A 72,089-nucleotide genomic window follows, 5' to 3' on the forward strand; every position below is an offset into this window, starting at 1 on the left:
TGAATGGTCTGAAAACTGACAAAAACTGTCTCATATTTCTGTGGCTAGAAACATACAGGTAACAGATAAGTATTTATTCCAGAAGAGAAAACGATGATCTCATGAATGGTCTGAAAACTGACAAAAACTGTCTCATATTTCTGTGGCTAGAAACATACAGGTAACAGATAAGTCTATTTATTCCAGAAGAGAAAACGATCTCATGAATGGTCTGAAAACTGACAAAAACTGGCTCTTATTTCTGTGGCTAGAAACATACAGGTAACAGATAACAAGTCTGTTTAGTCCAGAAGAGAAAACGATGATCTGCTGATCTGAAAAGCAACATATACTGGCTCTTATTGTTTAGCACAAGCCTTTCTCTTCATAGCAGTGATTCGATTTCTGACGTAATTTTTTACACCAGTCCAGTTGCGGTCTCTCAGTGCATCGGGCTCTGCCCTGATACATCGCAGACAGTCCATCTTTTGTGGTACCTTGCAAGTATGTATGAAGCCCATCATGTGTCTTTCCACAGCACGTACCTCACTGTCTTCCCACTTACGTTTGGAGGTGTCTCTTTTCAGATGTGTCTGTGAAATCTCTATAAAGAAAAGAGAAAAGGTGATGTCAAGTTACTCTTCTGTCAGTACCAATGTCAAATGTGCAAGGACAGCAGTGGTGAAGTGACAAATAATGAAAAACCATGAGTAGCAGGTTTTACTACACTAGTTTTTAATTTTTAAACACTCCTAAAAAGGTGGCATAGTTTGTGATTTTAAATTACATTGAAATGAATTTGAACTAATCTGAATATAATGTGGATGAGGTATGTCAAAGGGGAAATATTATGCTATTTTTCAGTCACGTCATATAGGTCTCAGAAGCCCAAAACATAGTATTTAAGTTTGTTCGCCCCAAATTCACCCTTTGTTCGGAGTTTCAGCGGTCAGTTTCTGAGCCTGCTTCGAGGTACGCACTTGAACGCATCTGTCCACGCCCACTCTCACACACACAAACACACACATACACACGCACGGTGGGGGAACAGTCAGGGGGAGGAGTTAAATCCACTTATTTCAGGATAAGTGGACCCAACTCAAAGTTGACCGTTTCAGCAGGCATTTTTTACAATATGTGTAGCAAGACAGGGAGGAAACACAGTTTTCAAATTTGAACGTCTTAATGAGGCTACGGCAACACATACTACTATAACCACCTATCAGGGAACCCCCCCCCCCCCCCCCCAAAGGCTGGATCCTCTTCCGGGGGGAGGGAGTGGTTGTTCATCTTTATGACGTAGACAAAGTAAGATTTCAGAATCGCGTGTTTGAGTGTGTATTTCCTGAGAAGTGGAGTGCGCATTTGAGGGAGGTGACTGAATTTTTCACTTCTGGGGGATCATACAGAGGCTCTGGGAAGTAATATGACTGTAAAGACACCTTTTTAAAGTGAATTTTGCATGACTCCTTTAATACAAAAAATTAATCCTATCTTCTTTTTTTTTTTACCTTGATTGAGAGTGTCATCAGAGAAAGTGGAAAGAAGTGGAGATGCCACCTCTGCCTCACGTTCATCTTCAGCTGTGGTCTCTGTGGCTGAGCTGACATCGGCAGGCTCATCCTCATCACTTGATATGTCTGGTTCTTCTGAACAGTCAACTTTTTCTGAAGTGACAATGTAAGAAAAGTACAAAAAAAGAAAAATTTGGAATAGCAGCCTTAAGACAAAATCTCATTATGGACTTTGCGCATTACTTAAGTTACACATTTACACAAAGTAATATTTTATACATGATTATACACATTGCCTATGAGGAAAAACATGTAAACAATACTTGTCTACATTTGCATTACTCCAATGTGAAACAGATTGTTACGATTCTTCATCATTATACTTAAAGGTCCCATATTATGCTATTTTTCATCACGTCATATAGGTCTCAGAAGTCCAAAAACATAGTATTTAAGTTTGTACACCCCAAATTCATCCTTTGTTCAGAGTTTCAGTGGCCTAAAAAGTGGCTCTGAGGAGCCCTGCTCAGAACAGGGTGCTTCTAAGCCTGCTCCCAGTTATGCACTTGAACGCATTTGGCCCTTGCTGGCCCCCGCTGCCCCGCCCGGGAAGAGGATGCAGCTTTCACTAGCAGTACTACGCACTAATGTTGACAGTGAAGCTATGGCTCGTCAGGACACCATTGTTCAGCTGTACCAGTTAGACCCAGAGTCTGATTCAGAAGGACAGGCTTCTAACCAAGTTCCACCTATACGGCTGCAGCAGGACATTTCAGAATGGTTCGTCAGCAATATTGTGTGTCTTAGATGTGTTCATAGTTTGTTCCTGTGTGTTATTGTTACAGTTACCATGCTGTTGCTAAAGCTAGTTGAAGCTAATGGCAGGGTGGGGGCACAGTCAGGGGGAGGAGTTAAATCCCCTTATTTCAGGATAAGCGGACCCAACTCAAACTCAACTGTTTCAGCAGGCATTTTTTTACAAAATGTGGTGTAGCAAGACAGGGAGGAAACACACAATTTTCATATATGAACTTCATAATGAGGCTACGGCAACACATACTACTATAAGAAACTCTTCACAAAGTGAAAAAAGCATAATATGGGTCCTTTAAACAACCAATAAAGTATTAAGAGTATGTTACAATTAAATGGCAGTGATGATGCATTTCTCATGAGATAATAGCCATGGTGTACATCTAACCTTAATTATACTGATATGCACACATCCATACCTTCAGGGTCAATCTCAATGTTGTCAAGAGCTTGGCCTTTATACTGGGAGAGGGTCCCCTTCTCCACTGCCAAAAGCACTTTGCTCATTTTGGCAAGCTGTAGTGTTCCCTGTGGCAGGCGGTAATACTGTCTGTGCACACGAATATCGTGACCCAGAAAGTCTGCAAGTTGGTCCGACTCATTTTCTTGAAGATTGAGTACTTGAGACATTGTAGCGATGTGCTTTCGCAGCCTTGTTGATGTTAAAGCCTCTGGATTTTTTGCACCACTTTCCCTTGCAAACTTCTGGATGCATTCTCCCCTCTGTACGCAGACAAGGCACCTGGTCGAGCGAACATATAAACGTTCTCTTTGAGGACTCCACACATCTCACGAGTTTCAGCAAGGAGCTCCATAGCTGAGAGCATTGATGGTTTTAGCAGCACAGGGACTCCTCTTCCTCGTTTTCCCCTGATTTCTACTCTGGTAAAGAAATCGCACATCTTCTTCTCAAGAGGTGTGAGACAGGCTTCCATGTCCTTGTTGAGTTCTGACTTCTTCCTTGCCATGAAAGTGGCCAGCTCCATTCTTGACACCTCTCCTTCTCTTCTTCTGTTGAAAATGATCACCTGTGCCAGCGTCACTTTGGCAAGTGTTGCATAGCTGTATGCAGAGGGAGAAACTTTCAGCTTTCTTTCAGCATCGTCTTTAACCTTCTCCATGTGTGAGTCCAAACATAGGACATCTTCAGTGAAAGGTAAAATTTGTGGTGCATTCCATTTCAGCTCTTTCATAGTGGTTGTTGCGCCTCTGGTTATCAGTGCCTTCCACTTGAAATTTTTAATGGTCTTGAATTCACGAGCATATGCCACCAGGCTGTTGTCCCTGTCAACTGTGGACAGATTATCAGTCTCTACCAGCTCACAAAGTACACCCAGACTGTGGCCAACTTTTAGCGCCAAGGAAGGTGTGCGAAATGTGTTGTTGTCTGTGTTGTACCCAGCCAACTCTTTCACTGCAGATATCACACTGTAGAAGTTGGATGGATAGATGAGTTCCTCTGCTTTCCGTATCGGAGTTTTCTTCTGAGCAACTACTAATAGTCGCCCAAGTTCTCGAAGTCTTTGTCTTATCAAGTCATGTCTGTTCTTTCTTGACCCATTTAGGTCAAAGAGGTGTTGTCCAAACTGCAAGAGAAGTTTGTCATTTTGGATGGTCCGAGTGACCTCATCGTAGCTCATGCAGGAAATCACACTCTTCAAGCCCTCACTAATTTCTTGAACAACAGCAGTTTTAAGCGCACATTTGGATCGAACTCGCTGCTTCCCAGTCGTGGATTCATCATCGGTTTCTTCTCGTGCTGGACAGATTTTCATGTGCTTCCACAAAGTCTTCTTGGCATAGAGTCCTTGACAATGAAAACAATGAATAAATTCAACAGCAGATGTGTCTTTTCGAGGTCTGTAGCAGGCCTGGAGCTCTCCTGCCCCTTCACTTACAACTTGAGCATTATAGGCAAAGTTGCCTCGCCGTCTCAGAATATTTAATGCGTTGCGTCTCTCTTTTGAGTTCTTTGGATACAGAACTGCTCTGGCAACCTCTTCTACATTTCCGTGCACAGCTTCCAGGTGTCGTGCAATTTTTGAAGAAGGCTTGAGGCAATAGAGACAGTAGTTTCTTTTGTTATACACTCGACGACTTCCAGACTTTGAGGGAGGGCATACTTTGATTGAGTCAGAAAGATGTTGGACTCTGCTTTTCTTTGGAGTGCTCGATTTGCTCTTCTCCAAATGAGGAGATGAGCTCTTTCTCTTCCTTGGAGTGTCGGAGTTTTGTTGCTTTGGGTTGTCACTGGTTGGGTTTTTCACAGGAATTCCAGAATCAATAGCTTGGGTTGCTGAAGATAAAAGGGGATCTCGCAGAGATAGCAGAGGGTTTTTTGCAACTAGATGGAGTTCTGTGTCCTCATCAGGTTCAGAGTAACTTCCTTCAGTGTCTGGAACATAGTCTGCATCATTGTAGTCTGTGTTATCAGACTCATCGGGGGATTTTTCCTCATATGCAGCAGCCTTGAGGAAAAAAAAAAATGCAAAGTTTATTGCACTGTGTACATGGACTGCACTTTCATTACATAAACTTTCTCTCTTTTAGCTGTATGTGATAAAATCAGGTACATTTACCAGCTTTTATTTAAATAAGAGATAATTCACATAAAATTGTACACTACTGTTACGACTCAGGATGCAACAGTACATGTGTTTATCCTGCACCAAGTGAAGAGTATGCTCATTGCTTAATACATTCCCAACAGGGTGAAGCAGCTTTTTGTTTCTAAGCTGTCTACCTGCAGAACAATCCTTTTGAAGACTTTAGGTTTGCTAAATTTAAACCAATCAACTATCAATTAAACTATCAGTTGATAGTTAAAGGGATACTTCAACATTTTGGCAAATTGGCCCATTTAGCGCAATTCCTTATGGCGCGTTTCCACCTCCCCTACTCTACTCCGCTCGACTCCGCCCCACTCTACTCGACTCTACTCGGTCTGGTTGTGTTTCCACCGGCCCCGTTTGTCTCCCTGGAAACCCGTCAGTGGGCGGGGAAATCAGACGGTGAACACTCCGCCCCTCAGTGGATGTAAACACGTTGAATGCAGGACACAGAGGCCGTCATGTTTCTTTTTGCTGTATTTTTTTCTTCCGTTTTTTCATTGTAAGGAGAGAGTCATAAAATGTTACAAACAGCAAGAAATAATGTGTAAGATAAGTAGGGAATAGTCTGGAGGCCCTGCAGCTGAAGCAAGCCCAAAATGAGATGTGAAGAGCCGTGAGGACATGACAGCTCCAGGTGAGTTACTAATGTAACTGCAGTTATTAAGAGAAGTTTGTGCTTTAAATTATTTGCAATATTCTAACATCAGGTCGTGATGTGCAAAGAGTCCTTCAAGCCGTACACTCAGTGATTAGCATTAGCTTATTAGCAATTAGCAGTAGCTTCAGCAATTAAAGAGCATTTCTGTTCTGTCTGTTGTCAGCAGCTCAGAGGAGTCTTTTAAATGCTAGCGTTAAGATGACATTTCAGATGCACGGTTGAACATGCATTTAGTGCACTGAACAAACCCAGGAAAAGTAATAGTCCATGAGCCAAGGCCCCAAAAAGGGTGTGTCGGTACCATTTTGAGGGATTAATTTTCATAGTGATTTTCATGAAGGTGCACATCTGTAGTGTTGGAAAATGTGTGATAGCCTTCAATCCACGGTAGTTTTTAGGAGCTATCATCACTTAAACCAAAGAAAGTCAGCTCAGCCGAGCAAACTCACGGACCCAGCTTCCGCCTGACATTTTTAGCAATATCTATGGAACGAAAAGTGTTAGAAACTTACTTCTTTCTATTTCAAAAACTAGACAGTTACAGCTTTACAACAAGCTATCCTGCAGCCTTCTACGCCTTCTGGAAGCTGTACAAAATCCTGGTAAATATCGTTAAAAAAATTTTCAAAATCACAAAAAGCTGATTTTCCTTTTTGATTTTCTATATACATTAGAAACCAAAGATGATAGACACTTATTGTTTTCTTTGTTGGAATCTATAGCTTTCTAGCTTTCAAACAAGCCCACCCAGGGGTTTCTACTCCACCTGGAGGACATGTAACATTGCGTTAAATTTTTGTCATAAATTGTGAATCGAACCCTCATGTCAAATGCAAGTAAAGGGACAAGAACATCCGATTTATTTTTCTTATATATATACATACATATATATATATATATATATATATATATATATATATATATATATATATATATACACACACACACATGTCGTGTCATATTGGTTTCCTTTAATTATATCTAAATTACTTTCAGGGCTATTCCTCTTATTGTCTTTCTGTCTCTGTTTAGTTATATGCTGTCATACCAATGTTCCCCCCTCAGCCCCTGCGCCTTCGGGTCGGGGACAGGTGCCTCACTGTTGTCTCAGCTTACAGGCTGAACAGCAGTTCAGAGTACCCGGCCTTCTTGGAGTCCCTGGGAGGGGTGCTGGACAGTGCTCCGACTGGGGACTCCATTGTTCTACTGGGGGACTTCAACGCTCACGTGGGCAGCGACAGTGAGACCTGGAAGGAGGTGATTGGGATGCACGGCCTCTCTGATCTGAACCCGAGTGGTGTTCTGTTATTGGACTTCTGTGCTAGCCACAGTTTGTCCATAACGAACACCATGTTCGAGTACAGGGGTGTCCATAAAGTGCACTTGGCACCAGGACAGTCTAGGTCGGAGGTCGATGATCGACTTTGTTGTCGTGTCACCTGACTTCCGGCCGCATGTCTTGGACATCCGGATCCGGAGCTGTGGACCAATCTCCACCTGGTGGTGAGTTGGATTCTCTGGCGGAGGAGGAAACACTTGGAGGAGGAGGAGACAGACTTGCCAGACCCAAACGTATTGTGAGGGTCTGCTGGGAACGTCTGGCAGAACCCTCTGTCAGCAGGGTTTTCAACTCCCACCTCCGGGAGAGCTTCTCTCATGTCCCGAGGGAGGTTGGAGACATTGAGTCCGAGTGGACCATGATCTCCACCTCCATTGCCGAAGCAGCTGCCCGGAGCTGTGGTCGTAAGGTCTCTGGTGCCTGTCGTGGCGGCAACCCCCGAACCCGGTGGTGGACCCCGGAAGTAAGGGCTGCCGTCAAGCTGAAGAAGGAGTCCTATCGAGCCTTGTTGGCTCATGGGACTCCAGAAGCAGCTGACAGGAACCGGCAGGCCAAGCGAACTGCAGCCCAAGTGGTTGTGGAGGCAAAAACTCGGGTCTGGGAGGAGTTCGGGGAGGCCATGGAGGAGGACTATCGGTTGGCCTCGAAGAAATTCTGGCAAACCGTCCGGCGCGTCTGGAGGGGAAAGCAGGTCTCCACTAACACTGTTTACAGTGGAGGAGGAGCTGCTGACCTCAACTGAGGATATTGTTGGACGGTAGAAGGAATACTTCGAGGACCTCCTCAATCCCATCGCCACGTTTTCCATGGAAGAAGCAGAGGCTGAGGTCTCAGAGGTGGACTGAGGTCTCAGAGGTGGACTCGTCCATCACCCAAGCTGAAGTCACTGAGATGGTTGGTAAGCTCCTCGGTGGCAAGGCACTGGAGGTGGATGAGATTCGCCTTGAGTACCTCAAGTCTCTGGATGTGCAGGGACTGTCTTGGTTGACACATCTCTGCACCATCGCGTGGCAGTCGGGGACAGAACCTCTGGACTGGCAGACCGGGGTGGTGGTCCCCCTGTTTAAAAAGGGGGACCGGAGGGTGTGCTCCAACTATAGGGGGATCACACTCCTCAGCCTCCCTTGGAAAGTCTATTCCAGGGTACTGGAGAGGAGGATTCGACTGATAATTGAACCTCGGATTCAGGAGGAACAATGTGGTTTTCGTCCTGGTCTAGGAACACTGGACCAGCTCTATACCCTCCATAGGGGCTCGAGGGCTCGCGGGAGTTGGTGTTTGACCGTGTCCCTCGTGGTGTCTTGTGGGGGGTGCTCCGGGAATACAGAGTCCGGGGCCCCTTGTTAAGGGCTGTCCGGTCTCTGTATGACTGGAGTAGGAGTCTGGTCCGCATTGCCGGCAGTAAGTCGGACCTGTTCCCGGTGCATGTTGGACTCCGGCAGGGCTGCCCTTTGTCACCGGTTCTGTTTATCATTTTTATGGACAGAATTTCTTGGTGCATACAGGGGCCGGAGGGTGTCCGGTTCGGGAACCACAGGATTTCATCTCTGGTTTTTGCAGATGATGTTGTCCTGTTGGCTTCATCGAACCCGGACCAACAGCAAGCACTGGGGCGGTTCGCAGCCGAGTGTGAAGGGACAGGGATGAGGATCAACACCTCCAGATCCGAGGCCATGGTCCTCAACCGGAACAAGGTGGTCTGTCCTCTCCAGGTCGGTGGAGAGACTCTGGCCCAAGTGGAGGAGTTTAAGTATCTTTGGGTCTTGTTCATGAGAGGAGGATGGAGCGTGAGATTGACAGGCGGATCGGTGCAGCGGCTGCAGTGATGCAGTCGTATCGGTCCATTGTGGTGAAGAGGGAGCTGAGCCAAAAGGAGAAGCTCTCGATTTACCGGTCAATCTACGTTCCCACCCTCATCTATGGTCATGACCGAAAGGACAAGATCCCGGATACAAGCGGCTGAAATGAGCTTCCTCAGTAGGGTGGCTGGGCACTCCCTTAGAGACAGGGTGAGGAGCTCAGTCACCAGGGAGGAGCTCGGAGTAGAGCCGCTTCTCCTCCACATCGAGAGGGGCCAGCTGAGGTGGCTCGGGCATCTGTTCAGGATGCCTCCTGGACGCCTCCCTGGGGAGGTATTCCAGGCATGTCCCACTGGGAGGAGACCCCGGGGAAGACCCAGGACACGCTGGAGAGACTATGTCTCTGGGCTGGCCTGGGAACGCCTTGGGATCCTCCCAGAGGAGCTGGAGGAAGAGTCTGGGGACAGAAAGTCTGGGAAGCAACAGGGAAGCAAATAGACTGAAATGCACAGACATGTGCAGGCAGCCAGACTGTGAAAAACAAGCATGTGCTTCAGACAGTGATGATGTTGATGACGAGAACAGGGATGAAGAAGAAATCGACAGTGATTCCTACTAGATGTGAGTAATGTATGATGTGACCTACCACAAAGCATAGATTACAGTGATCTAAACCTATGCATGTTCTCTAATTTTTTTGGTATTCCTTGTGTAAAGGGTTGAGTTTGCATAATTTCTAAATAAAAAAAAAAGTCAATTAAATGCTATTGTTCATGTTCCTTTCTCAATAACAGCATTGAAATAATCAATTTTCTGGAAAACTATTCACAATTCATTTATGTATTAAAATACAGATAATGTTGGCATTTTTGCACAAATATTATTAATGACAGAATATTTATTTTTTTCGTCCTAATTATGTCAATAATCACAACATTTCAAACAAGTATGTTTAATAGGAAAAGTAGGCTCATAAGTGTGAAACTTACTTTTGTTTAAGATTCACAATTCATGATAAATTTTCAATGCAATGTAACACAGCCTCCCGGAAGAGTAAGAAGCCATGGATGGGCTTGTTTGAAAGCTAGGAAGCCATAGATTCCAACAAAGAAAACAGTGTCTATCATCTTTGGTTTTTAATGTATATTGAAAATAAGAACAGAAAATCAACTTTTTTTGATTTTGAAAATGTTTGATTAATATTTACAGGGATTTTGTACACCTTCCAGAGGGTGTAGAAGGCTGCAGGATAGCTTGTTGTAAATCTGTAACTCTCTAGTTTCAGAAATAGAAAGAAGTAAGTTTCTAACGCTTTCCATTCCATAGATATTGCTGAAAATGTCAGGCGGAAGCTGGGTCCGTGAGCTTGCTCGGCCGAGCTGACTTTCTTTGGTTTAAGTGACGATAGCTCCTAAAAACTACCGTGGATTGAAGGCTATCACACATTTTCCAAAACTGGAGATGTGCACCTTCATGAAAATCACTATGAAAATGAATCCCTCAAAATGGTACTGATTTGCCCTCCGGCTCATGTACTATAATAAGAATTCAACAATTAAATTAATAGCCCCTCTTCAATGATTACCATTGCTGTGACATTAGAGGATCCAGGTTCTCAACACCGTTCCCTACATCAAGTCCTCATGAAACTATAAGCAGGCTGGAACAAACAAAGCTTTCTAACTATTGATATTTAAAAAGAAATGAGAAAAATTAACCACTGGGGTGACTGGTCATGTCTTGCCTGGTGATGTTTTAAGGTGTTAAGGCGATTATAATTTTAAATGTAATTATTATAGATGATCTTTGTGGAAGTTAGTTGTATTATTAATAGTACCAGTAGTAGTCATGATAACTCATAATATCTATTGAAAAGTCAAAATGCCATCTTTATTTTTATGTAATTTCATTGCATATACTGTGTTTCTTTCAGAGGTTCTGTCCTATCAGGACCGGCTGGACCAGGCCTGTCTCTGGACCCACATCTGAACTGCAGTGGTGGATGAAACGGTTCCAGCTTCTTAGCTGAGCGGTGGAGGGATGTTCCTGGTTCAGCAGCGCCGGAGCCCACAGGTGGAGTGGTAAAGATGTGGAAGCAGCAAATGGGTCCAGGATGTTCTGATGCTTCATCTGATCAATCACTATTAAGGACGACTGAGTTTTGAACAGATTGTTACTGTAATCAGTTAAACCAGTGTTGATCGATTGTAAAGATGTAAAACTGCTTTTTACTGCAACATAAACGTATGTTGAAAATAATGATTGCTGATCTAAGTTCATTCAATATTGCACTGTGTTTTTTCAACCTGTCGTTCAATAAATTTGTTGTGCTTCTGTAGATCTGTTGTTTCCATACATGATTCAAAATATTTCATGTAACAATTTTGTCATATTGTTTACAACAGCAGAGAGTAAACCAAGTTAAACAAAAACTTTATTGATAGTTAATATCAATTACAACTCCACAACAAAAACAAATGCAGTTGTGTTATTGATGGAGCTCATGGATCCCGGCCTCCTCCGTGTTGAGCAGGTCCTGTCAGAACCCAGAACGGCCTGACTGAAAGCAGCATGGCGTCACTCTCTTCCCTCCTGCTCCCTGGATTCTCCAGCCTCGCTGAGGACCAGTTCAGATGTTGGTCTCGCTGGATCCGGTTCTGCCTCTGATGCTCCAGATCCTCAGAAAGGGTTTCTGGCAGGACAGCAGAGACGTCTGGCTGGAACAGGGTCCTGGTTCTCTGGCCTCAACAAACAGAGTGATGGGAACTGATATTAAATGCTGTTCAATCCCTCATCTTGTAGTTGTGATGGTTTTGTGTAACTACTTAAAATTGCACACTCTTCTACACTTCCCATTACTGCATTTATACGGGTGTGTGACTTAAAAAATATATAAATATGCAGAGAGATTCAGATGAGCCTTCACATTGTGATTGAGGCTTTTGTCTTGATATCAGTGTTTGTTGCTGAACAGCAACTGGATTTCCCCCTGTGCAATTTAGAAAATATATGTCCGTGTATTTATAAAGATGTATGTAGAAACAGTTGGAAGGAAACCTATGGTGTAGAGCAGCAGGTGGAGGAGACGGTCCCTGTGCAGGAGGAGAAGATGGTGCTGGTGTTGATGCTCAGTGGCTGGAGCTGCTGTCATGGCAGGGAGTCTGGGAGTTCAGGTGGGGAGACCAAACTGTCCTCACTGAATGAAACAGAACACACACACAAAGAACAATAAAGTCACGTCAGTGTGGTTCAAACTCAGCCCCAACATGTTCTACTCATTTCGAAAGTCCACCTTCCTCCTAAGGAGGGGCTTTAAAATGTGTGTGATAACTTTAGTAGAGCAATGCTGTCAAAAAACTGTTCAAAAAAATGTGTGAGCTTTCAGTCGACATGAGGGCTTTAATGTTAACTGTCTCAAGTCGTTTTTTACATTATAATGAAGGGAAAAACACGTTTCATTTCAGTACATGAAGGAAAAGAATAAGATACAGAGTCTTTATGCATATGCTGGAATTAAAAGTGCCTCAGAAAATAAAACTTTGTCCGGCGGTTATGTTAAATATCAAGATATCAGCAGCTTTACTGCTGGCTTTCTGAGTGTGATTGTGACTTTGAGGACAATGACTGTAAACTCCTGAGAGCAGCAGCATCTGAACACATTCTTACACAAACTGTCAATCCAGATAACTCATTTTTCTACCTTATAACAAACTGATCACCAGAAACTCACCATTATCCTCCATCAGCGACTCCAGCAGCGCCGTGGCAGAGTCCTGGTCCGTCCCGGTGTTTACAAGTCGGTGGCCGTAGATTGTCCATCTGTTGGAACCATCCCCGGATCTTTCCAGGCCCGCTCTTTGAGTTCTGGTCCTTGTTTCAGTTTTTCTTGGCACTGGGTTGCGGTTCGGTGGGCTCCGTGGTCCGCCACTAACTCCAGATGGTCTTGAAAAAACGTCGGGCGGTACCAAGCTCCGGCTGGATCTTTTCATCCCCCACTAAACAAACGAGCATCTGAATCCTCCCAACAGGCCATGGAGTTACTGTCCGCTGCGCTGAAATTGTTTTAATTACTGTTATTTTGTTCATTTACCGTTTATTGCTTTTCTGTTTCTCCTCCGCATCAGAGCAAAGCAACATGGCGGAGTTTAGATTTCGCTTCAGCCACAGCTAGTCGCTGATTGGTCAGTGATTGCCATTTGCCAAAATGTTGAAGTATCCCTTTAAAGCAGGACCTAAATCATTTCTGTTCTCCATGACTTTAGCTTAGTTTGGTATCAGAGGCATTAGCCTCTATAATCTGTAGTCATTTGCTTGGTCTTATTATTGTATTTAAAAGCCATTTAATTTAAAGTAACATTTTTAAAAATCTGTGCTTTGTTTTATTGTCTTGTTAAATCAATTTATTAAAAATCTCATTTTTTAGTAGGTACAAAACACTAACCGCACTACTGTCAAACATTAATGAACCAAACTCTTTCTAACCAGTGACCCATGTTTTACCTTTCTCTGTCGTAATGACTTCCATTTGGAGTCATCCGCTGAAAAATCCTCAGAATTCGGACAAACTGATGATGATGATGATGATGAACACATAACAGGAGCTCTTGCCTGACAAACAAAAGGGTAAAAGCATTCCAGTATGAATAAGTCTTGTATAAAACAATAGACAGTACAGACCTTTAAAAGGGCATGATCACTTTGATCCTCATCCCAGACATCATCATAATGGAAATAAAGAAGAAAGTTCATTTCTGAACAGCATTATGAAAATTGACACATCAGTGATAATTCAAATTATGTTTTTGTTATTGACGCCAAATGATAACACTGGCGTTATCCATATTGCGGAAAACTCCTGAAAACCATGTAACAAGCTAATGTTAAAATGCAGTAGTGTCACCTCTGTTGTTGCTGATGGCTCTCCACTGTCCACTAGATCACTGGCCATTGTGGATTCATCCGCAGATGGAGCGTCTGATGCTAGTGGCTGAAAAGACAAAACAAACTTTCTATTTCCAATATTCAAATTCTCTTTGCATTTACAAAAAGGAATATGTATAGCAACCCTTTCACTGCTATAATAATGCTTGATTGTAAACATTGGCCCTAGTCAGTTTTGTACATACTTGAATATCATCACACTCGTCCTCTATGGCATCACCCAAGGGAGATTGTGAAGTCAGCTGAAGAAAAGACAGTAAAGCAAGTAAAGCAAACATGATATTCTATTCAAGTACAGTAACGAAACTTTCCGTAATGTTAAACCAATTGTTATTAAAATCAACATTTTGATAATGCCTTACTAATGTGTAAAAGTCAGCAAGTCATAAAAGAAGGCACGTATTCTAACTCTTTTATTCTGTATTTCTATCGCTGACATAGCTATAAACATGCATTGCATTAAGTGAGGAAGCTGCATTGCATTTACAGTCTTGATCTGCAAAACCATGCATCTGCTGGCAGATAGAAAACAAAGTGGAATAGAAACAAATAGCTTAAGAAACAAATAAAATAAAATATTAATTTAAACATTCCACAAATCTTGTGTTGGTAGTTTCTTTACATAATTGTCCTAATTTCAATATTTTGTGCCAGAGGTATTTCACCAGATTGGAATTTGGACCTGAAAATAAAAATGTCACCAGTTCACTGACTAAAGTCTTAACTTCAGTTTTTTTTTTTTTCCTATCAATGCTTTTGCGTGTTCACAGGTGCAATTCATGAGTACAATTTGGATTTATTAAGGCTGCTGTAAGTGATATTTTCTTATCAAAAGTGTTGAATAGTTCCAATAGTTATCAGTATTGTAGAGTGTTTGGTCAGTAAACCATGTCTCTCCCTCTCTCTTACTGCTCAGGCAGAAAAAAAGAAAAAACATGTTCTGGAATCCCAGTGCACTTCAGCCAATCAAGACTGAGAACTCGTAAGGATGTGGTTCTGTGTCCTTACTGAAGCCACAGAAAGCTGGACCCTCCTGTTCTACGTCTCATTTATAAAGCATTACACAGGGTCTATACTAAAAGCGCATGTGTGCCCAAAAACTATAAATGGCAAGCCCTAAAAAAAACGTAATCGGATTTATCAAACAGTGCCTATACACACCGGCTCTCAATGTTTTCTTTATTTTAATAGTCCAGCTGAAATTAAGTGCACGTGGATCAGCCTTATATTTTGGCCTCTACACACAAAAATTCACTTGGTCAAAACATTAAAATACTTCAGTGTTAATGCCAGGAGAACCTAATCTGCAGTTACATACAGTGAAATGTGGTCAAAACTGAGAGGAAGACAAAGAAAATATGTCTCTGTATTTTTAGGGTCTACCCTGATATACATTTGGTATTATTAAGTTCTTAATTTTTAAATGTAAGTCAAAGCCACATCTGAGATGCCAAGAGTACTTTTAATGAGGACAGACTGATCAAAATAAAAAGCAAATAACTGCTTTCCCTGTTTGGGTATACAGCTGAAAATATATCAACCTGTAAATAAATTAAATATTAAATACTAAATAAAAAATAAGCCAAAGAGTGAGAATGCTCCACTTCTTCATGAAAGATGAAGATAATAAAGGACTGAATGAAATACAGTACAATGGCAAGTTTTCCATTTGTACTTGACAAAACACAGCGCTGAAATGCTTCTGCAGCTGGTCTTACATCACCAATTAATAAAATTACTTTATTTTTTTTTTTAAAGTCAGTTGGCAGAGTGGACGTAGTAAGCACATTGGACAGTGTAGATACTTCATGCTTCATTTTATTATTATTACTATTATTATTATTACTGTGCACTTTTCTAATATCTCTTTGACATTGTGGATAAATCCAAATACATGTGGTATTGGTAGTCACAAACTCTTACCGTAATTCTTTACATTTTGATACTACAGACAGGTTGGTTCTGTCCTCTTTATGTCAGAGTTTGGCAGCTGTGAGCTTCAACAGTTGTGATTCCATGACTGCAGAGTTGCAGTGAAAAGACAGACCACACAATTGTGTACTGTGTATAACCCAGAAGTCGTACACAGTATATACGTATAACTGAGTTAGCATTTAACAAGTAAGGTAGTGGTGTGGGCAAGACTTTAAGACTACAGAATTGTGCCTACACAGAGAATTAACTACATCAGCATCTGAGTAGCAAGTTTTTTTAAATTAATTCAGTACTATTCTCCAGATTTGTAGCGATTATCAGCTACTCATGGTACAGAGTGAAACATCTGATTAGGAGGTTAAGTTGACTGAACTGAGTAAGTACGTGTACCTTCAAATTTACTTCTAATTTGATCACTAAACATTTACTTGCAAATATTTCAGCAGAATTTTGAAATTCAAGTTCAGTTCCCTTGCACACACAGAATATTCAATACTGCTAGGTTTGCACTGAATCTCCTGGTAATACACATGATGAAAAGAGTTGGGCAGACAGCAATGTTCACATAGCCTACTCACAAGAGCATCCAGTTCTGCCAGTTCCCGTGCCAGCCGTGCACGCTTTAACAGAATCGCAGTACGTCGTTTTTCTTCAGCATTTCGCTGCTCCTCTGCAATTTTGTGTCGATTGAAGCATTCCTCATGGTGCTTACTCAGTTTGGCCATTCGAGACTATGAGGACAATTAAATTAGGTAAGACCTTGTTGAGCAAAGCAAACACGAGCTGGAAACAAGACACTTCACAGTAAAAACATGTGCAAGGATATAATAGTGATTACATTGAAAGATGAGAAGTGGCTGTTATTTGCCCCAGGATTGCTGCTGTTGAAGCTGATCTTATCTTCCATGATTGATGTATCCACAGGACCAGATGACAGCTAAAAGACAAAAAGCATATGTGTAAGCATGTGAGTGAACACTCTTTGACCAATGTGAAAATGTTTTGTTTGGGCATTTGAATCGCACGGGGGGGGGGGGGGGGGGGGGGGGGGGGGTGGTTTAAGCGCGCACACTTAATCAGGATGTTAGAAATTTTGTGGTTTAAAAAAGTAGCTTGTATTTGTTACAGGTGACTACTTCACTCAGTACAGTCAAAAAAACAAAACAACTTGTTAAATAAACTGCCTTTTACAGTTTTTAACAGTTGTTAACACACAAAAATCTAAACTTTTGCACAATTTGCATAACCTTAACTTAACATACCATTTACTCAACTCGAATTGTCACTATTTCACACTCCCTTATGACTCCGCGAGACTCTGATTTTCCTTCTTTACACTGTGACACCAATTGCACATCACCTTCTGGTCTAAACACGACACAATGTTCAGTTGTTGCACACAGCTCTCAAGTAAAAGCTCAAAGCTTAAACTGACAAAACATTCTGCAGTCAATTGCACATTAACTTGTCAAAACACTACAAACAATGTTCTGTGGTTACACACACTTCTCATGTAACGTCTCAGTGTTATCAACCTACAACACACAAGTTTTTAAAACTCAACACATTCAGGTCACTACACTGCATACCAGGGGTCGGCAACTGGCGGCCCGTGGGCCAAACCCGGCCCGCGACTGGATTCCAACACACACACACACACACACACACACACACGGAGACACAGTCAGGGGGAGGAGTTAAATCCCCGTATTTCAGGATAAGCGAACCAAACTCAAACACAACCGTTTCAAAAGGCATTTTCACAAAATGCGGTGTAGCAACACAGGGAGGAAACAGTTTTCACATTTCAACGTCATAATGAGGCTACGGCAACACATAAGAAGAATGTAAGAAACTCTTCACAAAGTGAAAAAAAGCATATGTCCCGTTTAAAGGTGGAACTTAGGTGTGTGAGGATGAAGGTGGCTCCGTTTACATCGAGTCTGGAAACATTTTAAGCGACCAGTGTTAACAGACGTTCAACCAGGTTAAACTGTGTGAAGTTGGTCATTCGAGCCATACTTTTGGGGTAGTCCAAGACACACACACTTGCTGCCAAAACCTAATTGGGGACGTCCCGTTACATGAACCCTTTACACACCAGTTTGTCAGTCCAACCAAACTTGTAGTGTGGTAACTAACAGACAGAGTGATCACAACAGCAGACACGAGAAGTACTTGGCTGCTTTAAGACTGTGCTGGGAGGCTGTTCATACTCACTCCCTCACTTTATACAACAGGGACAAGCAATACTGTCCAATCTCTGAGAGATTAGGTCGTGTATTATAATCTGGCTCCTACCTGAGATCTGTCGCTCTCATCCACAGTGTGCTTGCTGACTTCAGGCGATGACCTCTGCTGGAAACAGAAACAAGACACAATTTAAGAAACCAACAAGAATTAAAGGTCCCATGTTATGCTATTTTTCAGTCACGTCATATAGGTGTCAGAAGCCCAAAAACATAGTCTTTAAGTGTGTTGGCGCCAAATTACTCCTTTGTTCGGAGTTTCAGCGGACTAAAAAGTGGCTCTGATGAGCCCTCCTCACAACAGACTGTTTCTAAGCTTGCTTCCCGGTATGCACTTGAACGCATCTGTCCACGCCCACTCTCTCTCTCTCTCTCTCACACACACACACACACACACACACACAGAGGCACAGTCAGGGGGAGGAGTTAAATCCCCGTATTTCAGGATAAGCGAACCAAACTCAAACACAACCGTTTCAAAAGGCATTTTCACAAAATGCGGTGTAGCAACACAGGGAGGAAACAGTTTTCACATTTCAACGTCATAATGAGGCTACGGCAACACATAAGAAGAATGTAAGAAACTCTTCACACAGTGAAAAAAAGCATATGTCCCGTTTAAAGGTGGAACTTAGGTGTGTAAGGATGAAGGTGGCTCCATTTACATCGAGTCTGGAAACATTTTAAGCGACCAGTGTTAACAGACGTTCAACCAGGTTAAACTGTGTGAAGTTGGTCATTCGAGCCATACTTTTGGGGTAGTCCAAGACACACACACTTGCTGCCAAAACCTAATTGGGGACGTCCCGTTACATGAAACCTTTACACACCAGTTTGTCAGTCCAACCAAACTTGTAGTGTGGTAACTAACAGACAGAGTGATCACAACAGCAGACACGAGAAGTACTTGTAGACACAGACTGCTTGGGCTGCTTCAAGACTGTGCTGGGAGGCTGTTCATACTCACTCCCTCACTTTATACAACAGGGACAAGCAATACTGTCCAATCTCTGAGAGATTAGGTCGTGTATTATAATCTGGCTCCTACCTGAGATCTGTCGCTCTCATCCACAGTGTGCTTGCTGACTTCAGGCGATGACCTCTGCTGGAAACAGAAACAAGACACAATTTAAGAAACCAACAAGAATTAAAGGTCCCATGTTATGCTATTTTTCAGTCACGTCATATAGGTGTCAGAAGCCCAAAAACATAGTCTTTAAGTGTGTTGGCGCCAAATTACTCCTTTGTTCGGAGTTTCAGCGGACTAAAAAGTGGCTCTGATGAGCCCTCCTCACAACAGACTGTTTCTAAGCTTGCTTCCCGGTATGCACTTGAACGCATCTGTCCACGCCCACTCTCTCTCTCTCTCTCTCACACACACACACACACACACACATAGAGGCACAGTCAGGGGGAGGAGTTAAATCCCCGTATTTCAGGATAAGCGAACCAAACTCAAAACACAACCGTTTCAAAAGGCATTTTCACAAAATGCGGTGTAGCAACACAGGGAGGAAACAGTTTTCACATTTCAACGTCATAATGAGGCTACGGCAACACATAAGAAGAATGTAAGAAACTCTTCACACAGTGAAAAAAAACATATGTCCCGTTTAAAGGTGGAACTTAGGTGTGTAAGGATGAAGGTGGCTCCATTTACATCGAGTCTGGAAACATTTTAAGCGACCAGTGTTAACAGACGTTCAACCAGGTTAAACTGTGTGAAGTTGGTCATTCGAGCCATACTTTTGGGGTAGTCCAAGATACACACACTTGCTGCCAAAACCTAATTGGGGACGTCCCGTTACATGAAACCTTTACACACCAGTTTGTCAGTCCAACCAAACTTGTAGTGTGGTAACTAACAGACAGAGTGATCACAACAGCAGACACGAGAAGTACTTGTAGACACAGACTGCTTGGGCTGCTTCAAGACTGTGCTGGGAGGCTGTTCATACTCACTCCCTCACTTTATACAACAGGGACAAGCAATACTGTCCAATCTCTGAGAGATTAGGTCGTGTATTATAATCTGGCTCCTACCTGAGATCTGTCGCTCTCATCCACAGTGTGCTTGCTGACTTCAGGCGATGACCTCTGCTGGAAACAGAAACAAGACACAATTTAAGAAACCAACAACGCTTAACGTTTGAACTTAGGTGTGTAAGGATGAAGGTGGCTCCATTTACATCGAGTCTGGAAACATTTTAAGCGACCAGTGTTAACAGACGTTCAACCAGGTTAAACTGTGTGAAGTTGGTCATTCGAGCCATACTTTTGGGGTAGTCCAAGACACACACACTTGCTGCCAAAACCTAATTGGGGACGTCCCGTTACATGAACCCTTTACACACCAGTTTGTCAGTCCAACCAAACTTGTAGTGTGGTAACTAACAGACAGAGTGATCACAACAGCAGACACGAGAAGTACTTGGCTGCTTTAAGACTGTGCTGGGAGGCTGTTCATACTCACTCCCTCACTTTATACAACAGGGACAAGCAATACTGTCCAATCTCTGAGAGATTAGGTCGTGTATTATAATCTGGCTCCTACCTGAGATCTGTCGCTCTCATCCACAGTGTGCTTGCTGACTTCAGGCGATGACCTCTGCTGGAAACAGAAACAAGACACAATTTAAGAAACCAACAACGCTTAACGTTTGAACATAGGTGTGTAAGGATGAAGGTGGCTCCATTTACATCGAGTCTGGAAACATTTTAAGCGACCAGTGTTAACAGACGTTCAACCAGGTTAAACTGTGTGAAGTTGGTCATTCGAGCCATACTTTTGGGGTAGTCCAAGACACACACACTTGCTGCCAAAACCTAATTGGGGACGTCCCGTTACATGAACCCTTTACACACCAGTTTGTCAGTCCAACCAAACTTGTAGTGTGGTAACTAACAGACAGAGTGATCACAACAGCAGACACGAGAAGTACTTGGCTGCTTTAAGACTGTGCTGGGAGGCTGTTCATACTCACTCCCTCACTTTATACAACAGGGACAAGCAATACTGTCCAATCTCTGAGAGATTAGGTCGTGTATTATAATCTGGCTCCTACCTGAGATCTGTCGCTCTCATCCACAGTGTGCTTGCTGACTTCAGGCGATGACCTCTGCTGTAAATAGAAACAAGACACAATTTAAGAAACCAACAAAAATTAAAGGTCCCATGTTATGCTATTTTTCAGTCACGTCATATAGGTGTCAGAAGCCCAAAAACATAGTCTTTAAGTGTGTTGGCGCCAAATTACTCCTTTGTTCGGAGTTTCAGCGGACTAAAAAGTGGCTCTGACGAGCCCTCCTCACAACAGACTGTTTCTAAGCTTGCTTCACGGTATGCACTTGAACGCATCTGTCCACGCCCACTCTCTCTCTCTCTCTCACACACACACACACACACACACACACAGAGGCACAGTCAGGGGGAGGAGTTAAATCCCCGTATTTCAGGATAAGCGAACCAAACTCAAACACAACCGTTTCAAAAGGCATTTTCACAAAATGCGGTGTAGCAACACAGGGAGGAAACAGTTTTCACATTTCAACGTCATAATGAGGCTACGGCAACACATAAGAAGAATGTAAGAAACTCTTCACACAGTGAAAAAAAGCATATGTCCCGTTGAAAGGTGGAACTTAGGTGTGTAAGGATGAAGGTGGCTCCATTTACATCGAGTCTGGAAACATTTTAAGCGACCAGTGTTAACAGACGTTCAACCAGGTTAAACTGTGTGAAGTTGGTCATTCGAGCCATACTTTTGGGGTAGTCCAAGACACACACACACTTGCTGCCAAAACCTAATTGGGGACGTCCCGTTACATGAAACCTTTACACACCAGTTTGTCAGTCCAACCAAACTTGTAGTGTGGTAACTAACAGACAGAGTGATCACAACAGCAGACACGAGAAGTACTTGTAGACACAGACTGCTTGAGCTGCTTCAAGACTGTGCTGGGAGGCTGTTCATACTCACTCCCTCACTTTATACAACAGGGACAAGCAATACTGTCCAATCTCTGAGAGATTAGGTCGTGTATTATAATCTGGCTCCTACCTGAGATCTGTCGCTCTCATCCACAGTGTGCTTGCTGACTTCAGGCGATGACCTCTGCTGGAAACAGAAACAAGACACAATTTAAGAAACCAACAACGCTTAACGTTTGAACTTAGGTGTGTAAGGATGAAGGTGGCTCCATTTACATCCAGTCTGGAAACATTTTAAGCGACCAGTGTTAACAGACGTTCAACCAGGTTAAACTGTGTGAAGTTGGTCATTCGAGCCATACTTTTGGGGTAGTCCAAGACACACACACTTGCTGCCAAAACCTAATTGGGGACGTCCCGTTACATGAACCCTTTACACACCAGTTTGTCAGTCCAACCAAACTTGTAGTGTGGTAACTAACAGACAGAGTGATCACAACAGCAGACACGAGAAGTACTTGGCTGCTTTAAGACTGTGCTGGGAGGCTGTTCATACTCACTCCCTCACTTTATACAACAGGGACAAGCAATACTGTCCAATCTCTGAGAGATTAGGTCGTGTATTATAATCTGGCTCCTACCTGAGATCTGTCGCTCTCATCCACAGTGTGCTTGCTGACTTCAGGCGATGACCTCTGCTGGAAACAGAAACAAGACACAATTTAAGAAACCAACAACGCTTAACGTTTGAACTTAGGTGTGTAAGGATGAAGGTGGCTCCATTTACATCGAGTCTGGAAACATTTTAAGCGACCAGTGTTAACAGACGTTCAACCAGGTTAAACTGTGTGAAGTTGGTCATTCGAGCCATACTTTTGGGGTAGTCCAAGACACACACACTTGCTGCCAAAACCTAATTGGGGACGTCCCGTTACATGAACCCTTTACACACCAGTTTGTCAGTCCAACCAAACTTGTAGTGTGGTAACTAACAGACAGAGTGATCACAACAGCAGACACGAGAAGTACTTGGCTGCTTTAAGACTGTGCTGGGAGGCTGTTCATACTCACTCCCTCACTTTATACAACAGGGACAAGCAATACTGTCCAATCTCTGAGAGATTAGGTCGTGTATTATAATCTGGCTCCTACCTGAGATCTGTCGCTCTCATCCACAGTGTGCTTGCTGACTTCAGGCGATGACCTCTGCTGGAAACAGAAACAAGACACAATTTAAGAAACCAACAACGCTTAACGTTTGAACATAGGTGTGTAAGGATGAAGGTGGCTCCATTTACATCGAGTCTGGAAACATTTTAAGCGACCAGTGTTAACAGACGTTCAACCAGGTTAAACTGTGTGAAGTTGGTCATTCGAGCCATACTTTTGGGGTAGTCCAAGACACACACACTTGCTGCCAAAACCTAATTGGGGACGTCCCGTTACATGAACCCTTTACACACCAGTTTGTCAGTCCAACCAAACTTGTAGTGTGGTAACTAACAGACAGAGTGATCACAACAGCAGACACGAGAAGTACTTGGCTGCTTTAAGACTGTGCTGGGAGGCTGTTCATACTCACTCCCTCACTTTATACAACAGGGACAAGCAATACTGTCCAATCTCTGAGAGATTAGGTCGTGTATTATAATCTGGCTCCTACCTGAGATCTGTCGCTCTCATCCACAGTGTGCTTGCTGACTTCAGGCGATGACCTCTGCTGTAAATAGAAACAAGACACAATTTAAGAAACCAACAAAAATTAAAGGTCCCATGTTATGCTATTTTTCAGTCACGTCATATAGGTGTCAGAAGCCCAAAAACATAGTCTTTAAGTGTGTTGGCGCCAAATTACTCCTTTGTTCGGAGTTTCAGCGGACTAAAAAGTGGCTCTGACGAGCCCTCCTCACAACAGACTGTTTCTAAGCTTGCTTCACGGTATGCACTTGAACGCATCTGTCCACGCCCACTCTCTCTCTCTCTCACACACACACACACACACACACACACACAGAGGCACAGTCAGGGGGAGGAGTTAAATCCCCGTATTTCAGGATAAGCGAACCAAACTCAAACACAACCGTTTCAAAAGGCATTTTCACAAAATGCGGTGTAGCAACACAGGGAGGAAACAGTTTTCACATTTCAACGTCATAATGAGGCTACGGCAACACATAAGAAGAATGTAAGAAACTCTTCACACAGTGAAAAAAAGCATATGTCCCGTTGAAAGGTGGAACTTAGGTGTGTAAGGATGAAGGTGGCTCCATTTACATCGAGTCTGGAAACATTTTAAGCGACCAGTGTTAACAGACGTTCAACCAGGTTAAACTGTGTGAAGTTGGTCATTCGAGCCATACTTTTGGGGTAGTCCAAGACACACACACACTTGCTGCCAAAACCTAATTGGGGACGTCCCGTTACATGAAACCTTTACACACCAGTTTGTCAGTCCAACCAAACTTGTAGTGTGGTAACTAACAGACAGAGTGATCACAACAGCAGACACGAGAAGTACTTGTAGACACAGACTGCTTGAGCTGCTTCAAGACTGTGCTGGGAGGCTGTTCATACTCACTCCCTCACTTTATACAACAGGGACAAGCAATACTGTCCAATCTCTGAGAGATTAGGTCGTGTATTATAATCTGGCTCCTACCTGAGATCTGTCGCTCTCATCCACAGTGTGCTTGCTGACTTCAGGCGATGACCTCTGCTGGAAACAGAAACAAGACACAATTTAAGAAACCAACAACGCTTAACGTTTGAACTTAGGTGTGTAAGGATGAAGGTGGCTCCATTTACATCCAGTCTGGAAACATTTTAAGCGACCAGTGTTAACAGACGTTCAACCAGGTTAAACTGTGTGAAGTTGGTCATTCGAGCCATACTTTTGGGGTAGTCCAAGACACACACACTTGCTGCCAAAACCTAATTGGGGACGTCCCGTTACATGAACCCTTTACACACCAGTTTGTCAGTCCAACCAAACTTGTAGTGTGGTAACTAACAGACAGAGTGATCACAACAGCAGACACGAGAAGTACTTGGCTGCTTTAAGACTGTGCTGGGAGGCTGTTCATACTCACTCCCTCACTTTATACAACAGGGACAAGCAATACTGTCCAATCTCTGAGAGATTAGGTCGTGTATTATAATCTGGCTCCTACCTGAGATCTGTCGCTCTCATCCACAGTGTGCTTGCTGACTTCAGGCGATGACCTCTGCTGGAAACAGAAACAAGACACAATTTAAGAAACCAACAACGCTTAACGTTTGAACTTAGGTGTGTAAGGATGAAGGTGGCTCCATTTACATCGAGTCTGGAAACATTTTAAGCGACCAGTGTTAACAGACGTTCAACCAGGTTAAACTGTGTGAAGTTGGTCATTCGAGCCATACTTTTGGGGTAGTCCAAGACACACACACTTGCTGCCAAAACCTAATTGGGGACGTCCCGTTACATGAACCCTTTACACACCAGTTTGTCAGTCCAACCAAACTTGTAGTGTGGTAACTAACAGACAGAGTGATCACAACAGCAGACACGAGAAGTACTTGGCTGCTTTAAGACTGTGCTGGGAGGCTGTTCATACTCACTCCCTCACTTTATACAACAGGGACAAGCAATACTGTCCAATCTCTGAGAGATTAGGTCGTGTATTATAATCTGGCTCCTACCTGAGATCTGTCGCTCTCATCCACAGTGTGCTTGCTGACTTCAGGCGATGACCTCTGCTGTAAATAGAAACAAGACACAATTTAAGAAACCAACAAAAATTAAAGGTCCCATGTTATGCTATTTTTCAGTCACGTCATATAGGTGTCAGAAGCCCAAAAACATAGTCTTTAAGTGTGTTGGCGCCAAATTACTCCTTTGTTCGGAGTTTCAGCGGACTAAAAAGTGGCTCTGACGAGCCCTCCTCACAACAGACTGTTTCTAAGCTTGCTTCACGGTATGCACTTGAACGCATCTGTCCATGCCCACTCTCTCTCTCTCTCACACACACACACACACACACACACACACAGAGGCACAGTCAGGGGAAGGAGTTAAATCCCCGTATTTCAGGATAAGCGAACCAAACTCAAACACAACCGTTTCAAAAGGCATTTTCACAAAATGCGGTGTAGCAACACAGGGAGGAAACAGTTTTCACATTTCAGCGTCATAATGAGGCTACGGCAACGCATAAGAAGAATGTAAGAAACTCTTCACACAGTGAAAAAAAGCATATGTCCCATTTAAAGGTGGAACTTAGGTGTGTAAGGATGAAGGTGGCTCCATTTACATCGAGTCTGGAAACATTTTAAGTGACCAGTGTTAACAGACGTTCAACCAGGTTAAACTGTGTGAAGTTGGTCATTCGAGCCATACTTTTGGGGTAGTCCAAGACACACACACTTGCTGCCAAAACCTAATTGGGGACGTCCCGTTACATGAAACCTTTACACACCAGTTTGTCAGTCCAACCAAACTTGTAGTGTGGTAACTAACAGACAGAGTGATCACAACAGCAGACACGAGAAGTACTTGTAGACACAGACTGCTTGAGCTGCTTCAAGACTGTGCTGGGAGGCTGTTCATACTCACTCCCTCACTTTATACAACAGGGACAAGCAATACTGTCCAATCTCTGAGAGATTAGGTCGTGTATTATAATCTGGCTCCTACCTGAGATCTGTCGCTCTCATCCACAGTGTGCTTGCTGACTTCAGGCGATGACCTCTGCTGGAAACAGAAACAAGACACAATTTAAGAAACCAACAACGCTTAACGTTTGAACTTAGGTGTGTAAGGATGAAGGTGGCTCCATTTACATCGAGTCTGGAAACATTTTAAGCGACCAGTGTTAACAGACGTTCAACCAGGTTAAACTGTGTGAAGTTGGTCATTCGAGCCATACTTTTGGGGTAGTCCAAAACACACACACTTGCTGCCAAAACCTAATTGGGGACGTCCCGTTACATGAACCCTTTACACACCAGTTTGTCAGTCCAACCAAACTTGTAGTGTGGTAACTAACAGACAGAGTGATCACAACAGCAGACACGAGAAGTACTTGGCTGCTTTAAGACTGTGCTGGGAGGCTGTTCATACTCACTCCCTCACTTTATACAACAGCGACAAGCAATACTGTCCAATCTCTGAGAGATTAGGTCGTGTATTATAATCTGGTTCCTGCCTGAGATCCGTCACTCTCATCCACAGTGTGCTCGCCGACTTCAGGTGATGACCTCTGCTGGAAACAGAAACAAGACACATTAAGAAACCAATAAGAATTAATCTTTTCAATGAAGTATGTGAGGATGGAGTTGGCTCCATTCATGTTAAGTCTGGGATCATTTTAACTGCTCAGTGTTAACAGACGTTCAACCAAGTTAAATTCATGCAAGGCTTAAATCCATCAAAAAGTGTATACCACCTATCTCCAGGACACGTCATGGAAAAGCATGTAATATTCATACTCAAACAAGAAACAAATTTTATCACAATTTAACCTTATGCAATATTTTCGTCATTTGAAAGGAAAAGCCAAACATCTGTTAAATTGGTCCATATTCAATTATCCATGATATGCTGGCGTACCTGCTTGCGCCAAGGCCAGTCTGCATTCCCATAGTTGTAAGTTACTTCTTCACCTGGGGTAATGTCCTTTATTGCAAACAAGCATAGATGTGGCATCCCACCAATACCAATCGTCTTCATTTTGCAGTTTGGCTTTTTGTTGTCATCGTTCACAAGCCTTCCCAGTGACTTGTCTTCAACTGACGCATCAAGACTTAAAAAAAGAACAATAAAGATCATACTTAAAGTTACTTACACGGTTTATGTACATTGTTAAGCATCGCAAGACAGCTAAAAATATCATGTAAAATTTGGATAAAGAAAGATTTGATAGAAGGGAAAGTTGGATTCAACAGCTGAGCAAGCCATTGAAGAATTATATGAATTTAGAGCTGGATGAAAAATAGAAAATATATCTGCAACTTCGGGCTGGACAAAATTTCGATAGCAATATACCACGGTATATTTTTATTCAGTAACGGTGATATGAGTTTTAAACAAATTTTCGATATAGTGTATTACAGTATGCGTTTCACAATCACTAAGTGCTGTTCACGGCGCCGCTGATTCAAGCCGAACAGAAAGCGCCGCAAGAGAGTGATCAGTGCTCAGCAGCACACCACAGCTGGCTGTCCTCAGCTCAGGCTACAAGCTCGCTCCACCGCGGTAAGTTTGAGCTCCAAAATGAGAACTCATGATGTAAACGCGACTGAACAAGCTTCCACAAGCTAATTTGTGGCCACGAAATAATAAATCGTGCGCATGAAATATTGACTGGTGGCCACGAATTAGGTATATCATTCACTGAACAGTCCAGTAAAGTTAGCAGCATATTGACAGATGCGGACTTTCGGTCTCAATAACTCTTTAACAAAACATCAGCAACATACAAAGGGCGCCTCCATCCCATCGCTGTGAGGTGGACTATATGCTCCAAGCTCATTTTCATTAAATGTATCTGTCTATGAAGCAGCAGAAACAATGTTGATTTATATGAGCAGCCTTAGTGCTGCGGGGTTAAGGGACTGTCTACAATTAACAAGACTCTGCAACAGTGAAGACAAATACCACAAAAAAAATAAATAACGGGGATTCACTGCAGTGCCACCATAATCACTACAATCTTAAGTAATTCTGTACTTAACCTTAGTAATTCTGAGCACTTTTATTTTTCTTCCTGGTTGAAGCACCTTTCTTTAAATCTGTAAGAAAAACTGTGTTGTAGTTTAAAAGTTAAAGCTATTACTATTGAAAAGGTGAGTGTATGGCAGTTATTTCAATTCCCTGTCCCAGTAATATTTGTTTAGTTGCTCACTCTTTTTTCTGTTTATTGCAGTAATTCTGAGCACTTTTATTTTTCTTCCTGGTTGAAGCACCTTTGTTTGAATCTATAATAACATAACTGTATTTAAGTGTAAAGTTAAAGCTATTTATATTGAAAAAGGTGAAACTTAGTTTGACAGTTATTTAATATTTCTTGAATAAAAGGTAAACATTAATTTTATTGTAGTTTTTAATTTGTAAAATTTTATACTTGAGGAGCTTCCTGGATAAATAATTTCTAGTTTTTCAGGCTGTACATTATGTACAGGATTCTTAACAATTTTTCTGAGGCTTTTGTATTATTTATATCGATATTGGAATTATATCGTACCGACCGAAATTATCAACTATATCGTGATAAAATTTTTGGCCATATTGTCCAGCCCTACTGCAACTACAAGACCTATATGAATAATCTTAGTATCAAAACAAAGGTAACCCCTTTGGGTTTATTGTAGAGGTGAAAGCATCACAATATCTGTTATTGGGGTTGATTAAATGAAGATTTACACAATATTTCAATTTTCTACTGACAAAATCTACATTATTTACAGTGAATATCCCTTTTACATGAGGCCAGTGAAAGCATGGAACTCTAGAATCCAAGTGCTTGTGAAGCACCCATGCTCTGTGTGTCGTTTCACCGAGATCAGGTGAAGCAGGAAGGAGTTAGAAGTTTAAGCATAAAAATGGCCATTTAAACAAATTTAACCATCAAATATATATCGTATGAGTTTTCTCGTGTATAAAACTACAGATTAGGGCTGGGCGACATTGCCTAAAAATAATGTCATGATAATTTCAGGCTATATCATGATACAAAATTTATATCAATAATTTAAAAACTCCTCTAAAGTGCTTCAAGAATGTGTCACTGACATCTTTTGATGCATAAAATAACACAGTGCTGTTTTCTTTGGGGTTGTCTGTTGGGGTGGCAGTATGACAAAAAGAGACAGCAATTGGCTGGACAGACTGATCAGGAAGTGTGCATCTGTGATGGGGAGGAAGGTGGACTCTGTTGGAGCAGTCTTGGAGAGGAGGATGGGGGCTCTAATGCAGGGTATCTTGAGGAACCCCAAACATCTACTGCACGACACAGTGACAGCTCAAAAGAGTGAGCGGAGTAACAGGCTCCTGTCAGTGCGCTGCAGAACTGAGCGCTTCAAGAGGTCGTTCATCCCCTCAGCAATCAGGCTGTATAACAGATGTGACTGAGCCAAACCAAGTACACTATGAGCACTTTATTGTACTGTTGTTATTTATTATTTGCGTGCGAATGATTTGTGTGTGCTGCTGGACACCTGAACTTCTCCCTTGGGAGATTAATAAAGTTTTTATCTATCTATCTATCTATCTAACACCAGTATGTTGGCTGAAGTCATCCCTGCAACACTTCTCTACATTAAACCTTCCTGTTTGTAATATATTCATCAGTGGTTTCTGTTGGAATTTTTTCTATTTTATTTGCATTGATAAAAGGGGAAAAATTGCCCATGTCATGTATTCGTACCGATTACACATGCAAGAAAGGAGCATTTTCCGCTCTTACTTACCAATAACTTTTCCCTTTCCACTTAAAATCAAACAGGAACACTGCTTCAGTGTCATCATAGTGCCTCAAATCAAGGGGACTGTCCTGTTTGAGAAGGTTGCCACGGTATTCAAGCACAAAGTCTCCTTTTCTGAAATCCTCAGTAGCAAAAACACCTCGACCTTTAAAATAAGGACAAAGGAAACACCATATCAATATTTTTCATCTACAACAGCAGCCTGCCATGTTTAAAATCAGAAGCTATTGCTCTGGAAGCTACAGCAAAGCTGTGTAACAATATGGTGTAAGAGCAGTGGTTTTCAAATGGTGGGCCAAAAAAACAAAACAAAAAAAAACAAATGGTGGGCCATCAGAAAAGTCCTGGTGTGCCTTGGAAATTTTCAAATCCATAGACTATTACTAAATTCACAATTATACAACAAGTAATGAATAAAAGTGTGGACATTTTTTGATTACAAGATTCATCATAGTGCAGACATGAAGACTCTGCATTGATATAGAGACAAAGCATGACCTTGTAGCAGGGGAAAAAAATACAGGGTGGGCAGCAGCATTGGGTGGAGTTATTTCTCTGAGCAACTGAATCATTAATACATGTACAGAAATTTTACCCAAATATTTCCAAAATGGCTCAAAAATGCTGCTTTATTCAGCTCTCCCAATCCACATAGCCTGTACAAAGTTACCATTAAAAATGAGATATGCATCAGATACGGTGCTGACTTAACAAAAAATAAAATATATATAAAAACAAACCTTTGTGCAGATTGATAAAACGCTCTTCGAGTCCAGCCTTATCAATTTTCAAGCAAATGTGTTGCTCTGCATCCTGTTGTGGAGTGACTCGTTTTCTCTTCCTCACTCTCTCCATTGTGATCTCTCCATTGTGATCGCCAATGTGATCCATCTCATCTGTTGAAGAGGAAACTTATTTATGAGTCACCAAGACTAGTTAACAGATTCTCAGTTAACTAACATGCACCATTCATTAGTTTTGTAAATGCTTGAACATAGTTTTGTATTGATGCCGTACCTAAACACTAATACAGACTATGAACCCTCATAATAAAACCCTCTTAAAAAGCAAATACAATGTGTAGATCATTAAAGTATTAACCCTTTTCTATCAAACGCATTGCTAATTTGTATTATAGACACAATATGAGTATAGCCATTTCTTGATCCCCTTTGAAATCTGATGATGTACAGTCCTGGAACACAATTTTAAATTTAATAATTTGAACAATGTGTTTTCATTATAATACACTAAACACAGTCTTATATCAAAGTTTAAACCATAACCGATTGAAAATCTCAGTGCAAATCTCAGAGTCAATTCAATCAGCAAAATCTACTCACTCTTCAATGAGTCATCCCCTTCTCCAAAGACTATATCATTAGTTTTTATCATAAACTGCAAAGGCATTCACATTAAAAAGTTCACCAAGACCTGTGCAGCGCACCCCTCAACTCTTCTGCCCCCAAACTAATTAGCAGAAGTGGGATCAAGTCACTGATTTGCAAGTCACAAGTCCAGTCTCAAGTCGAGACTAACGAGTCTCAAGTCAAGTCACATTTCAACTCATTTAAACAACAAATCAATGATACATCAAATTTAGACAGTTTACATAAATACTTTTAAAAGAATACTCTGAAGATTTTGGACCCACACCCTATCCCTATCATTTACAAAGTGAGTTTAGCTCATAAATACCTTTTTTGTGTCCGCTCGTCCAGTGCCTGGCTCCCAGCTGTTAGCATCGTAGTTAGCTTAGAGCAACTACGGGAGGTGAAGTGGAGACAGAGCCAGACTGAGAAAGTGGACAAAATCCTCCTTCCAGTGGTCCAGGGGACGGCGTATTAGCATGCGACGTAAATCCGAATGGTTATAAAACATTTTAAAAGACGTGTTTTCTTTTCAATCCGTTAAAATAGCATTTTGATACATACAGATCTGCACAAGCATAGTGCTCCGCGGAAGGATATACCGGAGCACAGCGGCTGAGTCTATGCTTCTACTGCTGTGCTCCGGTATATCCTTCCGCGGAGCACTGCACATGCTCAGGTCTGTGTGTATCAAAATGTTATTTTAACGGATTGAAAAGAAAACACGTCTTTTAAAATGTTTTATAACCATTGGGATTTACTTCGCGTGCTAATACGCCGACCCCTGGACCACTGGAAGGATTTTGTCCACTTTCTCAGTCTGGCTCTGTCTCCTCTTCACCTGCCGTAGTTGAGCTAAGCTAACTACGATGCTAACAGCTGGGAGCCCGCGGCTGGAAGAACGGACACAAAAAAGGTATTTATGAGCTTATCTAACTCTGTAAATGATTGGGATAGGGCGTGGGTCCAAAATCTTCGGAGTATTCCTTTAAAATCTATAATCATTAAAACAAACTCATTGTGTGTATGTGTTTGAGAGACTGAAACATTAGAACATGAACAGAGTTGTGTATTTTCTTTTTATTTAAGGTAAATATTAAGTTTAATGAAACCTCTCAACCATGAGCGGTTTTTGCTGTGGGGCGTGAGGGCAACTGCTCAGAACATTCAATGAATCAGGTGTAGGATGGGAGTCAGGAGAGCCCCAGCTGTAAAGGTAGGTTCACTATATGTTATCCTACAGCAGGGGTGCCCGACCGGTCGATCGCGGAGTGTCCCCAGGTAGGCCACGAGGTGCAGGGAGGAAAAAATAGTTTGTGCAGTTAAAAAAAAAAAAAAAAAGGCATGTGTGCACGCACGAGCAACCGTGTGTGTGTGTGCGCAGGCAGCACTTCATGCACAACAATCAGCAGTGGTGCGGTGGTGGTGGCGGCACCACCCCCTGGCCTGACTCCGCAACGTGAGCTCAGAACTGATTTCCGGTCCCTGGGTTGAAAAGTGCAGCTTCTGCGGCTCTGTGGCAGTCTTCATCGGGCTCAAACAAAAAGTGTGTTTATGATCATCGAACGATGTTTATTTGTGTGTACGTTTGATAGCCTCATGTACATCCAGTTGTCTTATATCGCTGTTAAATCGTGGGTGCTTGTAATGTGATAAATAAAGATGTGTGTCACCGAGGCGTTCTAAGTGTTTTTTTTTTTTCTGCACCAAAATTACTAGATCGCTCAACAGAGTAATTTGATCCAGAGAAGTGCTTTGTACAGTTTGAAAAATGAGTCAAGAGCCATCACAGTGTCAAAATCAGCTTACTTCACCTGCCACAAACTGATTAATGTCTCTGGTATTGTACATAAAGAGATATTTTGCCCCAAAATAACTTAATGTAACACAGCGGAGTCAGATTTCCAACATTTGAACACAACCAGTACTTTTTACTACTGGGAACACGACTTAAGGGCCATCACAGTGTAAAAATCTGCTTTTTTACTTGCTAAAAAATTATTCATGTCTTTGTTATTGCATGTATATGGACATTTTGCATATTACATGGATTGATAGCATGATACCAAGTCATTTTTAGCAAAAACATGCAGGTCTGTGAAGTGTGGGGGGGGGGGGGGGGGGGGGGGGGGGGGGGGGGGGTGAATCACCAACAAGCCTGTTTAACAGCAATAAGGCAATTGGACATACAGGAGACTATCAAACACACACACAATTAAACATCGTTCGATGATCATGAACAAACTGGTTGTTTGAGGTTGATGAAGAACGCCACAGAGCCACTCAAGCTGCGCTTTTCAGCTGTCCGCGGACCGGAAATCAGTTTCTGGCAGAAATCAACTTCTGCCACAACACGTGTCTTATCAGCATGGCGGCGCAGCGTCTTGCCCTGCCGTCACTCTGCATCCCCACCGCCCGACTAGGGCTACGCGAGTGGTGGGGTTTAATGTTCGCTCAGTGTAAAGTACACGCTGTATATAATAAACCACTTTACTGCAGAATGCAGTACATCCAGTCGTGCCGTGCATGCACACGCACATCACATACACACGTTCTCAGAGGGGCACTGCAAAGCGGCCATTAACATACTTTTCTTTTTAAATCTGTGTTTGGGTGAAAGTCACATCGAGTCAGAGGGCTCAAGTCCAAGTGAAGTCTCGAATCTCTGCTGGTCAAGTCGAAGTCGAGTCAGACTGAGTCCACATCTCTGCTAATTAGTGCACCTGTGTCTGTCACGCAATCCGCTAGCTTACCTTAACATTAGCCTGCATGGCGCAGCTACGATAATGCTACGTTAGCCTCGTTAGGATCACGGCTAAAATGTCCGACCATCTGCACCAATTCATCAGAAACTCGGAAGCGGCAAGTTTTCACTACACGACTGGATGTTGGCACACAGCACAAAACCCTGATTTTCCAATAAAATGTTTTGCCTACCTTTAAAGGTGACTCCTTCAGGGCGTCCTGCTGTCGTTCCCTCCAACATTGACCGAGGCGCATGTGCAGAGCTGCCAGGAAGCCACGCTTCTTGTCTGGAGTGGGGGATGGGCTGTGGTGCCGGTGTCGTGCCAAAAAGTGATTCCCTGCCATAAAGTGATTTCCGGTCCGCGGACAGCTGAAAAGCGCAGCTTCTGTGGCTCTGCAGCAGTCTTAATCGGGCTCAAAAAAGTTTGTTTCTGATCAGCCAACGATGTTTATTTGTGTTTGCGTTTGATAGCCTCCTGTACGTCCAGTTGCCTTATATGCTGTTATGGCAGGGAATCACTTTTTGGCACGACACCGGATTAAATGAGTGTTTCACACTCAATAGTCAATGATGCCTATTATTTATTATCCAAGTCAAATGAGTGCAGACCTTGGAATAATTAATTAATCAAATAAATAAATAAATAATTATTGTAAACATGTTTAGGTGGGCCTTTTTATTTTCATTTATTAGGCCCGAGCCCCTGGCCTGCCAAGGGCGAAGGGCCTATTGTTTCTGCAACACAGACAACGACTAGTCGAGCGCGCAGCGCTCGACCTCAGGCCTGTCACACTCTCAAAACACACAATGAAGACAAGTCGAGCGCACAGCGCTCGACCACAGACATCATTCAACATGTCCAGACACACACACACCGACACGCACTCACACATACGCGTGTACAAACACAAAAACGCACACATACACACCACTTTTCGAGCGCGCAGCGCTCGACCAAGGCCTTTCACACGCTCAAAGGTACAAAAATGACAAGTCGAGCGCACAACGCTCGACCTCAGACGTAGGCCAACATGTCCAGACACACACACCCCGACATGCACTCATACACATGTGTGCAAATACAAAAAACGCACACACACTCTCACACACACACATGAATTGTCGAGCGCGTAGCGCTCGACCACAGACATTTACACTCTCAAACACCTCACAGACGCGTCGGGCTTGTCGAGACCTTTCCGAAAATATATAACTTGTGCGCGAAATAACGGCAGAAAAAAAAAAAAACATATTGTTTTTGCAAAAAATATTATTAGGCCCGAGCCCCTGGCCTGCCAAGGGCGAAGGGCCTATTGTTTCTGCAACACAGACAACGACTAGTCGAGCGCGCAGCGCTCGACCTCAGGCCTTTCACACTCTCAAAACACACAATGACGACAAGTCGAGCGCGCAGCGCTCGACCATAGACATCATTCAACATGTCCAGACACACACACACCGACACGCACTCACACATACACGTGTACAAACACAAAAACGCACACACACACATGAATTTTCGAGCGCGCAGCGCTCGACCACAGGCCTTTCACACACTCAAACGTACAAAAATGACAAGTCGAGCGCGCAGCGTTCGACCTCAGACATAGGCCAACATGTCCAGACACACACACCCCGACATGCACTCATACACACGTGTACAAATACAACAAACGCACACACACTCTCACACACAAACATGACTTGTCGAGCGCGTAGCGCTCGACCACAGACATTCACACTCTCAAACACCTGACAGACGCGTCGGGCTTGTCGAGACCTTTCCGAAAATATATAACATGTGGGCGAAATAACGGCAGGAAAAAAAAAAGCATATTGTTTTTGCAAAAAATATTATTCTTTCTTTCTTTCTTTCTTTCTTTCTTTCTTTCTTCTTCTTCTTCTTCTTCTGCTCTTTAAACTGGAATTTGACCCCCTGAACATGCTCGAAAACTCACCAAATTTTGCACAAAATTCAGTTCCGGTGAAAAATTTTTTTTGATATGAATTTCAATATTGGGATTTAAAAATTGGCCCTACAGCGCCACCTGCAAAACCCAAAATGCATTGTGTCAATGGGAGGGGGTCCGCAAAAAACTTTGTCGTACAGCCACAAAATTTGGTATACACATGCACGTTGTCGGGACAAACAAAAAATATTATTATGACCCCGACCTCAAAACAGCAGGAAAGCAGCTATCTGGGATTGAATTTTAAAAAATGCTGAGTCAGCGTTTTCCAGGACGTCGTACAAAATGTTCGTTTTGATCGCGCGCTTCTCCAAATGAGCTGAAATTTGGTGGACACCATCTACACGAGTAGACAATTAAAAGTTATCCAATTCACAAATCTTCAGATTACGGTTTCCGCGTGGCAACGCCGCAAAGTTGATGTCAAATTTTGCCATTTTTTCAGTGTGATAAATGGCTGCCATTTCTACATAATGACTCCAATCCAAACCAAATTCTAAACACTGATTAATCCTTCCTTCCTGGACACATTGACAGTGAAATTTTGAAAATCGGTGTTACAGCGCCCCCTACAGAATCAAAATAAAATCTGTATGGGGAGTAAAATTATTAGTTTGTCAGAAATGAATGAAATTTGGACGATAATTCCGTCATGTCGTCCCGATCAAAAAAGCAAATGGGAACTATATTGTAATATCAATGGTGTTGCCGTGGCGATGGCTGAAGTTCCCCATGTTATTCTAATGGGCCCAAGTGAAAAATCTCCCATCAAATCAAATGTACTTGTTGCCATGGAAATGTGCCAGATTTGAATAACATCAATGAAAGAATAAAACGGGGCGGGGCAGGTAAGCGGCGGGCGAGGGCCTTTTGACGCCGCTCGCGGCTTTAATTAGGCCCGAGCCCCTGGCCTGCCAAGGGCGAAGGGCCTATTGTTTCTGCAACACAGACAACGACTAGTCGAGCGCGCAGCGCTCGACCTCAGGCCTTTCACACTCTCAAAACACACAACGATGACAAGTCGAGCGCGCAGCGCTCGACCACAGACATCATTCAATATGTCCAGACACACACACACCGACACGCACTCACACATACGCGTGTACAAACACAAAAACGCACACACACACACGACTTTTCGAGCGCGCAGCGCTCGACCACAGGCCTTTCACACACTCAAACGTACAAAAATGACAAGTCGAGCGCGCAGCGCTCGACCTCAGACGTAGGCCAACATGTCCAGACACACACGCCCCGACATGCACTCATACACACGTGTACAAATACAAAAAACACACACACACTCTCACACACAAACATGACTTGTCGAGCGCGTAGCGGTCGACCACAGACATTCACACTCTCAAACACCTCACAGACACGTCAGGCTTGTCGAGACCTTTCCGAAAATATATAACATGTGGGCGAAATAACGGCAGGAAAAAAAAAAGCATATTGTTTTTGCAAAAAATATTTAGGCCCGAGCCCCTGGCCTGCCAAGGGCGAAGGGCCTATTGTTTCTGCAACACAGACAACGACTCGTCGAGCGCGCAGCGCTCGACCTCAGGCCTTTCACACTCTCAAAACACACAATGATGACAAGTCGAGCGCGCAGCGCTCGACCTCAGACATCATACAACATGTCGAGACACACACACACCGACATGCACTCACACATTCACGTCTACGAACACAAAAACGCACACACACACATGAATTTTCGAGCGCGCAGCGCTCGACCACAGGCCTTTCACACACTCAAACGTACAAAAATGACAAGTCGAGCGCGCAGCGCTCGACCTCAGACATGGGCCAACATGTCCAGACACACACACCCCGACATGCACTCATACACATGTGTACAAACACAAAAAACGCACACACACTCTCACACACAAACATGATTTGTCGAGCGCGTAGCGCTCGACCACAGACATTCACACTCTCAAACACCTGACAGACGCGTCGGGCTTGTCGAGACCTTTCCGAAAATATATAACATGTGGGCGAAATAATTGCAGAAAAAAAAAAAGCATATTGTTTTTGCAAAAAATATTATTCTTTCTTTCTTTCTTTCTTTCTTCTTCTTCTTCTTCTTCTTCTTCTTCTTCTTCTTCTGCTCTTTAAACAGGAATTTGACCCCCTGAACATGCTCGAAAACTCACCAAATTTTACACAAAATTCAGTTCTGGTGAAAAATTTTTTTTAATATGAATTTCAATATTGGGATTTAAAAATTGGCTCTACAGCGCCACCTGCAAAACCCAAAATGCATTGCGTCAATGGGAGGGGGTCCGCAATAAACTTTGTCGTACACCCACAAAATTCGGTATACACATGCGCCTTGTTGGGACAAACAAAAAATATTATTATGACCCCGCCGTCAACACAGCAGGAAAGCAGCGAGCTGGGATTGAATTTTCAAAAATGCTGAGTCAGCGTTTTCCAGGACGTTGTACAAAATGTTCGTTTTGATCGCGCGCTTCTCCAAATGAGCTGAAATTTGGTGGACACCATCTACACAAGTAGACAATTAAAAGTTATCCAATTCACAAATCTTCAGATCACGGTTTCCGCGTGGCAACGCCGCAAAGTTGATGTCAAATTTTGCCATTTTTTCAGTGTCATAAATGGCTGCCATTTCTACATAATGACTCCAATCCAAACCAAATTTTAAACACTGATTAATCCTTCCTTCCTGGACACATAGACAGTTAAATTTTGAAAATCGGCGTTACAGCGCCCCCTACAGAATCAAAATGAAATCTGTATGGGGAGTAAAATTATTAGTTTATCAGAAATTAATGGAATTTGGGTGATAATTCCGTCATGTGGTCTCGATCAAAAAAGCAAATGGTAACCATATTGTATTATCAACGGTGTTGCCGTGGCGATGGCTGAAGTTCCCCATGTTATTCTAATGGGCCCAAGTGAAAAATCTCCCATCAAATCAATTTTAACTTGTTGCCATGGAAATGTGCCAAATTTGACAAACATCAATGAAAGAACGAAATGGGGCGGGTCAGGTAAGCGGCGGGCGAGGGCCTTTTGACGCCGCTCGCGGCTTTAATATTCTTTCTTCTTCTTCTTCTTCTTCTTCTTCTGCTCTTTCAACTAGAATTTGACCCCCTGAACATGCTCGAAAACTCACCAAATTTTGCACAAAATTCAGTTCCGGCGAAAAATTTTTTTTAATATGAATTTCAATATTGGGATTTAAAAATTGGCCCTACAGCGCCACCTGCAAAACCCAAAATGCATTGCGTCAATGGGAGGGGGTCCGCAAAAAACTTTGTCGTACAGCCACAAAATTCGGTATACACATGCGTGTTGTCGGGACAAACAAAAAATATTATTATGACCATGAATTCAAAACAGCAGGAAAGCAGCGAGATGGGATTGAATTTTCAAAATTGTTGAGTCAGCGTTTTCCAGGACGTCGTACAAAATGTTCGTTTTGATCGCGCGCTTCTCCAAATGAGCTGAAATTTGGTGGACACCATCTACACAAGTAGACAATTAAAAGTTATCCAATTCACAAATCTTCAGATCACGGTTTCCGCGTGGCAACGCCGCAAATTTGATGTCAAATTTTGCCATTTTTTCAGTGTGATAAATGGCTGCCATTTCTACATAATGACTCCAATCCAAACCAAATTTTAAACACTGATTAATCCTTCCTTCCTGGACACACAGACAGTGAAATTTTGAAAATCGGCGTTACAGCGCCCCCTACAGAATCAAAATAAAATTTGTATGTGGAGTAAAATATTAGTTTATCAGAAATGAATGGAATTTGGGTGAGAAATTCTTCATGTCGTCCCGATCAAAAAAGCAAATGGTAACCATGTTGTAATTTCAACGGTGTTGCCGTGGCGATGGCTGAAGTTCCCCATGTTATTCTAATGGGCCAAAGTGGAAAATCTCCCATCAAATCAAATTTACTTGTTGCCATGGAAATGTGCCAAATTGGACAAACATCAATGACAGAATAAAACGGGGCGGGTCAGGCAAGCGGCGGGCGAGGGCCTTTTGACGCCGCTCGCGGCTTTAATTCTTTCTTCTTCTTCTTCTTCTTCTTTAGGCCCGAGCCCCTGGCCTGCCAAGGGCGAAGGGCCTATTGTTTCTGCAACACAGACAACGACTCGTCGAGCGCGCAGCGCTCGACCTCAGGCCTTTCACACGCTCAAAACACACAACGATGACAAGTCGAGCGCGCAGCGCTCGACCACAGACATCATACAACATGTCCAGACACACACACACCGACATGCACTCACACATACGCGTGAACAAACACAAAAACGCACACACACACACGAATTTTCGAGCGCGCAGCGCTCGACCACAGGCCTTTCACACACTCAAACGTACAAAAATGACACGTCGAGCGCGCAGCGCTCGACCTCAGACATAGGCCAACATGTCCAGACACATACACCCCAACATGCACTCATACACACATGTACAAATACAAAAAACGCACACACACTCTCACACACAAACATGAGTTGTCGAGCGCGTAGCGCTCGACCACAGATATTCACACTCTCAAACACCTCACAGACGCGTTGGGCTTGTCGAGACCTTTCCAAAAATATATAACATGTGGGCGAAATAACGGCAGAAAAAAAAATCGCATATTGTTTTTGCAAAAAATATTTAGGCCCGAGCCCCTGGCCTGCCAAGGGCGAAGGGCCTATTGTTTCTGCAACACAGACAACGACTAGTCGAGCGCGCAGCGCTCGACCTCAGGCCTTTCACACTCTCAAAACACACAACGATGACAAGTCGAGCGCGCAGCGCTCGACCACAGACATCATACAACATGTCCAGACACACACACACCGACACGCACTCACACATACGCGTGTACAAACACAAAAATGCACACACACACACGAATTTTCGAGCGCGCAGCGCTCGACCACAGGCCTTTCACACGCTCAAACGTACAAAAATGACAAATCGAGCGCGCAGCGCTCGACCTCAGACATAGGTCAACATGTCCAGACATACACACCCTGACATGCACTCATACACACGTGTACAAATACAAAAAACACACACACACTCTCACACACAAACATGACTTGTCGAGCGCGTAGCGCTCGACCACAGACATTCACACTCTCAAACACCTCACAGACACGTCGGGCTTGTCGAGACCTTTCCGAAAATATATAACATGTGGGCGAAATAACGGCAGGAAAAAAAAGCATATTGTTTTTGCAAAAAATATTATTCTTTCTTTCTTTCTTCTTCTTCTTCTGCTCTTTAAACTGGAATTTGACCCCCTGAACATGCTCGAAAACTCACCAAACTTTGCACAAAATTCAGTTCCGGCGAAAAATTTTTTTTAATATGAATTTCAATATTGGGATTTAAAAATTGCCTCTACAGCGCCACCTGCAAAACCCAAAATGCATTGCGTCAATGGGAGGGGGTCCGCAAAAAACTTTGTCGTACAGCCACAAAATTTGGTATACACATGCGCGTTGTCGGGACAAACAAAAAATATTATTATGACCCCGACCTCAAAACAGCAGGAAAGCAGCGAGCTTTGATTGAATTTTCAAAAATGCTGAGTCAGCGTTTTCCAGGGCGTCGTACAAAATGTTCGTTTTGATCGCGCGCTTCTCCAAATGAGCTGAAATTTGGTGGACACCATCTACACGAGTAGACAATTAAAAGTTATCCAATTCACAAATCTTCAGATTACGGTTTCCGCGTGGCAACGCCGCAAAGTTGATGTCAAATTTTGTCATTTTTTCAATGTGATAAATGGCTGCCATTTCTACATAATGACTCCAATCCAAACCAAATTTTAAACACTTATTGACCCTTCTTATCTGGACACATTGACAGTGAAATTTTGGAAATTGGCGTTACAGCGCCCCCTACAGAATCAAAATAAAATCTGTATGGGGAGTAAAATTATTAGTTTATCAGAAATGAATGGAAATTGGTTGATAAATTCTTCATGTCATCCCGATCAAAAAAGCAAATGGTAACCATATTGTAATATCAACGGTGTTGCCGTGGCGATGGCTGAAGTTCCCCATGTTATTCTAATGGGCCCAAGTGAAAAATCTCCCATCAAATCAAATGTACTTGTTGCCATGGAAATGTGCCAAATTTGACAAACATCAATGAAAGAATAAAACGGAGGGGGGTCAGGTAAGCAGCGGGCGAGGGCCTTTTGACGCCGCTCGCGGCTTTAATTCTTTCTTTCTTTCTTTCTTTCTTTCTTCTTCTTCTTCTGCTCTTTAAACTGGAATTTGACCCCCTGAACATGCTCGAAAACTCACCAACTTTTGCACAAAATTCAGTTCCGGCGAAAATTTTTTTTTAATATGAATTTCAATATTGGGATTTAAAAATTGGCCCTACAGCGCCACCTGCAAAACCCAAAATGCATTGCGTCAATGGGAGGGGGTCCGCAAAAAACTTTGTCGTACAGCCACAAAATTTGGTATACACATGCGCCTTGTCGGGCCAAACAAAAAATATTATTATGACCCTGACCTCAAAACAGCAGGAAAGCAGCGAGCTGGGATTGAATTTTCAAAATTGCTGAGTCAGCGTTTTCCAGGACGTCGTACAAAATGTTCGTTTTGATCGCGCGCTTCTCCAAATGAGCTGAAATTTGGTGGACACCATCTACACAAGTAGACAATTAAAAGTTATCCAATTCACAAATCTTCAGATCACGGTTTCCGCGTGGCAACGCCGCAAAGTTGATGTCAAATTTTGCCATTTTTTCAGTGTGATAAATGACTGCCATTCGTACATAACACATCCAATCTCAACCAAATCTTAAACACTTATTGACCCTTCTTATCTGGACACATTGACAATGAAATTTTGAAAATCGGCATTACAGCGCCCCCTACAGAATCAAAATAAAATCTGTATGGGGAGTCAAATTATTAGTTTATCAGAAATGAATGGAATTTGTTTGATAATTCCTTCATGTCGTCCCGATCAAAAAAGCAAATGGTAACCATATTGTAATATCAACGGTGTTGCCGTGGCGATGGCTTAAGTTCCCCATGTTATCCTAATGGGCCAAAGTGAAAAATCTCCCATCAAATCAATTTTACTTGTTGCCATGGAAATGTGCCAAATTTGACAAACATCAATGAAAGAATGAAGCGGGGCGGGTCAGGCAAGCGGCGGGCGAGGGCCTTTTGACGCCGCTCGCGGCTTTAATTAGGCCCGAGCCCCTGGCCTGCCAAGGGCGAAGGGCCTATTGTTTCTGCAACACAGACAACGACTAGTCGAGCGCGCAGCGCTCGACCTCAGGCCTTTCACACTCTCAAAACACACAACGATGACAAGTCGAGCGCGCAGCGCTCGACCACAGACATCATTCAACATGTCCAGACACACACACACCGACACGCACTCACACATACGGGTGTACAAACACAAAAACGCACACACACACACGAATTTTCGAGCGCGCAGCGCTCGACCACAGGCCTTTCACACACTCAAACGTACAAAAATGACAAATCGAGCGCGCAGCGCTCGACCTCAGACATAGGCCAACATGTCCAGACACACACGCCCCGACATGCACTCATACACACGTGTACAAATACAAAAAACGCACACACACTCTCACACACAAACATGACTTGTCGAGCGCGTAGCGCTCGACCACAGGCATTCACACTCTCAAACACCTCACAGACACGTCGGGCTTGTCGAGACCTTTCCGAAAATATATAACATGTGGGCGAAATAATGGCAGAAAAAAAAAAAGCATATTGTTTTTGCAAAAAATATTTAGGCCCGAGCCCCTGGCCTGCCAAGGGCGAAGGGCCTATTGTTTCTGCAACACAGACAACGACCAGTCGAGCGCGCAGCGCTCGACCTCAGGCCTTTCACACTCTCAAAACACACAACGATGACAAGTCGAGCGCGCAGCGCTCGACCACAGACATCGTTCAACATGTCCAGACACACACACACCGACACGCACTCACACATACGCGTGTACAAACACAAAAACGCACACACACACACGAATTTTCGAGCGCGCAGCGCTCGACCACAGGCCTTTCACACACTCAAACATACAAAAATGACAAGTCGAGCGCGCAGCGCTCGACCTCAGACATAGGCCAACATGTCCAGACACACACACCCCGACATGCACTCATACACACGTGTACAAATACAAAAAACACACACACACTCTCACACACAAACATGACTTGTCGAGCGCGTAGCGCTCGACCACAGACATCCACACTCTCAAACACCTCACAGACACGTCGGGCTTGTCGAGACCTTTCCGAAAATATATAACATGTGGGCGAAATAACGGCAGGAAAGAAAAAAGCATATTGTTTTTGCAAAAAATATTATTCTTTCTTTCTTCTTCTTCTTCTTCTTCTTCTGCTCTTTAAACTGGAATTTGACCCCCTGAACATGCTCGAAAACTCACCAAATTTTGCACAAAATTCAGTTCCGGCGAAAAAATTTTTTTAATGTGAATTTCAATATTGGGATTTAAAAATTGGCTCTACAGCGCCACCTGCAAAACCCAAAATGCATTGCGTCGATGGGAGGGAGTCCGCAAAAAACTTTGTCGTACAGCCACAAAATTTGGTATACACATGCGCGTTGTCGGGACAAACAAAAAATATTATTATGACCCCGACCTCAAAACAGCAGGAAAGCAGCGAGCTGGGATTGAATTTTCAAAATTGCTGAGTCAGCGTTTTCCAGGGCGTCGTACAAAATGTTCGTTTTGATCGCGCGCTTCTCCAAATGAGCTGAAATTTGGTGTACACCATCTACACAAGTAGACAATTAAAAGTTATCCAATTCACAAATCTTCAGATCACGGTTTCCGCGTGGCAACGCCGCAAAGTTGATGTCAAATTTTGCCATTTTTTGAGGGTGATAAATGGCTGCCATTTCGACATAATGACTCCAATCCAAACCAAATTTTAAACACTTATTGACCGTTCTTATCTGGACACATTGACAGAGAAATTTTGAAAATCGGCGTTACAGCGCCCCCTGTGGATTAAAAATAAAATTTGTATGGGGAGTAAAATTATTAGATTGTCAGAAATCAATGAAACTTGGGTGATAATTCCGTCATGTGGTCCCGATCAAAAAAGCAAATGGTAACCATATTGTAATATCAACGGTGTTGCCGTGGCGATGGCTGAAGTTCCCCATGTTATTCTAATGGGCCCGAGTGAAAAATCTCCCATCAAATCAAATTTACTTGTTGCCATGGAAATGTGCCAAATTTGACAAACATAAATGAAAGAATAAAACGGGGGGGGGGGTCAGGTAAGCGGCGGGCGAGGGCCTTTTGACGCCGCTCGCGGCTTTAATCTTTCTTTCTTTCTTTCTTTCTTCTTCTTCTTCTTCTTCTGCTCTTTCAACTGGAATTTGACCCCCTGAACATGCTCGAAAACTCACCAAATTTTGCACAAAATTCAGTTCCGGCGAAAAATTTTTTCTAATATGAATTTCAATATTGGGATTTAAAAATTGGCTCTACAGCGCCACCTGCAAAACCCAAAATGCATTGCGTCGATGGGAGGGAGTCCGCAAAAAACTTTGTCGTACAGCCACAAAATTTGGTATACACATGCGCCTTGTCGGGACAAACAAAAAATATTATTATGACCCCGACCTCAAAACAGCAGGAAAGCAGCGAGCTGGGATTGAATTTTCAAAAATGCCGAGTCAGCGTTTTCCAGTGCGTCGTACAAAATGTTCGTTTTGATCGCGCGCTTCTCCAAATGAGCTGAAATTTGGTGGACACCATCTACACAAGTAGACAATTAAAAGTTATCCAATTCACAAATCTTCAGATCACGGTTTCCGCGTGGCAATGCCGCAAAGTTGATGTCAAATTTTGCCATTTTTTCAGTGTGATAAATGGCTGCCATTTCTACATAATGACTCCAATCCAAACCAAATTTTAAACACTTACTGACCCTTCTTATCTGGACACATTGACAGTGAAATTTTGGAAATCGGCGTTACAGCGCCCCCTACGGAATCAAAATAAAATCTGTATGGGGAGTAAAATTATTAGTTTATCAGAAATGAATGAAATTTGGGTGATAAATTCTTCATGTCGTCCCGATCAAAAAAGCAAATGGTAACCATATTGTAATATCAACGGTGTTGCCGTGGCGATGGCTGAAGTTCCCCATGTTATTCTAATGGGCCAAAGTGAAAAATCTCCCATCAAATCACTTTTACTTGTTGCCATGGAAATGTGCCAAATTTGACAAACATCAATGAAAGAATAACACGGGGCGGGTCAGGTAAGCGGCGGGCGAGGGCCTTTTGACGCCGCTCGCGGCTTTAATTCTTTCTTTCTTTCTTCTTCTTCTTCTTCTTCTGCTCTTTAAACTGGAATTTGACCCCCTGAACATGCTCGAAAACTCACCAAATTTTGCACAAAATTCAGTTCCGGCGAAAAATTTTTTTAATGTGAATTTTAATATTGGGATTTAAAAATTGGCTGGACAGCGCCACGTGCAAAACCCAAAATGCATTGCGTCAATGGGATGGGGTCCGCAAAAAACTTTGTCGTACAGCCACAAAATTTGGTATACAGATGCGTGTTGTCGGGACAAACAAAAAATATTATTATGACCCCGACCTCAAAACAGCAGGAAAGCAGCGAGTTTTGATTGAATTTTCAAAATTGCTGAGTCAGCGTTTTCCAGGACGTCGTACAAAATGTTCGTTTTGATCGTGCGCTTCTCCAAATGAGCTGAAATTTGGTGGACACCATCTACACGAGTAGACAATTAAAAGTTATCCAATTCACAAATCTTCAGATGACGGTTTCCGCGTGGCAACGCCGCAAAGTTGATGTCAAATTTTGTCATTTTTTCAATGTGATAAATGGCTGCCATTTCTACATAATGACTCCAATCCAAACCAAATTTTAAACACTTATTGACCCTTCTTATCTGGACACATTGACAGTGAAATTTTGGAAATTGGCGTTACAGCGCCCCCTACAGAATCAAAATAAAATCTGTATGGGGAGTAAAATTATTAGTTTATCAGAAATGAATGGAAATTGGTTGATAAATTCTTCATGTCATCCCGATCAAAAAAGCAAATGGTAACCATATTGTAATATCAACGGTGTTGCCGTGGCGATGGCTGAAGTTCCCCATGTTATTCTAATGGGCCCAAGTGAAAAATCTCCCATCAAATCAAATTTACTTGTTGCCATGGAAATGTGCCAAATTTGACAAACATCAATGAAAGAATGAAACGGGGCGGGTCAGGTAAGCGGCGGGCGAGGGCCTTTTGACGCCGCTCGCGGCTTTAATTTATTATATCTTTTTCTTTTTTACTTTTGTATTTCTGTGAAGCACTTTGGTCAAATGAAGTTGTTTTTTTTACATATGCTGTACAAATAAAATTGAATTGAATTATTATGAAATAGGTAGTCATAGTAGTAGTATTGATTTCAACGACATTCACAAATACTGCTCACCTAATATGCAGTATTGTTTACAATTTTCATAATACTGAAATTCATGCAGCAGTGCTGTATACACTGTATGGCATGTTGATAATTAGTTCCTATGTTATCAGTAGTTCATAAGAACAGTGATCAAAGCAGTTGACTAGATTTGTAATATAGAAGTCAATAAAAATGTGTCTCACTTTGATTGACCTTTGGTTAAATCAAGATTAGATTAACTCTGCTGAGGAAAGACAAAAACGAAGGATGCATGGTTTGAAAACTTATTACCTCTATCCCAGAACATTTTGATTCATGTGAATCTGTCCAAACCTTAGTGATCTGTTTCACATCAGCCACAGCTTTTTTTTTTTTTTTTTTTTTTCACCTCAACCACAGCTAATAAGTTCTTCACATTTAGGTATAAAATGATCTAATTCTATATGCTGCATCTAGATTGAGTTTCTTGAGTTTTGAGGCTTTATTGCTGTCAGTCAGTGTGCATCTTTAATGTTTTGGTTCCCTCAAATTATATTACTGACATATGGCGTGTTTCCAGCTACCCCACTCTACTGGACTGGACTCTACCCCGCTGCACTCGACTCGGTTAAGCTGTGTCTCCACCGGCCTTGTTTGTCTCCATGGATACTGTTCTCAGTGGGTGGGGAAATCAGACGGAAAGCATTCCGCCCCTCAGCAGACATAAACAAGCTAAACAAAAGGACACAGGCCGTCGTATTTGTGGGCAATCATTAGTTAAAGAGCAAAATGCCATTCTTAAAAAAAATGCAGTCCGTGACGCACATCAACTTCCTTCCGGTTCGGCGGTCAGAGTCCTTCGTGACAGCCTAACAACTAACCTGGCAGCAGTTCAGCTGGCAAAATAGACAGATTGCGCTTTGAAACAAAAAAACGACAGATCACATCCATAAACCGAGTGGAAAATATGAAAATAAAATGTACATTTATTGGTAGAAAAGCAATGTGTAAATTACAATTTAGATACGTCTCCCTTAACTCTGTTAGTTTGACTGTGTGAAAAGCCAAACTAATTTCAAGTGTCATATGTGACGTCATGCTCTGACGGTCTTCCACCAAGCACGAGCGAATACAGGGAAACAATCGGAGCAACAAACCATCAAACTTTCAACACGACAAATTATCATTTAATTCCACAAACATCATATGTGTAATTCAGAACATATAATGACCAGGACCGGGAAATAAATGTGTCGCTCTGTTTCTGTCACCACCCCATGTGGGTAAGCCGACAGTGTTACCTACGGGAAACGCCAGTGTTTTTCAGATTAAAAAAAAGAACATTTCACTCATTGAATTAGAAAGTGAAAATTCAATGTTGAAAACAAAAAGGACCAAGGGAATATGATAAAAGCTCTTTTTCTTTTTTTTTGCTGGTAACAGCGAGCTGGACCAATCAGACATGAGGATTATGGGTATTGTAGTGCTTCTCCATGATAAGACGTTGACAATAAAACGTGTTTTCTTAAAATAGAGTTGATATTTCACGGGGCTTTTTGACTCAGCAGAAGCTCAGACCACTGCTACACAGTCTGCCTCAGATGGCTGCACTGGTTTGGATAATAATCACATCTTTCTTCAGAATATCGATCAGTCTACATTTGCACTTCCGGGATCTCTGAAACAACACCCACAGAGTGACGTCGTTGAAGCTGAGAATGCGTGTCCAGACCACGCCGTGGATTCCAATTGACTTTCAGTGGAGACTGTTTGCGTGGTGACCACACGCAATTTCAGCACATTGCGTGACAGGAGCACACAGTCTGGGACCCTCTGGTTTTAACAATGCGTGCTCATTTCACGCATTTCTGTGAGGTTGGAAAACACAGAGGTGAGGTGAGGTAACCCTAATCAGGGGGATTCCCCCAGAGGATGAAAACAACGCATTGAGCTAGAGACACGAAACTTCAGATTATGTCTCGGGAATGCCGCCCCATCCCCCTTGTGAAATACCAGCCCAGACAGCAACAGACAGCACAACACAAGCGCAGCAATCCTCGGACCTGAGCAATAAAACACAATAATATCCCTGCGTGTCATTCAAAATACTGACAAAAAAAATCTCTTTTTAAAAACAGGCACTTTGATATGTGTCTATGACAGGATTGTGTTCTCACCTGTTTAATGTGACTTCTGTTTTTGGACATCACTGGACAGCTTCTCAACATCGGGCATGTAAAAAACTTCAATCTTCACACAGGACTGCAGCTCTCCTCTGAGGCGGGCGGTATTTGCGCCTGCATTTTCTCTCACCGTCCTTGCGGAGAGAGGTAGTTTTCCTCGCGTTATTATCTCTCGGGTTGCAACAAAACTTGCAGCAGTAGTGGAGTTTGGAGTTGCAATCCACTTCTTGAATCGATCTTTGCGCTCCTCTAATTTCTTCAGAAGCACTTTTTCTCTCACTGCGAACTGGGTTAATTTAGCATGCCTTCCCTGAAAATGTCTTTTTAACTTCTTGTTACAAAGCAAACATGCAGGCAATCCTTCCGCATTGGTAATGAAAGCAAATGATTCAGTCCATTCTTACTTGAATATCTATCTTTCCACATGCACAGTGAGAGGTCCAGATTGCAGCCTGATAGACAGGAGAATGCCTCAACACTTTGAGCTAGGGAGCTGAAAATCTAGATCCTGACTGAGGGCTGCCACTGTGTGAAATATCAGCCGTCTGGGACGCTCCTAACCCCAAAGGTCAAAGGTCAATGGGGCTAGAACTCCCTCAACGCTTTGAGCTAGAGACACGAAACTTAGATTATGCCTCGGGAATGCTGCCCCATCCCCTGTGTGCAGTCTCAGCCCTCCAGCCCCACCAGAACCCTTCCAGGGAGCTGGAAGGAGCAGATTTCAAAAATGCCTTAACGGAGCATATTTTTTGCACCGTTTTTGAAATACTCCGCCAAACGAGCTCAAACCAGCATGAAATCCCCGTCTCCACACCCAGCTCGTGTGTGCCGGCTGTGGTATCTGTAGCTCAAAGGGAAGTACCCGAAAAAAGCTAATTTCGATATTTTGCATTTTCACGTTTTTATTTTCTAAAAAAAAAACGGTGATAGGTGGGGGGCTGAAACCTGCAGGGCTTCCTTGTTGTCCCATCACACACCTATGGTGCCATTTTCAGCCCTCCAGGACATGTAGAAATATGCAAATAAGGCAAATGCTAGCATTTTGTGGCTAAAAAAGGAGCTAATTTAGCTGTTTCTATTAATAGTTCCCAAACAGTGATAGCTAGCCGGCTCAAACCTTCACACCTGGTCTGTGGTGACCTTACACACCCGCGGGCATGAGGCAGCCCCGCCCACCTTGTAGAAATGCTGCACAAAGTGGGCGTGAGCTGTGATTAGCCGTTAGCTGCTAATCCCAACTTCCAGCTTGAATAGCTCCTAAACGGGTAAGACTAGGGAGATGGGGGTTGGCTGTGTGTGTCCCTGGGGGGTCCCTGACATCTCTGTGAGAGTGCATCCCTCCCTGCAGTTAATGGATTTAGCCATTAGCGGCCACTACCAACTTCCGCGGTGAATAACTCTGAACAACCTGATCTCACAGAAATGCGTGAAATGAGCACGCATTGTTAGAACCAGAGGGTCCCAGATTGCGTGCTTATTTCACGCAAAGTGCTGAAAATGCGTGCTGTCACCACGCATGCAGTCTCCACTCAAAGTCAATTAGAATCCGAGGCGTGGTGGAGACACGCATTCTCAGCTTCAACGACGTCGCTCCGTGGGTGTCGTTTCAGAGATCCCGGAAGTGCAAATGTAGACTGATCGATATTCTGAAGAAAGATGTGATTATTATCCAAACCAGTGCAGCCATCCGAGGCAGACTGTGTAGCAGTGGTATGAGCTTCTGCTGAGTCAAAAAGCCCCGTGAAATATCAACTCTATTTTAAGAAAACACGTTTTATTGTCAATGTAACATCACGGAGAAGGACTACAATACCCATAATCCTCATGTTTAACAGCGACGTGTCTGATTGGTCCAGCCTGCAAAAAAAAAAAAAAAAAAATTGAGCTTTTATCTTATTCCTTGGTCCTTTTTGTTTTCAACGTTGATTTTTCACTTTCTAAAGCTCGGGGCCATTTTCGCCTAAAAGTTCAACTAAAGACGTACCCAAAGTAAACTGAATGCTGTTCTTGAACTGTTTGGAGTACATGCATGGTTGGGGTCTCATTTGAAAGCTGACAACCTGTATTTTCACCCAGTGCAGTCAGAATTACTCTAGGTGCTACTGCCACAGATTTATTTATGTTGCAGCACACTGAATTAGGATGAATTTCATTCTCGCCTGAATTTTTTCCCTCATAAAACACCTGGAAATAAGTCTGGAAGCACTGTGCGAGCTTGAAAACACAATTTTGCTAAAGCCTGGGGTCTTACATAGTTCAGGTCAAAATGTCAGAGCAGTACTACAAGAAATGAGTGTTTCACACATGTATTTGTACTGCTATGCCCCGGCAGGGTATATTTTGGACATCCTCTGTATACCCCCTGGATGCCCTCTGTACAATGGTATATGTTGGTTTTTGGCCCGTTTTTACATTATTTTCACTCCAAAAACTCATAAAGTACTAAAAAAATCACTTCAGATAGGCTTCAGTGTGGGATAAGGCCCTCAGATTGAGAGGAGCAGGGACAGACAGCAGGTGCATCCCTCAGCAGATATCTGAGAAGTCACAAAACCCCGCTCGCGGGCCAGCCAGCCATTCAGCAAGCTCATTGGCTACCAGCCCTGTCAGTCAAACGTTTCTACCGACGTGATTGGCTCAGAATACGTTGATTACGAGTGATGACGACCGATGACGTGGTCCATCAGTTTCGGCAGCGGTTGGCTGGTTAGCCATCGGAGGGAGGGATGAGTCACTTGATTGGTTGAAATATGACGAATAAGCAACGGAAACCGATCAGTCGCCATATTGGATATCCTCAGCACGAGGGAGAGACGTCTGGATGTTTTTATCTGATAAAAAAATGGATTATTATCGGACGCGCACGCGGAGAGACGCGCCGCGTGCGCGCGCGGTGGCGCGTCTAATTCTTGATTATTTGTTTATTTCAAGACATGTTTTGGACAAAAGGCGATACTTTCTAGCTTTGCCTGGATGCATACGCTTGTACTGTGGCAGTTTTTGCTGGATTATCTGGATTATGGATCGTCTGTGATCAGTTATGAGCCTCCAAAGGTGAGTTGCGCTGTTTACTTAATTTGCTGTATGTTGGACAAATGTGTTTATATTACCCGCTGTGGTAATCACATCTGAAAGTGGTTTATACAAGCGGATTCATGAGAATATCAGCTTTCTAACGGTACATAGTACGTCTGTGGAATATGCAAAATAATTAATAAATGCATCGGGAGAAGTTGACCAGCCCGCCGGCAGGCCGGTCTGAGCTTAAGGGGTTAAATGAGTGAAATGTTCTTTTTTTTTTTAATCTGAAAAACACTGGCGTTTCCCGTTGCCTAGGTAACGCTGTCGGCGTATCCGCATGGGGTGGTGACAGAAAGAGAGCGAAAAATTTATTTCCCGGTCGGTCCGGTCATTCTATGTTCTGAATTACACATATGATGTTTGTGGAGTTAAATGATAATTTGTGGTGTTGAGAGTTTGATGGTTTGTTGCTCTGATTGTTTCCCTCCACTCGCTCGCGCTCGGTGCAGGACGGCCGGAGCATGACGTCACATAATGCTACTTGGAATTAGTTTGTCTTTTCCCACAACCTTATACAAAGCGATCGGCGAAGCAAACTTCAAACTCTCAACGCGAAAACGGATCATTTAATCCCACAAACATCATGTGTAATCCAGGATATATCATGACCAAGACCAGGAAATAAATATTTTTTATTCGAGAGGACCCATGGGCTCCAGCGGAAGGCTTCGCCACTCGCCGTTTTCACCCTGATTCAGACGAGGGCTGTTTTGGAGCTAATAATACCCTCCTGATGTATTTCTAACATACTGGTTTTTCAGGGTTTTTTTTTTTTTTTTTTTTTTTTTTTAGAGCGGCTCCAACGTGATCTGCCACCAGAGAAGACAGCTGCAGCTTCTCCGACGCTGCACTGTGCGTCTTGATCTCCATGGAAACCAAGACGCGATTCTGGATCATCTGGAAGTGATGACAATAATGTGGTTCTTAGCTGTTGTTTATTTCTGACAAAATAAATGTGTATTTTACCCTTGCAGTGGGCTGCATGCTCCTCATTACTTCCACATCGCGAAAAGTCCTTCAAAAAGGACCCATAGCTCATTAATTCATATACAAATATGAATTCATGATCCAAATGATCAAGAGCTACATTTTAAAATCAAGTGTCTCCTATTGGTCATGTAAATATTACCGGAGCATCACGGACTGAAGGAGTGTTTTTCTTTTCGCTGTTTTTTTTTTTTTTTTTACAGAGGGCGTTGCTCTGAGAAGTAGTTAGTTTTAATAAATGTACATTTTATCTTCTTACTCAGTTTGTGGATGTGATCTGTTGTTTTTTTGTTTCAACGTGCAATCTGTCTATTTTGCCTGCTGAACTGCCGTCAGATTGGTTGTTAAGCTGTTGCTAGGGACTCTGACCCCCGAACCGGAAGGAAGTTGATGTGCGTCACAGACTGCATTTTTTTTTTAAGAAAGGAGTTTTGCTTTTAAACTAATGATTGCCCACAAATACTCCTCTTTGCATTAAACATCAACAAAATGCGTGATTATGGTGACTGACAAGTTAGAGGTGGATAATGTGCCTGCTTGCTGTTCTGTTTGGACTGGTTTGAACCAATGATCAACCAGGCCGCAAGGTATTATGGGAATCGTAGTCAAAGCAACACCGGTGGTCCCACGCATAATAATCCACCGCATGCGTCTCATATGCACATCTGTTCTGCAGGTGTGTGTGCCAAATCATCCGTGCTTCCACATCTGCCTGGGACGCTGCGCCAAAATCCTCTTTTAGACTGTCACTGGACAAAAACCCACTGATTCTGAGAGCGGGATTGTCGGTATCGCGAGAACACAAGATCTCCCGGGAATTGCAGCATCTATCAGTCACACAATCGCTGGCAAATCACAGAAATAAATCCAGAGCGATGAACTTTTTCATACTCAATTCATCAGACACGCAAGGACTTTTCGCGATGTGGAAGTAATGAGGAGCATGCAGCTCACTGCAAGGGTAAAATACACATTTATTTTGTCAGAAATAAACAACAGCTAAGAACCACATTATTGTCATCACTTCCAGATGATCCAGAATCGCGTCTTGGTTTCCATGGAGATCAAGACGCACAGTGCAGCGTCGGAGAAGCTGCAGCTGTCTTCTCTGGTGGCAGATCACGTTGGAGCCGCTCTAAAAAAAAAAAAAAAAACCCTGAAAAACCGGTATGTTAGAAATACATCAGGAGGGTATTATTAGCTCCAAAACAGCCCTCGTCTGAATCGGGGTGATAACGGGGAGTGGCGAAGCCTTCCGCTGGAGCCCATGGGTCCTCTCGAATAAAAAATATTTATTTCCTGGTCTCGGTCATTATATATCCTGGATTACACATGATGTTTGTGTGATTAAATGATCCGTTTTCGCGTTGAGAGTTTGAAGTTTGCTTCGCCGATCGCTTTGTATAAGGTTGTGGGAAAAGACAAACTAATTCCAAGTAGCATTATGTGACGTCATGCTCCGGCCGTCCTGCACCGAGCGCGAGCGAGTGGAGGGAAACAATCAGAGCAACAAACCATCAAACTCTCAACACCACAAATTATCATTTAACGCCACAAACATCACATGTGTAATTCAGAACATAGAATGACCGGGACCGACCGGGAAATAAATTTTTCGCTCTTTTTCTGTCACCACCCCATGCGGCTACGCCGACAGCGTTACCTAGGCAACGGGAAACGCCAGTGTTTTTCAGATTAAAAAAAAAAAGAACATTTCACTCATTGAATTAGAAAGTGAAAAATCAACGTTGAAAACAAAAAGGACCAAGGAATAAGATAAAAGCTCAATTTTTTTTTTTTTTTTTTGCAGGCTGGACCAATCAGACACGTTGCTGTTAAACATGAGGATTATGGGTATTGTAGTCCTTCTCCGTGATGTTACATTGACAATAAAACGTGTTTTCTTAAAATAGAGTTGATATTTCACGGGGCTTTTTGACTCAGCAGAAGCTCATACCACTGCTACACAGTCTGCCTCGGATGGCTGCACTGGTTTGGATAATAATCACATCTTTCTTCAGAATATCGATCAGTCTACATTTGCACTTCCGGGATCTCTGAAACGACACCCACGGAGCGACGTCGTTGAAGCTGAGAATGCGTGTCTCCACCACGCTTCGGATTCTAATTGACTTTGAGTGGAGACTGCATGCGTGGTGACAGCACGCATTTTCAGCACTTTGCGTGAAATAAGCACGCAATCTGGGACCCTCTGGTTCTAACAATGCGTGCTCATTTCACGCATTTCTGTGAGATCAGGTTGCTCTGAAAGGGGCGGGGCTAGGGAGATGGGGGTGCAATATGTGTCTCCGGGGTTAACCTGTGTGCGATCACATCCCTCTGGCAACAGCAGAACTCTGACCGTTGACCTTTGACCTACGCCGCACATTTCATTGAATAGCTCTGAAAGTGGCGGGGAATAACTCTGAAAGTGGCGGGCAATAACCCTGAGCACTTTTTTTATTGTACTTTTGTTATTTATTTGCGTGCGAATGATTTGTGTGTGCTGCTGGACACCTGAATTTCTCCCTTTGGGAGATTAATAAAGTTTTTATCTATCTATCTATCTATCTATCTATCTATCTATCTATCTATCTATCTATCTATCTATCAAGAAGAAGATGTGTATATGCATTCACAAGGGTGGTGGGGCTTGAAAATGTTTTTAACTACTAAAGGGGGGCCCCAAGAAAAAAGTTTAGGAACCACTGACATAGCTAATGTTGCCAAACCGGCTTCAAGTGATTGCAACTTGAAAGTTTGTAAAAAGAATCAGGTTTCTCAATTTAACAAAGTGTGACTCACAACTGTACTTAACTCTAAGCAAGTTAGGTTTATTTAAAGTTAAGCAAACCGCAGACAAATCCATTGACTTGAGCAGATAGCACTGGTATACGCATGCTACTACAGTGCCAGCTACATTTCTACCTATGGATAGCACTAGATGAATATGTATTATCTAAATATATTATATATATATTTTTTCACAGTCAGACTTTATTTTTGCTAAATTATCATTTACTGTGTATCCGTTCTATTACCCTACCTTTGGGGTCGTGCAGTTCCACACACATCCATTAGGGGCAATGTAGAGTTATACACAGATGGGGGGGGCACACACACACACAAAATATCTGGAAAAAACTATTTTTGGGGACAATTGAGATTTTGAGACAGAAACCCATTTTAGAGCATGCTGAATGCAACTACAATGCAATCTAATTGGGGACCGTGGTTTTGGTCCCCAAAGGCAATGGTGTCCCCAATCAACTGGTGTGTGAGCTGATGAAAATCCCCAATTTGGACATAAGTAAGAACACACACACACACATATATGTGTGTGTGTGTGTGTGTGTGTGTGAGAGAGAGAGTATAATTCCGTGATACCATGGCCACCCCAGACTAACTGTGTGTCCCATCCTGGCCACCCCAGTGAAAATGTCCTGGATACGCCCCTGGGGGGGGGGGGGGGCAGACTGCCTCGCCCTCTCAGTCAAAATATAGTATTTCATTAAAAAAACATTAAGTTTTCAGTCTATTTTGTCCTTAAAAAACAACAGCAAACTCAGCTGGCTTGGTCAAATCAATATGAAGTGTTGTGCTATTCAAAATTCAAAAAAGAGGAGACTGCAGCTCTGCTAAAGGTGAGAGCTGGTTATTTTATCATTTGTTTTATTACTATTTGTGCTTTTAGCAATGTGGTTAATGATCATATGTTGTTGGACATGGTAGAACAGGCCTCTGATCTGTGGATTCTGTTTTTGTGTTGCTCCGTTACTTTTTCACCCCCCCCCCCCCCCCCCCCCCCCCCCCCTCCCCCCTTTACACTGGACTGGAGCCGGGACTGGGTGTTTATTTATGCAAATAAAGCGTGTTGTCATCAAACTGATGAGGAGTGGGCTCGGGTCCAATCCCCTGCCTGGATGAAACAGAGAGGTGGGCCAGGTAGCTGCAGTGAGTTGCTCTCCAGCAGCTCACGCGGCTCCCTCTGTGACCGATCTCGTTTGGGTCTCGCGAGTTTTCGATGCCCGACGTAGGTCCTACGTATCAGTGACGCCGGGCCAAATCTGGGCGGGGCGGCTCAAAAGTCTTAAAGGTCTGCCTCTGGCTTTCTCATGTCGAACGCACCTAATACTTTATTGTCCACCGAGGTGGAAATTTGCCTTTGGTTTCAGCAGCCACATTAAGAAACACTTTACACTGGCACATGACAAGACAAGACAAGACACTACATCTCCTGCAACATTTCAGACAACTCTATCACCCATGTAAAGAGTTCACTGCTTTGATTGCATTTGGCACAAAAGACTTCTTGAAAATATTTCTCTTTGCCATTTTCAGTCTGTACCTCCGTCCCGACGGAAGCAGCTCAAACTCAGAGTTTAAGGGGTGGAAATATCATTTATGATGCTCATCGCCTTGTTTCCCCACCGCTCCCCATACAGGCTGCTCAGAGCTCTCTGTGGCCGTCCAGTGATCTTTCAGCTCCAGTTCACAATCCTCTGCAGTTTATTTTTATTTTTCAGGCTGAGGTTCCCGTACCACATCAACCTGTTGAAGGTGAGAAGGCTCTCCACTAGACCTTTGTACACTGTTTGGAGGACTGGTTGACTCACCCCAAAACTGTTCAGCTTTCGAAGAAGGTTCAGACGCTGCGAACACTTCTTAAAAACAAAGTCAGTATTTTCAGGAAAAACAAGTTTCGTGTCAATGTACGAGGGGGTACCCAAAAGAAACCGGAATTTAGTCATAAAATACTAATAATAATGAGTTTGGACTTCTGGCCATCAGATGTGCTGCAGGTAAGCCTCGTGCATATCTGTGAAAAGCTGAGCTCCCAGAGTGACACTGACGCCTGTCAGGAGCTATTTATAGTAACAGAGTGCAGAGGCGGTCTGCGCTTTTTCCTAAATGGCGACATTGACTGTGAAGCCAGAGCAGCGCGCAAACATTAAATTCTGCTTTTTGCTGGGAAAAAACAGCAGCAGAAACACTCAGCTTGTTGCAGCAAGTCTACAAGGATGATGCTCTGGGGAAGAATCAGGTCCATGAGTGGTTTGGGGGTTTGAGAAGGGCCAGATGTCGGCGCGTCAGGTCCGCTCAGCCGTGAAAACAATGCTGAGCTGCTTCTTGGCTGTCCAGGGTCTCGTCCACAGCGAGTCTGTCCCTCCAGGTCAGACTGTAAACCAGGACTACTACAGCAAGTCTTCAGACGCTCCGTGAGGATGTGAGGAGGAAGCAGAGCGTAGTGGCGGAGTGGAGCCGGTTGATCCACCACCACAGAGCGCCAGCGGACACGGCGCTGCGCCTCACGCAGTTTCTGGAGAAGAATGAGATGAATCTCCTCTCCCATCCGCCTGATTCGCCAGATGAAGCCTCCAGTGACTTTTTCTTGTTCCCCAGGTTGAAGAAGGAGCTGAAGGGACAGCGGTTTGCAGATGTGGAGGAGGTGACAGACAAATCGCAGCCGGCAAAAAATGGCACAATTACGCTCAGGTCTGACGACGCATTGGTGAAGTGGGAGACACGGCTGGAGCGCTGCATTAATGCAGATGGAGATTATTTTGAAGGTGATGGTGGTGTTTTATTTTGAAATGTCAGAAATAAAAAGTTACAGTCAAATTCCGGGAACTTTTGGGTACGCCCTCGTATGTCCCGAGGGATTTAAAGTCACTGACAGTCTCAACTGTTTCACCCAAAATTTGAACAGGAGCGAAACCCTCTTTATCATGATGCACAATGAGCTCCTTTGTCTTTGAGACATTCATTTCTAAAAAGCTCTCCAAGCACCACTGTTGCATCAAAGACACATGATTACAATACAGACTATCTGTCACAGTGTTCCCTCTCTGTAACAGGGCGACCAGCGCCACGTCATCAGCATATTTAAAAAGCTTAAAAAATTCATCACAAACTTGGAAAGCATTCGTATAAATTGAAAAAAGCAAAGGAGATAAAATGTTCCCTTGAGGCGCCGCTGTATTCAGCACAGCCTCCTCTGAGACGTCAGAACCAAACAGGACTCTCTGAGGCCGATTGGTCAGAAAATCCCCGACCCGTTTCATTCTGCCTCCATGACCCCCGAGTCCACCAGTCTGTGCAGGAGGATATGAACCTGCAGGGGACTGAAGGCAGATGTGAAATCCACAAAGAGGATCCTGGCATAACGGTCCGAGGCCAGCAGGTGTTGAGCTACGGTGATAAACAGAGTGATGTCTGCGTCCGCTGTGCTTCTCCCACATCTGGATGCAAACTGCAGCTTGTCCAAACAGCTGGCTGCAGCAGACACGATGTGCTGGCTCACGGTGCTCTCCATGGTTTTACACAAGATGGAAGTTAACGCTATCGGGCGAAAATCATTCAGTTCAGATGCTCCAGATGTTTTAGGGACAGGCACTATGTTGGAACGTTTCCAGGACTGGGGGAATGTGTGTGAGTGGAGGAGAAGGTTAAAGAGTGCAGTAAAAACACCCTTTAACTGCTGCACACAGTTTTTCAGTAGTCTTCCACTGAGCCCATCCGGTCCTGGGCTTTACCTGGTTTAATGCAGGCCAGACCAGCAGCAACCTCCTGCTCAGCAAGAACAACAGCTTCATATTCGGTGATCAGACTGCAGCCTCATCCCGCTCTGCACTGAAGTCTGTCTCATCAAACCTGCTATAAAACAGGTTCAGATGGTTGAACATGGTAGGAGATGTATGAGGCAGTGGAGCATGTTTGTTTGTCTCCCTGCCCATCATCTGATGTAATCCCTCACATGCACTTTTGACCTTTCCAGAGCAGAACTGTCTTTCAACTTTTTCCATATATTCCATCTTTGCCCTGTACAGTTTGCCTCTCAGCTCAGCTCTCTTTTCTCTGACAAGGTCCAAGTTCCCCTCAGAGAGATCTGCTTTCTTTTCATTTATGCAGGCCTGTAACTCGCTGGTTATCCACTGCTTGTTATTTGGACAGAGCTTCACAGTTTCAGTGTGAGTTACATTACTTTCACAAAAGCTCAGATAAGCAGTAATGGTCTCTGTGAGAACATCCACATTATCATGAGAATGAAAGAAAATCTCCCAGTTAGAATCTTCCAAGCAGTCTCTTAATGCCTCTGTGCTGTCATCTGTGCACACACACACGACCTTAGTCACTGGCTTTTCCCGTTCAAGTTTTGATTTGTGCTGGGGAACAGGTGTACTACAAGATGGTCGGACTTTCCCACAGCCGGCCGACAGAGCCACTTATTATCATCCTGTATGTTGCCATAGCACTTATCCAGGATGCGCGTTAGGCGCGTGGGACAGTCCACGTATTGATGTAGCAAAGGCAGAAGGCTGGAAAGTTCACAAGAGTTAAAATCACCGAGCACAAAGACCGGCTGATCTGCTGACCGGGCGAGAGCATCATTATAACTCTCCACCACACGAGCCGCTGCGCTATGGCAGGGTTGCTGCCTTCCACTCACAGCAGCCCCACCCCGATGGAACAAACCACTTTTAATAGTCAGGAGGATGAACAGGCAGAGGCTGTGGGGATAAATGTTCCTCCAGCTGGACAGGCTGACCAGACTGGAGAAGGAGCAAAGCAGGCCGTACGCCAGGCACCGCCCACCAAGCCCCCAAGACACTGACGCCAAGCGCCCTCACACCGAGGTACACGTGTCGGAGTAAACCCGAGACATAACGTCCACAACCACACGGCGGCGAAGACTCCCCGAGTCACACCGGGGCAACAAAAACCCACGCTGCATCCTGGAGTCCCCAAGAGACAACAGCAGCCGGCCAGGACAACAAACACCGTCCACTGAAGCGACAGGACACTGTCCCCGCTTCAGACTGACAAAGACACCGAATCCGAGCAAATATCCACAAGACTGGAGCGCACGGAGGTGGACACAGAAGACCAGGAAGCTTATCCTGTTCAGAGACGTTCTGGAGCAGAACTCATGAATTCCAGAGTCATTTTGTTGGTTTTGGTCCATTAAAAACAACATTATTAGTTTAGAAATCCTCTTTAAGAACAAGCGAGTGTTGAAATTCTTCACTTCAAAATGATTCAGTGAATCAAACAGATTGAGGACCAAGGCATCGCTTTACAAGTCACAGGATTCAATACAAAACACTTCCTGGTCCCACTGAGGGGAATTGGTCTGGACTCAGAAACTTTGCCAGAAATGCTCTGAAAAGCACAACGACAGTAAAGACACCTCCACAACCATTACAGAGCAGAGCTGCACAAATCCATTACAAGAAAGTCTCAGCTTCATCTGCTGCAACCCAACCGGAGCAACAGGAAGTCTCCTCTGAGCCTGGTTCTACAGGAAGTCTGGTTCTACAGGAAGTCTCCTCTGAGTCTGGTTCTACAGGAAGTCTCCTCTGAGCCTGGTTCTACAGGAAGTCTGGTTCTACAGGAAGTCTCCTCTGAGTCTGGTTCTACAGGAAGTCTCCTCTGAGTCTGGTTCTACAGGAAGTCTCCTCTGAGTCTGGTTCTACAGGAAGTCTCCTCTGAGCCTGGTTCTACAGGAAGTCTGGTTCTACAGGAAGTCTCCTCTGAGCCTGGTTCTACAGGAAGTCTCCTTTGAGTCTGGTTCTACAGGAAGTCTCCTCTGAGCCTGGTTCTACAGAAAGTCTGGTTCTACAGGAAGTCTGGTTCTACAGGAAGTCTCCTCTGAGTCTGGTTCTACAGGAAGTCTCCTCTGAGTCTGGTTCTACAGGAAGTCTCCTCTGAGCCTGGTTCTACAGGAAGTCTCCTCTGAGTCTGGTTCTACAGGAAGTCTCCTCTGAGTCTGGTTCTACAGGAAGTCTCCTCTGAGCCTGGTTCTACAGGAAGTCTCCTCTGAGTCTGGTTCTACAGGAAGTCTCCTCTGAGTCTGGTTCTACAGGAAGTCTCCTCTGAGCCTGGTTCTACAGGAACTCTCCTCTGAGCCTGGTTCTACAGGAAGTCTCCTCTGAGCCTGGTTCTACAGGAAGTCTCCTCTGAGCCTGGTTCTACAGGAAGTCTCCTCTGAGCCTGGTTCTGCAGGGTTCTTCCTGTTACAGAGAGTTCTTCTTCCCTCTGTCTCTTCTGGCTCCAGTGGAATTGTGTCTTTTTCTGGCTAAACGTCTTTCCAGATGACTGCTGTCTCAGTCAAAGTGGTTCTCGTTGAATTGAAGTGACTGTAAAGTCTGCAGTCTTCTCTTCCTGCAGTGCAGTTCCTCTCAATGGCCGCTTGGTGGCAGCAGACTGAGCCCCTCTCTCCTCTGGGTCCAGAGGCTGGAGGAAGGAAAGCAGCTTTCCTCAGAGAAGGTTCTGCCCAGTGGAAGCGACTGACTCCCATCCAGGTCTGTGGTGATTGGTGAAGACGTTACTGTGGAGGTTCTGAAGTGAGTTCCTGGTTTTTCTTTCAAAGGGCTGATTGATAAGAACCAAACCGTCTCCCACTGCTGCACATCTTCATCTTTTTGTTTCACCTCTTGACTCAAGATCCTGTTTTCCTCTTTGTCTTTAAATTCCAGGGGCTAAAAGGACAGTGTGAAGCATGAAGCTGTTTATATTTAGTAAAGAACAAAGGGCCAACTGTTACTTTCTGCAGGAAACTCATTCATCTCCTGAAGACTCTACTGTTTGGAAACAACAATGAGGAGACCATGTTGTTTCAGGTTCTGCTGGAGTTATGATTCTGCTGCTCGAGTTTCCTGCTGATAATAAATAGAAAGAAACCTGGTGTGAGAGGGGTTTATGCTTTGTGACTGATCAGTTTGATGAGAGAGGACATTTTATTGATTTTCAAACTTTCAGCAATAAGTTTCATTTGAGCTGCTCCATGTCAGAATTGACCAAAGTCTGTAAAGCAGCTCCACTGCATGAAGACTCCTGATTCAAACTCCGTCCAGTCTTCCAGTGTGGCTCCTGCACTGCCTGAGCTGTCTGTCCAACGATGTCCGTTCAAAGCAGCTGGATGGAGCAACAGGTTCATAAAGAGAGAGTTAAATCAGTCCCTGTTTGGAATCATGACAGACAGATTCACCACAACTCTCTGACTGGGAAACTCTTTCAACACTGAAAAAAGCTCCAAAGAGCTTCATGAAGAGGCCGATTCCTCCGAAGGGGAAGGAAACACATTTTAACATCATTCATAAGATTGACCCCGGTGGAGAATTCTGAAACAATAGATTTGGTTTGGAAGTTCATCCTTGAGCTTTCTGCCATGAATCACATGAATCTTTACAACTTTTAATTTTCTGTCCTCTTTCAAAAACATTTTGTAATGATGTTAAAGATTGTTTTTCTCTCGAGATCAGTGATGTTCAGAGTTTCTCTGATATTTTATATTACAAACCGTATCCAGACAGCTTGATCCACTGGTATTAACAGAATTCTCCTGCTGGGAAAAGATTGTTTACATTGTAATGAATGGAAGAACAAAAACCCTCCTTTAAGTTTTTCATAAATCAGTTTGATCTTTATTTCTTGTATCTAAACAGGACGTCTGGTGCTGTTTCCAAAACAATAAGCAGAGAGATGTCTGGTTTTCTTCTGACCCAGCAGACCCAGACCAGAGGACAGTCAGCTGATGGTGACTTGTGTTGAACTGTTTGCTCCATGTTTGACTGTTTGCTCCCCTCTTTGTGACTCTGATCTTTCTGCCTGTGTTCTTTTCTTGATTGTTGAGCGATTGGCTCCACGACAGTTTCTATATGTTCTTTCTTTTCATTAAAATAAATCTCTGTCCTCCATGTTTCCCCCTCAGCAGGCCTCAGCCACGGGAAGAAATTACAGAGAAATAAGAGGAAAAAACAATGAAATGAATATAATAAACACAATATAAACAGTCAGCATGAAGTATTAATGACACACTAAACCCAACATGTGGCAGAACACAGATTATAATGAAATGTAAACGAGGCACTGCACAGAATCAGATCTGAAGCAGCAGTGACAACAAAGGAAGAACTGTGTAACAACAGAGGGTCTACAGAGCCCTCTACTGGAGCTTTTCAGCACTGCAGCCCCTCATCAGCCTCACATCAGCTGCTGCAGCCTGACTCTCCTGGTCTTTCTGCAGCAGAGTCCTCTCCTCCATCATCATATGGTCACTGCTCTGAGACCACATGACTGCTGCTCCTGATGGAAAGTCCACGGAGACGTTCTGGCTTCATGGGAGATCTCAGGGAGCTTTGAATGAGTTGGAGCTGAGAGGAGCTTCTTCCAGCAGCAGCCACTGTGACTGAAGAGTGGCAGAGCTTCTTAGTGCAGCCCACATGTTTGGTCCTGTAGAGCCTGACCAGGTGGTGGAATGTGCTTTTTGAAGCTTCTCCTGTGTCTGGAACAAAAGCAGAGATCCTGATCCCTGAACAGCAGTGTTTGGTGTTCTCCCAAAGCGGCACGGCACAACTTCCTCTCAGGAAGATGCAGCTGCCTCCTCAGCTCTCTGTCCTGAAGGCTGATCCTCTTCAGACGGAAGATGTGCAGCCCCCTTCCTGGATTCAGTGCTGAGAGAAGTGATGATGTGCTGACAGATGGAGAAGTGAAGATACAGCTTCCAGCCTTCTCTAAACACACTCCATCAAACCTGCTCCTCCTCCACTCATCATGTCCACATGGTGGTATTTATGGGGGCGTGGCTTCACGCTGGAGACCATCAATCTGCTCAACCATACAGAAATGATCTTGTCTGTTCACTGATGGTTTGGATTCAACCACTAAAGAGTCTTTCCTGTGTTTCACAGTTGGTTTTTCAAGGCTTCATATCGTCTCACAAAGCAACACAAAGAACACCAACACACACATAAAACACACACTCCAGCTGCAGCAGCCAGTTAGCTCAGCTGCTCAGAGCATGGTGCTAATAACACCAAGGTTGTGGGTTCAACCCCCATCCTGGCCCCGGGACTGAGTGGTAACTTCTGAAAGTGTGTGTGTCTGCAGGAGGACACAGGTGAGCCTCATGTCTCAGTCAGAATGTTGAGCACAGATCAACGTGCACGTTCTCTTTCACACACTTCTCAGCCTGAAACATTCAAACTTGGTTCCAGCTTTTTCGGAGCAGGATCTGAGTTTTCTTCCCTTCCACACCAAGTCGTCTCCTCAGTGTTTCTGAGCAGAAGCTTTCCTCACTGCCATCACCCAGAATGCATCAGTGTTGATTGTTTCCTTGTTTTTCTTCAGCTTTCCATGAACTGGAACAGCAGCTCAAACTCTCCTGCCTCCCGGCCCCAGTGGCTCCACATGTTCCAGCTGTGATCGCTATGGGACTCGGACCTGCAGCATCTGAGCTTCAGCGTCATGTTAGCTTTGTCATCTGCTGAGGATCCTCCTTTTGAACACAGTGGAGCATTCTGGGATGTCTTTTGGGACAATCCTCACACTGGAGCTGCTCATTCCAGTTTTGACTCTCATGTCCTCGTGTCCAGCATGAAGAACAAAGTCCCTTTGCTTTAAGAAGCTCAACTCTTTCTCTGTGCAGCAGTTTTCATATTTTCTGACTCATTTCTCTCACAACACACACATGGCTTTGAAAAGCATCAGCTGCTGGATCACTGAACCTTTATTCCAACCTGGTTCTTCCTTTGCTGCAGGTTCCACGCTGGTAGCAAACGCCCTGCCTTTAGGTCTGAGTGTTTGATTTGGTTTGAAGTCCTGCTTGTCTTTGTCATCAGCATCTTTAATGTTTCCAGGTAATCCTGAAGCTATTTTAGCTCGTCTCTTTAAGAACTTCACTCAGTCTGAGAATCTGGCTCTTCTTCCAGAGTTTTCTTGGATGCTGAAGGCCGAGAGTCCCCACACCTCTCTCATCCTGCAGGGTCGTTTGGGAACTCTGACTCTGAGGTTTGTGGGGTTTTCTAATTCCTCAGGACGGCTGATGTCTTCATAGCAGTGTTCCAGCCAGGTAGAAAAAGGGAGTCACTACAGAGAGCTTTGGCATCGTCAGCTTTCACCTGAGGCCAGTTTACTGCTTTATTCAAGTCTGCTGCCGCAGTTTAGACCTCATTCTCTAAATACTGAGACAGTTTCACTGCTTCTTGGTCACCTGTTTGAGGACTGGTCTGTTGGCAGCTTCTGACTAAACCCTGGGTTCACCTCTGGTAAACTGTTCAAGTCACTGTCACTGTTTTCTACCAGCTGGACGGTCAAACGCTCTCAGGAGTGACTTCAGCTCTAAAGGATCACCACTAGAAATCACAACATCTCTTGGTAACAAATGTGTGAGCCTCTGTGGCTGAAGCAACATCTCAGTAACATGATCTGCTGCAGCATTACTTCACACAAGTCAGCCTCACTCTTCATTTCAGCCTGGGTCACATTCTGTACAGGAGTTTCCTCTTCTTGGTGTTGTGCTCTACTGAAATGGGCATTTGACTGTTCATGGTCTGAACTGGGGGCCAGCTGCTGAGGGAGTTTGCATGTTGAGAGATTTCTGCTGTCACTGTCCTCATCCTCACACTCCTCCAACACCTTGATCTTCACAGTGAAGCAGCAGTTTCAGTCTGGAGCTCCAGCTGCTCCGTTGTTGCCTTTAACTGCAGCTCTTCCATCAGGAGTGCTGGCTTCTCCGTCAGCTTCTCTGCCTTTGCCACCAGAGAAGCTCTTTCTGCCGTTCCTTGACGGTGGAGATGAACCGCTGCAGCTGGATCCAGCCCTGGATGCGCAGGATGCCAGTCGCTTCTCGTAGTTCCGCCGATGGACGATGTGCCGTGGTCTGGTTGGTACCGAGACACCTGGTCAGCATCTCTCTCTTCTTCTGGTAGCAGCTGCAGAACGCTCTCATTGAACTGATCAATACTCCTCCAGATGTTCATCAAAACATCTGGATCATCTCTGCTGGTCATCAAGGCTCTTATTTTATTCCGCTCTGCAGTCTCCTGTGACAGCTTTGCTCTTCTTAAACTGATTCGCTGCTGCAGTTGCTCTTTCAAGCATTTCTCTGTGTGTTTTGGCACCCTCTTGTGGCCATCGTAGGTACTGCATACATTTCCTTTCTGTCTGGCGTCCTGCTGCTCGTTCTTCTCCATTGTTCCTTTACCTTTACCAGAAGCCGGTTGAGCTTGCACTCCTGCAGCATCATGTTCCAGCAAAGTTCCAGACCTGATCCTGGATTCCTACAACACTTTCAGGATCAGAGTCTCTGCTGGGTCCGGTACATCAGACTGCCATCTACTGGAGGAAGGCTGAATAACCGGCTGCACAACCTCCGTCATCTTGTTGGCGTCAGCCATGAACATGACAGTCAGACCAGCAGAGGTGGAGAGCAGGGGAGCCTTGACAACACCAGGAGTAGGTCAGCCCCCTGTAAGAGCTTCATGGATGATCTGACTGTCTCCACCACATCTGTCCCAGGCAGCAGCTGGATCCTCCAAGGCCCAGAGGAGCTCCACACTTGGGCCAGGATGAGTTTTAAATCTAGGTATCTGGTCCTCAAGAGGGGCAAAGTGACGATAAGTTCCGCTTCACTTTGTCTGGAACCAACATTCCCTCCATCACGGAGCAGCCAGTGAAGAGCCTGGGGAAGCACTTTGACTGCAGCCTCAAAGACTCAACATCTGTCCTCAGAACCAACCAAGAGCTGGAGGACTGGCTGAGGCTCCTGGACAGGTCAGGCCTGCCTGGGAGCTTCAAGGCTTGGATTTCCCAGCATTCCATCTGGCCCCGGGTCCTGTGGCCTCTGCTCGTGTCTGTGGTGCCCATCACGACCGCTGAGGCCATGGAGAGGAAGATCAGCAGCTTCCTGTGAAGATGGCCCTGGAACACCTCCTCAGCAGCTGCCCAAGAGCACTAGGGAAGGACGCTACCGCCACCAGCAGGTTCTTCAGGCAGTTGCTGACAGAGCCACAGCCATCAGCAGCACTAAGAGCCACAGCAGGGTTCAGACCATCAAGTCCCACAGAGCTGGAGAGAAGTTGGAACAACAACCAGGGTGAGATCAGGCCTCCTCACCACCGCTGACTGGCAGCTACAGTAGACCTAGCAACCAGCTCCAGTTTCCAGCCAGGATCACATCAGATATGATCCTATTGTCAGAATCCACCCAGCAGCTGGTCCTGCTGAACTCAGTTCCCTGGGAAGAGCGCCTGGACCAGGCCGACCAAAGGAAACGCGCCCAGTGCCAGGAAGTGGTGGACGAGTGCAGGAGACGGGGCTGGAGAAGCTCTGGTGACCCTCTGGAGGAAGCTGGCCAGGACTGGCAGGGCGATCCCTCTGCAGAGCTCCATCACTGCTGGGCCTCACAGGGGAGGAGAAGGGAAGGCATCAGATCCACCACTGGAGCAGAGAAAGCCACAAGCTGGCTGTGGAGGAAGAGGGCAGACCGTGGGCGAGCGCTGCTGGGACACAGGCCGGAGTCTGATCACCTCCGGTCGGGTCGCCTGGGCGACGGTCTGATGCGGAAAGACCCCAAACGCCAAATGAGCCCAGATTACATCACTGATGATGTGTCAGAGCGCGTCCGTGAGATGTAGCTTTCAACCTTTGTTAGCCACCAAGCTTAACTTTGTTAGCCACCTGGCTTACCTGTGTTGAAAGCAACACAAGGCACATTCAAATACCCAGGTGTTTAAGACCACAGCATTCTCATAAATATAATATTTCTGAAGGTTTCACTGACTCACCAGTGGCTCCGATGTTAGGCTTTGGGTAGTACCACTAGCGGCTAGCATAGTGTTTAGCATACTGTTTAACTTCCCTCCAAAGAGTTCAGATCAAGTGCAAAGAAGAAACTCGTTCATGCCACTCAGCCAATCAGCGCTGGCTTACAGCTCTGATGCATTCATGGACAGTCGTAATGTAACCCCTCGTGCACACTGGATGCGGTCCGGCTCCAGTCCGGCTGCAGTCCGGCTCCGGTCCAGTATACCGCAGCACTGTGATTCACACCGCCTGCTGTGTCTCCGCAGTCAAGCTGGAGGAGGTTGCCAGACATGTCACTTTTTCCAGCATAAACACATTACAACCCGCAAAACTCAATCGGGCAGCAGCCGCCCAAATCGCCATTTCTGTAGAAAATGCATTTTGAAACTAATTGGTATAATAAAAACACGTCACAAGCACATAACCAATCCATCAACCCACCGAACGTGTTCAAAACAAGCCTGACAAGGCAGAAACCCGCCTAATCTGGCAACATGGAGCGACTCCCGGTGCTGAAACTGCACTCGCAATAATAGAAGATCACATGGGTTCACGCGGTATTGGGAGTTCACCTGACAACAACCCCGCTAAACAGGAGCGCAAAGTAAATGTGGCGAGATGAATCGGGTAAAAAGAAGCCAGACAACGCCACCTTGGGAATTGCACCCAAGGAAATAACTAAAAAGTAATGATTGGTGAGGACACTCAGGTTCGTGGCTTAAGAAGCAGGAGACTTGGGTTCTGGCCAACAGAAAATATCTTTATTAAATATCAAATTTCAAAAAAACACATTCACTCTCTTTAAAAGACGGGGAAGAGGGGGAGCCCAAACAGGAGCTGAGGCTTACCGGTGGGACACGGGCAGTAAAGGGAATGAAGGCCTCGGAAGGATCACCCCAGACACACGTGGACACTCTCACTCCCTGAAAATAAAGGTGAACACACTCAAACAAAAAGGGGTGCGCAGCACATCACACGGGAGGGAGACCCACCACCCAGGGACACCGATGCCGCCACCGTCGTGCTCAGCTTCTGAAAGGGAGGGAAAAAGACAAGGGGAGTTAAAAAGGGTTTTTCCCTCGCATTCATGCATTCAAACAAAAAAAGAATTAACTGAATGAACTAAACACAAGTGGGAGGGCAGCCACAACTCACAAGTAAAATAAATAAATGCAAACCAGTAACTGCCACACCCCAAACAAAAACAAAGGTAAATGGAAAATAACAAAGAATGAACACACAATTAAATAAGGAAACAATAACCAAAAGAACAACAAAATATACCAACACCTAACCCAAATACACTTAATCAAAAGAAAAGATGATGAAGTAAGCGGATCGCTTCTGTGTATTCCTGGCGTCCCACAAGAGTGTAATCAGCTCGGTCAGGAAGCCAGCAGGTCGACAGGGGTGCAGCAACCTGCAGACGGCGGACTTCCAAGGAGCAGAGGCAGTCCAGGCGTATTTATGGGTGCCAACACTGGACTTCGAAGCCACACGGAAGGACAAACAGCTGGCGGGCTCCACGGCAGATTAGCCGCTCCTAATAAGCAATAAAAAGGGCAGTCATACACCTGCACGAACCAGCTAAGAATATGAGGGTGTCTAGACTGCGTACCTGGCAAACAAACATTTAACTGACACGCCCAGTAGGAGAGGTGGGGAGTCTGCAACCTCCCTACAGCCACCTAAACACAAACAGCTGATTACTGCCAGCTGATCATGACAGTAGGGCTGTGCCTCCAGAGGGAGAACTGTACTCACTCATCTAGCAGCAAGTTGACACCCAGATGAAGGGGGAATTGATCCCCAAACGTGGCCCAACAGGTAAGCACCGCTCGCACGGCTCACACGGTTCACACCAGGAAGTGAGAAAGCCCAGGGGCGGGGTCTACTCCAGACTCAGCGGCAGAGGCTGCACCAGTGAGAATGGCCCTCTTTTATACACAGCTCCCCCTGGCGGGATTGGTTAATTATTACAAGCCAGGAGAGGGCCTCCTCCTGCTACATAAAGAATTTGGCAGTTCTTTCACCTGTATGTGCAATTGTTGCGTCGTTTCACTCCTCTAAAATGAGTAAGTACCAACTTTTGTCATTCCTGTAATGTGTGTAATGATTACATGGCGTTTTTTTCTGATCTATTCCAAGATATCACCATAATAATACCACAAAATAAGTGCTTGTTGATGATTTACATTTTCTATGAAAAGTTCTTTGTTATAGTCCATTACATTTCCCTGCAGAATCTGCACTCGGTGGCCCTAGTTCAGTCCAACGTCACTGTTTGTGTGGTCCTGGTTTATTCATGGATGGGTATGAGTCCTGCTTTGGTCCCTGAAATATAGTTTACAAATCAATCTGTTAGAAATAGCATTTCCTGAAAAAGTAATTTTGAAAACAAATACTTTTGCTGTTAAGTGAAATGGATTGATGTACTCAATGAACTTTGTGCTGTTTTTGTACTCTTCCA

The 72,089-nt window shown here is 44.0% G+C and overlaps 1 protein-coding gene and 3 long non-coding RNA genes across 37 annotated transcripts in view; all 4 read right to left on the reverse strand.

Annotated features, from left to right (window-relative positions):
• Window positions 1-238: 238 nt before the first annotated feature.
• Window positions 239-31,891, reverse strand: LOC115408983 (serine/arginine repetitive matrix protein 2-like). 34 transcript variants are annotated; one of them, XR_003933848.1, is made up of 24 exons: window positions 30,974-31,891; window positions 30,219-30,378; window positions 27,361-27,553; window positions 26,446-26,499; window positions 25,452-25,505; window positions 24,941-24,997; window positions 24,430-24,486; window positions 23,434-23,490; window positions 22,923-22,979; window positions 22,412-22,468; window positions 21,901-21,957; window positions 20,905-20,961; window positions 20,394-20,450; window positions 19,883-19,939; window positions 18,888-18,944; window positions 17,892-17,948; window positions 16,429-16,527; window positions 16,169-16,321; window positions 13,841-13,897; window positions 13,615-13,701; window positions 13,215-13,322; window positions 2,726-4,774; window positions 1,491-1,646; window positions 239-583 (listed from the first exon to the last, which is right to left on the reverse strand). XR_003933848.1 is itself a non-coding variant. In XM_030119930.1 (22 exons), exons 1-22 carry the CDS (start codon window positions 31,122-31,124, stop codon window positions 12,752-12,754), a joined length of 1,764 nt encoding a protein of 587 aa, XP_029975790.1. In that variant the 5' UTR covers window positions 31,125-31,891; the 3' UTR covers window positions 12,628-12,751. The 34 variants fall into 34 exon arrangements, 1 of the variants encoding a protein (XP_029975790.1); XR_003933835.1 differs by having other exon boundaries at window positions 25,452-25,508; XR_003933851.1 differs by having other exon boundaries at window positions 24,941-24,994; window positions 26,446-26,502.
• A 16,273-nt stretch (window positions 31,892-48,164) lies between these two features.
• LOC115409014 (uncharacterized) lies at window positions 48,165-51,540 on the reverse strand. Its single transcript, XR_003933874.1, has 2 exons — window positions 49,958-51,540; window positions 48,165-49,843 (listed from the first exon to the last, which is right to left on the reverse strand). It is a non-coding gene; the product is annotated as an uncharacterized LOC115409014 (long non-coding RNA).
• Window positions 51,541-67,103: 15,563 nt separating this feature from the next.
• LOC115409012 (uncharacterized) overlaps window positions 67,104-72,089 on the reverse strand; it is an 8,929-nt gene continuing 3,943 nt past the window's right edge. Inside the window, exon 4 of the long non-coding RNA XR_003933872.1 lies at window positions 67,104-67,117. This is a non-coding gene — a long non-coding RNA (uncharacterized LOC115409012). The remainder of the gene's footprint in view (window positions 67,118-72,089) is intronic.
• On the reverse strand, window positions 70,965-71,579 carry LOC115409013 (uncharacterized). Its single transcript, XR_003933873.1, has 3 exons — window positions 71,384-71,579; window positions 71,238-71,307; window positions 70,965-71,162 (listed from the first exon to the last, which is right to left on the reverse strand). It is a non-coding gene; the product is annotated as an uncharacterized LOC115409013 (long non-coding RNA).

The sequence above is a fragment of the Salarias fasciatus genome, chromosome 22, assembly GCF_902148845.1.
Source record: "Salarias fasciatus chromosome 22, fSalaFa1.1, whole genome shotgun sequence".
Classification (NCBI taxonomy): Eukaryota; Metazoa; Chordata; class Actinopteri; order Blenniiformes; family Blenniidae; genus Salarias; species Salarias fasciatus.

Bases quoted from the DNA above. Each gene is read 5' to 3' on its own strand.
- LOC115408983 (XM_030119930.1), bottom strand. From the start codon at position 31,124: ATGGATCACATTGGCGATCACAATGGAGAGATCACAATGGAGAGAGTG. The intron at 22,469-22,922 runs GTAGGAGCCAGA...TTCTGTTTCCAG, and splicing joins ATGAGAGCGACAGATCTCAG to CAGAGGTCATCGCCTGAAGT. The intron at 13,702-13,840 runs GTATGTACAAAA...TTGTCTTTTCAG, and splicing joins ACGAGTGTGATGATATTCAA to CCACTAGCATCAGACGCTCC.